The sequence below is a fragment of the Zosterops lateralis genome (genome assembly GCF_965231275.1).
Source record: "Zosterops lateralis genome assembly, chromosome: 6".
NCBI lineage: Eukaryota > Metazoa > Chordata > Aves > Passeriformes > Zosteropidae > Zosterops > Zosterops lateralis.
The window spans coordinates 25,549,206-25,621,294 of NC_139761.1; the positions used below are offsets into that span (position 1 = coordinate 25,549,206).

The 72,089-nt window shown below is 41.5% G+C and overlaps 2 protein-coding genes across 7 annotated transcripts in view; one reads left to right on the top strand and one right to left on the bottom strand.

Moving 5' to 3' along the window:
* The first annotated feature begins 17,113 nt into the window (after window positions 1–17,113).
* Window positions 17,114–42,362, top strand: EGLN3 (egl-9 family hypoxia inducible factor 3). The gene is made up of 5 exons (XM_083864564.1): window positions 17,114–17,498; window positions 37,879–37,998; window positions 39,854–39,990; window positions 40,679–40,752; window positions 41,852–42,362. The coding sequence occupies exons 1-5, from the start codon at window positions 17,142–17,144 to the stop codon at window positions 41,887–41,889; spliced, it is 726 nt and encodes a 241-aa protein (XP_083720690.1). The 5' UTR covers window positions 17,114–17,141; the 3' UTR covers window positions 41,890–42,362.
* Window positions 42,363–69,138: 26,776 nt separating this feature from the next.
* NPAS3 (neuronal PAS domain protein 3) overlaps window positions 69,139–72,089 on the bottom strand; it is a gene marked incomplete at both ends in the record, with an annotated part of 580,623 nt that continues 577,672 nt past the window's right edge. For all 6 annotated transcript variants that reach the window (XM_083863228.1, XM_083863229.1, XM_083863227.1 and 3 more), the window contains one exon: window positions 69,139–70,448. In XM_083863228.1, coding sequence (XP_083719354.1) covers window positions 69,139–70,448 — 1,310 coding nt within the window. The remainder of the gene's footprint in view (window positions 70,449–72,089) is intronic.

Genomic DNA, 72,089 nt, shown 5'->3' on the forward strand with positions numbered 1-72,089 from the left:
CTCTATAACTAAAAGAAATGACATGAATAATTCTTTCTTGAAAAAGGGTCAGTGTTATCCTCATGTGACTTGAGCTGTGTGGAAGGAACAAAGACCTACATCAACCGGGTGCTATTAGCAACTCTGGGTGCAGATGTATTTTGTCATAAGTCTCAGCTAATAATTAAAGAGTCATTATGATTATCTCTTTTTTTTCAAGAAAACAATATTCTTCATAGAGTTGTCTTTCAGCATCAAATTCACCTTGGGGTGAGAGAAATGTTGCCATTACAAAGCAACTTTCATGTCATGCCCTAGTGCACATTTACTAAAAAGTTGCTAGTATTTGTATTCTGCTTGGTCTTTGTCATCGTAAACCTAATCTTTTATTGTCATATTAAAATGCAGTTTATGGATTTTTTTTTCTGGTTTCTGTTTCTTTATGTAATTCTGACTTACCATTTCAGTATATAACATAACTGATTTACTATTGTCAGCTACCTTTCCTATACATACAATATTTTCAATGTAAAAAACGTGGATGCAGCCTGCTGTTGTTTTCAGACAGCATCAGAAGGGAATGTTTTGGGTTTTTTAAATATACAATCTCAATCTAGTTTAATGAATGTGGGAAGCTTATTTTGCCCTTACCACAAAATAAATGGACAATTCTGTAGATGATTTTTACTACAGAATGATGGAATAGCACCAGTGGCCATAAAATAGCAAAATGAAGGACATCTTGCTAGTAGAAAATTACAGTATCTTTAACAAAACGAACTTGCATACATTTCTCTTTGGTTGTTGAAAGTATACTGCATTAAACAGTAGGAAATCTCTTTGGAAATGTTTAAGTTACCAGTTTCACTGCCATTTTATACTTCTGCTTACTGTCAATAGGAGTTCACAGTCTGCACTATGTCTATCTAAATCTGCTTAGAGAAAGGAATGATAAGCCCGGTGTATTGCACTGGAAAACCTATATTATATTCTTCTGCTTTTCCTTAGTAAACTGTAACTGTTCTCAGCACAAATTAAATAGCATAGGTAGGAAAACTTGTCTTTCTCATGTACACTCATTTATCAGTTCTATGTATGATATTAAATCTATGCTACACAATTTTATAAACATGCCACCAGCGTCATAAACACAGGGTTTTGAAAATTGCTTGTGGAAAACTTTTGATCTACTACTGAATCATATTCAAAGGTTATGATAGGTAATTATAAGGCATCATGAGGTCTTGCATGAAAGATCAGAAATTTTCTATATATTCTATATATATTTCTATATATTTCTAAATATTCTATACTATAGGTTTATGAATCTTCTCAGGTTACCCAAGAGAAGCCACCCAGAACACTAGCTGGTCTGGAAAAGGTGTAGAGTGCTGTGTTATGAGTACTGCTTTGTTTAAATCCCAGATTATCTTCACATCATCATATTTGATTATTCTGGTGAGATTACAAAGATTGGGTAAAAGAAAGCAAATGGAGATGTGGGTTTATATCTTTTGCTCATATGATAATATTTGTTGTTAAACTATTCTCTTTATTGGAATCTGGCACAGGTCATAGAAGAATGTATTTGAGTAATCTATTTTAATTTATTATTGATTTGCCTGTCTTTTGCCCTGGTTATGTAAATACAGGTAAAATCAATTCTTTTTAAATTTTGTTTCCCAGTGGTGGGCTGATATTTTCAGTCAAAGTAAATTTTTTTTTTTTTTTTTTTTTTTTTAAGTCTAGTGTATTGCACATCTCTGGTTTTATTCACAGTCTTTATAGGTATAGCTACAGCTATTAACAGCAGATTTCTGACCGTGTATTCTAAAGAGACAGTTTTCTGGCCAAACTCAGAAGTCATGGAACCAAAGAATCATACAATCACTTTGGTTGGAAAAGACCTGTGAGATCATTTCAATGGTGTTAGAATATGACTAAAAAATCAATTTCTTGTCCATTGAAAATAGGGCAGGACATAAAAAGTGTTGAACAAAAATGATATTACATGGGTTGAAAAGAAAATTCTAGATATAACAATTTATAAAACTGAAGTGAGATATATTTGATTTTTGGGAACTACAGTGAACTAGATTTAACATTTTATTTTGTATTTTATATAAGACAGTTTGTATAGGTTGACTCCTTTGATGATGTAGGAATTAAATTCACATATGAGCTCCATTTTTTCTGAAGAATTCAATCAATATATTTTCTTTAAAGGTAGTGAACTTTTTAAACCCTTCTCTTTCTGGTGACAGAAAATATTTTAATGATTGGAGAATTAGAAATAAAAAACTGACTTAATGACTTTTTCTTTCCTAGCCAAGCTACTGCTCTCCTAAATAAACTGCTCTGCATTTTCAAGAGTCCTCCCTCCACAGTCCAGTGCCAGGCAGTAAAAATGGAACTTGTGTACCCTAACTCTATTTAGACTGATTTTCCAGAAAAGCAACTTGGTCTGATCTCTGAATTTAACCTCACATCTAAACAATGCAGCATACTGAAACCATTGGCTCTTTAGCCCTAAACTTTGTGATCAGAAGTTCCCTAGATTATTTTTGCATTCCAGGGCAGCTACCATACAAGATTCATGGGGACATGAAGAAGATTTAAGATGCTAAACAAACATATATATATATGTACATAAAAATTATATTATTCCCCAAACTATCTGGTGAACTTACATTTTCTTCTAACATCACTAATTAGGTCTTGAAAAAATTCTGTGGTGTCACAGATGTTACTGCAGAGGAAACCATGCTGGCAAGCAAGGAGGAAATAGTAACAGTGCTTTTGTTAATTTAATGGAATAGAATGCTTAACCCTTTTAGTGTTAGAACAGGGACAGGATATGGTGTTTTATATGAAATATTTTCATTCATTTCAAAGTGTTATTGCTTTTACCTTGGAAAGAGTTTTGGCACAGACTAACTGGACAATTCACATAGGCTTCCTTTCATTATGTTCCCACATATAAATGGCACCGTATCAAAAAGATAAATTTTTGATTAGCAGAAGGACAACATATCAGAAGTTCCTTGGACTAATCTGGCTTCGGTCTCTACTGATGAAACTCAGAGGAAAGTCTAGCTCCACAGACCACAGAGAAAAAAAACCACCTTTGATACAAGTAAAAAAATAGTCGTGAAATGTCATTTTCAAAAATACATGCAAGCAGTTCTGACAACTGCCCAGTCAGTGTTGCCTGGGCTCCCCACAGCTGCAAAGGGACCCTGCACCCTGTAGCCAGTCCTCTGGGAACAGGGATGCTCTTGAGGCCCTGTCAGTATACCAGCTCTCCTCATAATAGTGGGAGCTGAGGTTTAAACACTGACTTTGCTTTGTTTAACCTATTAATTTATTCGACTGTCTCATTCCTGGAACAATCAACACCTGTATGGATGAGGACTGAATAGTTAAGTACTTTCCTATTGTTAGGTCAGCATATATGCTGCTGTAATGGGAAGAACTCTAGAAGTGTTTATGCCCAAGGGTAGAGAACATAAAGGCCTGAGGGGAATGAAGCATAACTGCTGGTGACCACTTTGTTTTCAAGGCATATGAACAATTTGGTGAATCTGGTTATTATATTGACTAGCAATGAAACAAAACCCCCTGGGTGTATCATGTCCTTGGAGCTGTGGATTTTCAGCAAGAAAATGTACAGGGAGGCTAGAGTTCCCACAAGCACTCATTCCAAGTTCCTAATTGATTGTGGGTGCTATTTTTAGACATCCTCACCCACCTGCCAGGGAGATAACCAGGAGCTAGTAACTCCCATGTTAGCAGGTTACTGGGAGTGCCTCAGTACCATCCTGTATTCAGCCTGGGGTGGAGAAGAGCATTAGGCAATTCAGGAAGCATTTGGCAAAGTTGTTAGTAAGGACTTCTCCCTCTCCTAATCACCTAGTTGATATTCAGGATACTAATCAAGATAAAAGCTGTCCCTGCCTGTCTCTCTTCTTTTCCAGTCTGATGAAATGCAGTGCTCTCTTCCTGCTAAGGAAGACAAGTGGCAGGTGATCACAGAGGGTGTGGAGCTGTTCTGCAAAAAGTCAACAGGCAAGTACATATGGCTTACAATATGGCTTAAGTTCAAAGGGAAAATACACAAGACTACCTTCCCTGTTTAGTTTTTGGTACATAAAATTTGTGAAGTTCACTTTTGACATGTGGGTGGACTGCCATTTTGGGTAGTGATGGGGAATGCAGCACTAATTTGAGAGTAGGTGATCATGATATAAAAGTCACTGTAAGGCTGCACCCTGGTGCTTATCTCCACTCTCTCTACTGTTCATCGCCTATCTATTGTTATGGTTATCGCTCAGAATAAAAGGGCATTGATTTACAAAACACTTGAGCTTTATTAACAAGGCATTGTTGTAAGATGATGAAGTCAAGTTCGAGTTCCATAGAAGAAGGTGGAGGTGTGGAGGTGACTTGATAGAGCGTGATGTATATATTTGCTGGTGGCAATAGTTTGCATGTCTGGTTCTTATAGGTCTGGGCATGTATTTCCTGCCATTGCCAGCATATTCCTTATTGTAGTTTACAGTAGCTCTGTCTTATGTTTCCTTATCCAGACTGCATCCAGCTGCATGGCTTTCAGTATTTTTTTACCATTCCAGCTGGATGGCCATACTAGATGGGAGAAGAAATCCAGTTACTTACCACTCCTTGTGAAGCTCTAGATACTATAAGATTTACCATTTCTGTTGGTATTTTATTGGCCTCTGGACACAAGATACAAAATATATGCTCACCACTCTTTTTTTCCCCTCTCTTATGGTTCACAACCATGACCAGAAATTTTTCAGAGGGGTAGTAAGAGATTGTAGAAATTTGCTTCTTGAGGTTATGGGTGAACTGGAAAAACAAAGAACAGATAATTGTTCCTAGTTGTTTTATTTCCCCACTTAAAATCATATATTTAAACCTTTATTAGAACCTTGAAGCAAACACTCCATTTAAGGCCTTGGGTGTTGAGGTTTATTTTCTTTGCTGTGCAAGATCAGCATATTATAAAACTCCTGGGAATACAGACCTAAAGGGACAGGGAAGGGTAAGCAGAAGAAGTATTTAGTGAAGGATGTTAAACTATTTCAGACAGAATCCTTGAGGGAATATCTTTCAAGAGAAATCCCTAAGTGGCAAGACAAGCTGGGAAAATATTAAGCCAATATATTTTACAACCTTCTGAAGAGCTGGTGGAATAATATGAGGAGCGTTTTCCTTTCTTGCCACATTCAGTTTCCTCTTGTGTGCAGTGCTGGCAAAATGTTAAGCATCTTGTGAAATACAGCCTTTAAATACATGAGTGCTAACAGGTTTCCATAGCTATAAACTACAGGACTGAGTGTAGCTACCTCCAGTGAGCTGTTAGAGGCTTCTGCCAAGAGGCTTCTGCAGTTCCCTCCCCTCTCCCTCTGCCTGTGACTGAGTTTGTAGCAGAAAAAAAATTCCTGTCCTACTTAAAAACCACATATGTTATCTGGGAAATAATGTAATTGAATTTCTGTAAGCAATCTTAGATGTTTTCTCCCTTATTTGCTTATATGTGTGCATCACATTTCACACCACATGTAACAGGATCAATGTGTGGTTTGCATGCATCTATCATGTAATTTATTCCTCGACTTTTCTATATGATGGTATTACAGAAAATTAGTTTTGTCATACAAATACTATGTAATACACTTTGTATGATTTAAATATTTTTCATTAATGAATTGAATCACATGCATTAAAAAGATAAATTACTGTGTACTATACCTCTGAGGTGAAAATGCTGCCTCCCCAAGTACTGCCTTTTGCTCTTACAATTAGCTTTTGGCAATAATTAGCTGCTGTTGGGTGTTTTGTGAGGTAGAGGAGACCACTCGTTGGAAATTACTGAACTGTTATAAAAGAGGATTTTAGCAAGTTTGAGGAAACTTATGATCTATTTTTGGGAAAATCTTTGGGGTTTTGGAGGTTGTTTGTTTGTTTGTTTTGGATAGTGGATAATCAGAAAAAAAAAATCTTGTCAGAGAGGAAATGGAAGATAATTTGAAAGCATGTGAATGAGCTGGAAGAAAGATAAGATTCCCACATTTTCACTCATACATGTTTTCATCATCTGGGAAGGTAGGGGCAGAGATTCTTACTCAAAATTTCAGTGAAATTAGTTTCAGATTCAGTTTCAGTGAAACATTACTTTGAATTCAAGATTATTCTTCAGGAATTTGACAAAGACCATGAGTGCCAAATACTTAGCTGAGCTTGTTTCTTATGAAGTAATAAAAGTTCAGGCATCTGAGTGAGATTCTGGGCTCTGTCTCTGTGTTAGGGTTGGACATGGACCAATGTTGGGCTTTCAATTTATTGTACTTCGCTTTCTGTCCAAGACAATCCATGACTTCCTCTCTGCACCTTATTGACCATGTAGTTCATGTTCATTGACAGGGAATAGAAGTGGGGATGTAGTATCTCATAATATAAAAAGTCTTTTAATATCATTTTGTCTTTGAATTATGGATAGCAGCACTCAAGACACTTACCAGACACTTGACTGTGGGATATGACCTGCCCTGAGTCGGCTTTATCAGTGTAAGTCACCATTTCCACTGCTCTGATGTGGCCCGCCAGGAGGGGTTTGCACCACTAGAAAAGTGTGTGCCAAAGTGTCTGAAGGATGTGTCAGTGCCAGATAGATATGGGTGGGATGCACATGCATTTCTAGTAAAGTAAATTCTCATGGCATAATTTCCATGCTCAGATGAACAATTCTGTCATGATTGCATTACTTAGCCATGACCCTGCAAAGCAAACTTACTTTCCCTGACCTTTAAGGCCTTTTGAAAACCACTGTGGATCCCAGAACATAAAATAGTATACAGTTTAGCTATTATACATCTAAATATACACCTAAATATACATGGCACTCTGATCTTATCTATGTTTTTTGCTTCTTAATGCATAGTTCATTTGCACTAAAATGTGTTGCTGATCCTAGACAGATTAACAGGATGATGCAGTTTTCTCTATAAAATCAACCTATCCTTATCACTGATGCTGCATCTTCTTCTGGTCACATATTTAATAATACACATACACTCAGACAGCTTGTTGATGAAACAGCAACTTACTTTAAAGACTGTCTTTAAAATGTTGATTTATCTTTTCTGTATTTCATGGAAAAGACAGAAGTTTAATACAAAAATGTCAAGAAAAAAGATGAACGTGAATCAATCCACTCTAGGATCAATACACTATAACCTATTGATAATCTGGCCTCTATAAAAGCAATAAATCTGCTAGAAGAAATCTCTTTTTTCCCCCCAAGACTTAACTGAGGTCACATGCAAGATTTCAGTGGACTTTTCACCAGGCAGTTTGCTCTTACTTATAAAGGTGGAGTAGCTCCTGGGATATAACATGACCTTAAGAATACTCTCCTGGGACTGCAGGACGCCTAGATCAAGCCTAAGCAAAGAGTATAATCAACCTCTAAAATTACAATGCAGTGTGGCACAGATCTCTTCAGGTGATTGATTCCTCAGCCCCAAGCCAGAGGGCATCAGCAGTTATTCCTAGTTAAGTTAGGGTGCAGTCATTTGCCAAAAATCTTCCTTTGCAAAACATAAACACCTCTTTTTTCCTTAGGGAAGGGAGAAAAGGAACAATTTTAAAGATGGGATTTTTTTTCTTCAGCCCACACTATCTGATCATTCAGAGCACAGCAATGTAGATAAGAGCCCAGATGAAGTTTCCATTCACAACCACACAATGGGAAGACATGTTTAGTCATGGGTAGTCTTTATTTATATTTCTTCCACACATCCAGAAAAAATAGATATTTTCCTCAGAAAATTGCTAAAGAATGAATCATGTAGAGGCTCATTTAGCACAGCCATAAAGCCCTGAAGATGTGCCTGGCTGCTCCAGTCTCTGGAGAAGGCCTGTATCTGCTCAAATTATCTCAATCTAGGTAAATATCCACTGAAGAGACTAGCTGCTCCTCTCTGGTTTGAGCACCCACGTTCTTAAAGGTGGTGTTTCTCTGTGAAGTCCAGGCTGGACTTCCTTGAGGTTGCTTTTGAACCCCCATTAGGTTTTTGGCTGTAAATAAATAGCTACTTAGCCTCTGACTTGGAAATCCCCAGAAAGGCAATGAAGGAACTGCAAAGTGAGATTGATCTGTTGATTAAGTAAGAATGACATTTTGAACTGAATCTAATTACTACAATGCCTGTTCAGGAAAGGCAGCTCAAAAAATCACTCATGAAAAAAAAGTTGGTGACAAAAATGTCCCTCTTCAAAGGAGAGATGGTGGTTCCAATATCCAAAGGTTCTAATTTGAACATACTAGCATCCTGACATGCTAACATTTCACAGTCAAACACAGTGAAAAAAACATTAACATCAAGCTCTGTGGAAGAATGATGAAAAAACATGAATTAAAGTAAATTAATCCATTCTGACGATAAATTAGGAGTAACTGGATCCATGCTTTGAGTTGTAGGAACATTGGCTTGTCTACAAAATCAATGCTTTAAATATATATTAATGAAATAAATGGTCAACTCTTTTGGTTATGATATTTTTTACTCCTTTTGCTTTAATTAGGCAAGAAAGTCATTACACAAGGCTTTTCTCCATTGAGCCCCCATATGTATCACTTAAGTCACCATCTTGTGCCTGTACACAAATTCCATTTAAGTTTTCCCATAGGACACAAAAATAATTTCAACACTTAAGAAAAAAAATATGGACAGTATTTTCCCACAATACTTACAATTCCTTTAAGAGTCTTATCTTTTTAATGCACTACTCAAAGGCTTGAATTTTCTTTTCTGGATTGCCTTTAGAAAGTTTTGCTTGGGAAAGACGCTATTGGCCAGTTGGAAAAAGCAAAGTATGTTTGAAAAGGTAGGTTTTAATTACAAGTATTGGGTAATTTGTGTAAAGTGATGTCAGTTGGGCAGCAAAAGAGAGTTGGAGCCTCATGTCAGAGATGGAAAAGCCTTCTGCACACTGTTCTAAACACCAGGGTGAGGACTTCCAGGTTTAAGAGGAATATCATAGCATTTGGCTCACATGAGCTGAAAGCTGTGCAAGTGAGATCGATAACTACTGTTAACTCTTGACTTACAAAAATCACCTAATGGCATTGATTTTTTGTTGCCATTATGTGGCTGGGTAGCTTGCTGTCAGAACTTGAGCCCGGAAAAAATTGCAATGAGAAAAAAAAATTGCTTATCAGAAAATCAAATGCGTGAACAAGCAGTAGCCATCCACAAGATCCTCAGAAATGCATGTGTGTCAAGACTTTGATTCAATTTTATTTACAAAAAAAATCAACCAAACAAAAGAACCCCCTCATATTTTAAATAGATCAAACCCTATGCCTTGCCAAGAGTGCATTTAGAACTATGTACAGGACAAACTAACTGCAGTTTTGTTATAAGACTATATGTATAAATTAGCAATTTTATAACTTTACATGAACATGTATTTTACATTTTATTCAGCCAAAGTAAAACTTAGGCACTAGTGCTCAGAGTAACATCTGGCAAATGTCCAACAAAATAGATGAGTTTTATTAGAAAAAATAATTTAAGAGAGAAAACCAAATCTTTTGTGTAAGTTTTATTAGCAAGCTATTCAGAAGAGAATTTAGGGAACGCTATTTTCATGGTTCTGCATTAGGAGGAAAAATTGCTTTAATTAGGTGTGGTAAGTGATCAATTTTGCATGCTGTGAATAGGAGGACAGCTCTAGTAACTATATATAGAGTGAGATGTTCAAGTCCTTGATCATCTGTTCCTAATCATCAAACATACAATATAGAAAAAGCTTACATTTGTATTTATTTTGTATGACAGAAACCCAAATTGAAAATATTTTATTGTGATCTTTATGTAAAAATGTGAATTCTATTTTTAATAAAATTACAATGCCTTGTATTTTATGGGATTTATTTTCTTTCAGATGCAAAAACCTCTATATTATAGTATAAAGGACCTCTACTTGAAGGATAGGAATAAAAGGGCAGAAACACACTGCTTTAATTATCTTAAGTAGTCCAGAAACATTTAAACTTCTCACTCAGGCACTTAAAAAAAAAATCTTGGTTTCTGTTTATTTCTTTAACTTGTATCATATCTTAATAAAAAGACAAAATGGAGGACGATAATTCTTGAGAGATAAGGCATGAGATTTAAAATGTATGCTCACTAAATTGCTAAAAAATTTTCCACTCATAGGTAAGGACTTCCTAAATAAAAAGCCAAGGAGACCAATCAAGATAAAGCAAAATCACACTCCCTCATGTTGAAGACTATTTTTTATTCATATTGATCCAAAAGAGGTAAGAAGAGCCAGAATTTTGATTTTATTCCCTTACAAGGTTTTTTCTTGTCTCTGATTCAGCAACTTAAAAAAAAACCCCAAACATCCCAAACCACACACACCCACAAAACACATCCAAAGAGAAAAGTCAACAACAACCCAACCCAGACAGCTCTACTGTCTTACTGGCATTTCAGTAACTGCTGGAAGTCAACTGTAATTCTTCTTGCCAGCTAGAGATTTCTCAGAAATTAAATTTGCCTGTACTGACAATTGCACTGTGGTGACTTTAATTATAGAATCCAGGTAATAAATCACTGCTTATTCATTAACTAATAGAACAGGGATAGTGGCAAGTCTGATCTCTAAAACTGTCTATCTTCAAATATCCTCTTGTTTTGATTTTTGTTTACATTACATATTTATTTCTTGTTTTCCTTGGAAGCTATGGGAAAATTAGAAATGTGAAAACTCAACAAACTGCAAACCAGCAGGGAAGATATTTTAAACATTTTATTTCTAGCATTCTTCTTCATCTATATTAACGATCAGGTAATGTCTTTGAGAAAGAAAAGACATAGAAAAGATTTTGAGATCTGGTTTTATCAGTAGAAGTCTCTTTAATATTGAAAACTTTGATTTCTTGTCTGTCAGAATTTATGTTTCTGACTGCCATAATTCTCTGGCTTGAAATCCCTGGCAATGCAGTTACATCTATGGCTTCAGTCTTCTGATCAAAGGATTGTGGATTATTGTTTTCTTGGACAGATCCTCTGTTTTGTTACAATGCACTGTTTGGAGCAGACTTACTTCTCTGTCATCAGGATTTACTGTCTAATTCTAGAAACGCTAAGATATATTTGGGAGAAAGGGATATGGTTTATGGGGAGGAACATCTACTTAAAAAGGAAATAACTTTTAAATTAATCATAATGTGATCTATGGTAATTTCTATTTAATTTCAAACATAAGTACTTGCATTGGATATAGTTCTTAACTGATCAATCCAAATCAAAAAGGTAAGACAAACCCCTCTAAAACATGGAAATACACATACAGATATCTGCACACTCAGATTCCTACAAAGATGTTAACAATTTAAAATTAATTGAAATATTGTTTTACAAAATATTATATTCTCAAAATTTACTGTTTTTCCTTCATTGTGCTATTTATTTACCACATTGAACCTCTCTGTTTACATAATGCAAATCTCAATAGTTGCCTTTTTTACCCTCATAGCCATACTTAATTCCAAGTTCTTGTCAGTATGATACTTGATAGCCATAAAATTAACTGCTTAGTGCAATATTGTCAGACTGTGCATAAAGTTGCATTCTGCTCACTTGCTAACTCCCTGCAGGACAGTTTTCAACACCCTGCAGCTCCTCAAGCAGCTGACAACATGCCACAAAAATCCATTGCTCTGCAAGAGATGCACCACAGGCCAGTAAAAGCTGCAAGTTTAAGGTCTGGCATTCCTCAAGAGCTGCTATAACAAGATAGGAGCACTTAATCCTATCAGTAAGCTGGAAATCTCACTTCCCAAAGAGCCATTTTTACACCCAGACTGCTTTAGGAAAACTTTGATAAAACACTTGATTGTGGCTGACAGCTAGCTGAACCCCTTAGCCATAACAACATTTATAGTGTTGTTTTCTCCCAAGACAAGGATTTGGAAGGTACTGGTGCATCAGATACTCAGCTCACTGCAAACAAGGCAATCTTTAGCAGATGTTTAGACTAGTCAAAGCCTACCTGGAAGCTGATCACACATTAACTAACTCAAACCTCGTTCAGGCTGGATGGCTGGAACAGAAAGGAAGATACCAATGATGGTTGAGCTATCATAGAGTGTTGTGGGTTGGAAGGGACCTTAAATATCATCTAGTCCCAAACACCCTGTCCTGGGCAGGGATATAACCCACTAGAGTAGATTGCTCAGAGCCCCATCCAACCTGGCCTTGAACACTTCCAGGGATGGTGCATCCACAACTTCTCTGGGCAACCTGTTCCAGTGCCTCAGCAACGTCACCCAGTCAGCTGGTGTTCAATGTTGTTTATCAAACTGTTCACTCCTGCCCAAAGGGGTCAGTCCCAATGATTCCCATCCTTCCAGCACATCTCACTAGACCTAAGATAATTTAACTCCCCAAATGCTCTTTATTTTTTTGCTCAGAATTGCTTTTCTGCCACCTTAGCAAAGAAGATCAGCCATCAAGGAGTCCAAAGTGTGCCAAAGAAAGGTGTGGGGGGAAAAGGTGCTGAATGAATTGTTGGGTCAGCACAAGCCATGACAGGTACCTTTGCCCTCATTTCTGCTTTCAGTGTGACATATTAAGAGTGCTGACAAAGGAGCTCTGTCAAGTCTTGTGGCTGCAGTTGGAGGAGACATCATACCAAAACAGGGCTGCTCTGCCACAAGTTGATACTTACTGCCAGAGCAGGCAAAGAAAGGGTAGGTACAGGTGCTGATGCCTCAGCTCTTTCTGTGTAAAAGTAAGCTCCCAATGAAGGTGAATGTAAGGCTCTGGGCTTTGCACTGTTGAAGGGGCTGAAGCAGAAACTCACATTCTCTTCTGCCAGTGCTGCAGAGGAGAGGTTGAAACCTGCAGCAGAGGGATGGAAGGGTGGGTGGGGTTAGTGACCTCTTAAGAAGTTATGGCAAGGTGTGCTAGCACTAGTGTGTCATCCCTGTACAAACACTACCTGCCCCTTGGCCAGAGGAGTTGTATATACCAACATTGTCAGAAAAGCACCTTCTGTAGGCAGAACTTCAGTTATTGTCTCACTAGATCATGAGACATCAGCTCTACAAATCATGCCATGAGGTATTAAGAGTACTGCTTTACAGTTTCTCACTTATATAAAGAATACTCTTCCCTTCTTCCCTTTCTCTTGCTGAGGCCTTTGCAGTTCAGCCCTTGGCACTGAAGTAGTCTGGCTTTCCAGCAGGAAAAGTCTGAAAACAAGACTCAAAATGTTTAAGACTCTCTGCTCTAAAAAAGTTTGAAGCAGTTCATCTGTAAATTCTCTTGTCAAAAAAATAGCATTAGTGAATAACAAATATCGAAGCTTGACTGACACCAATTATTCTAATCCTCTAAAACAAATCTCCTTAAAATCATTCTGCTAGCATGCTAATGTCCTGTTTTAGTCTAGTGAACTCTAATGTATGCCATACTGACAGTGAAAGCAACAGATATGCAGGACTCAGAAGTTTTCAAAATTAGATGAAATTGAAAATAAGAAAACACAGAATTAATTTTAGAAGTGAAAAAAGTTTCAGCATTGTAAGGATAAACAGAGCTTTACATGGCAGAAGGATTGCTCATATATCATTGAATGATGTAGGATTTTTAATTAAAATGTGGTGACACCTTTCATGCCTGCAATACACAGCACTGTAAACAAACTTTATGCATGTCCAAAAGTGCAGGTGACATTGTGAATTGCCTGATTTCACACCTTCATGCCTTTGTTTGTGTCCTGTGCAATGCTTACATTGTACATGCTCTGTGATAGCTTTGTTTGGGGAACAGTGGAGTGGTCACAAGAAGTGCTATGGAAGGTTCAATGTTTGGTCCTGTTCCAGCTTTTTATTCTTCTGGGTGGTTCTCATACACTGTAGTATACACGGAGTACTGCTTTGCCTTTTTATTGACAAGTTCATGGCTTAGCTTGGGGATTACTACAGTTGCAGCTCAGCATCTCTCGACTCAGCATTGGTACCCCTAAGGGGAATGAGAAAGCTCTTGCAGAGTGTCTGTGGGTTAGGCAGGAATTTGTCCTTTCTTGGTGATGATCAAGGTGATACGTGATAGAGGCTGTGATTGCTCAGGTTACAAACTTGTTCCAGTATAACGATGGAAGGAAAACTGTTTCTGGGTGCAGTCTGTATGCATGGAGAGTTTCTAACCAAAGCAATGATGATCTCTATCAGACACCTTCATTATCATCATGCAAGGGGCATTATCATCATCAAGGGACAATGAGACGAAGTAAAATAGCACCAGTAAATAAAAATAAATAAAATCACTACTCTTGGGATTTGTTCCTCCTGACGTTTTATCTTCACATGGAACAGTAATGCATCTCACTGCTACTGCAAATGCTAGCATGAAAAGCACATCATGCTTTAAGGGAGAAAACACTTAGTCCACTAGAAAACCTGATTTGCCAACAAAGGGCAGTGAATGCCCTCCTGAGGAAGACGTGACATCGGTGCTGGAGGAACAAAAGTATTTACAGCTCTGTGAACATCATTCTGCAAGCGGAGTTGTGGAGTCAGTTTTCTAAGACAAATCTCTGACTCTCTAAGGTGACTTTTTCTGACGCAGATCTGGCGTCAGTCTAATTCGTAATTTCAAACTTTCAGAAGGAGAGAAATGAAGCTGTTATGACCGACTTCAGCTAGAAGGCATCCCTCTTAGCCCTTGACTTGTCAAAGTGGTATCATTACACTTGATAGAAAGGCTAGAAGTTCAGCATCTACAAATACTTGATTCTGCTACAGGACTGTGTATTTGCATGTGTGTGTAAACAAAAAAAGGGGGAAAATCAAAGGCTTTGGGCACATAACAGCTTTTACATAATAAAAATGTGTGAACAATAATGCATCAACAATATTTACTAATGTATCCAAATTTCATAACATTGAGATTTTGCAGTTGAACTAATCTTCCATCCCTTGCTGAGTATGACAACTGCTCTTAACCTATCACACATGACTGATTTTTCAGATAAGCATTAAGAGATTAACAAGATTCAGAATTGTATCTTATTAATTATAACCCCACTTTAATGTGAAGAGTGTACCTAAATCAAATAAGGTTGACAGTCCATATCTGACCACGTATGAATTTATCTGATGAAATACTGCTTGGCTGTCGACAGAGCTGTCAGGGAATAACTTTAGAGGATTAGACCTGTGCTTAGTGCTGTGCACTGAGGGGCAGACACCACTGGATTTAAGGAGAACAAACGTGGAATACGTGACCCACTCCGGGCGTATGGCGGGGCACGGAGTTTGCCAGGGGCTGCTTGTAATCCCGTCAGGATTCGCGGCGTGAAGGGGGAGAAAAGAACCAGCACAGATTTTACCTTTTTTAGGGGTGAAAGGTGCCGGGTTCCGGCCGGAGCCGTGTCGGTCCCGCACTGGGCGGGCTCCGCGGGCCCCCCCGGGCAGGGACACACGGACCCGCGTCCTGAGGGCCCCCCCGGGCAGGGACACACGGACCCGCGTCCTGAGGGCCCCCCCGGGCAGGGACACACGGGCCCGCGTCCTGAGGGCCCCCCCGGGCAGGGACACACGGACCCGCGTCCTGAGGGCCCCCCCGGGCAGGGACACACGGACCCGCGTCCTGAGGGCCCCCGGGCCGAGCTCAGCCCGCGCTGCGCTCCGGGGAGGGGCTGCGTGTCTGTCCGTGTGTCTCTGGACTCCGCGGAGCCCGTGGGGCGGGCTGAGTGCCCTCAGGACGGGCCGCTGTGTGTGTGTGTGTGTGTGTGTGTGTGTGTGTGTGTGTGTGTGTATGCGGACTCGCGGGGCTCTCAGGCCGGGTGCCCTCAGCCGTGTGGGGTGCGATACCGGCAGCTGCACACACGGCGATTTAGGCGCTGCCGCCTCGTCCCGCCCGGCCTGGCCGCGGGCAGCACCTCTCCGCAACGAGACTTTGCTTTGGTTTTGGTTCTTCTGGAGGCTTTTCCTGTTTGTTTAGCAAATCCCGGGCGTGTGGCATGTGTGAGCGGCGCTGAGCGGGTGTCTGCTGTTGGCTTCTCAGGAGGCGTTTGCCGTGAAAGCCTGCTGCTCGCTCGGAACAGACCCACAGCGACCGTGCTCGTGGCCGGCCGGTGCAGGGACAGTGCTGCCGGCAGGGTGTCACCGGGGAAAGGCGAGTTTTGGTTCGGAACGGAGTTTATCACGGTTTGACCGGCTGTCCCGCCGTGGCACGGAGCCGCCCGCGGTCCGGGAGGTGTTTCCTGCTGCCGGAGCCAAGCAACCTGCCGGTCCCTTGGGGGTCAATAATTCAGGGAAGTGCTGTTTTGCTATGTAAACCTTTTATAAAGCAGTGCATCCGTCGCCCAGAAAAGCTCTATCTGCCGCTTAATGCAACAGTTCCGTCTGGTGCTGAAACTGCCGCTGCGGTAGCCGGAGGTAAGAGACGGCGGGAGAGCCTCAGCGCAGCACTGGCAAACTTCACCGGGACTATTGCAGGAGCTCCGGCGCGGCGGAGCAGAGCGGGGCGGGAGGCACAGCCCGGCGGGGGTCGCGGCCGCCATGCCGGGGGAGAACTCCCCAATGGCGCTGCCCACGCCCGCTCCGGGGGCGCGCGGGGCCGCGGGCCACGCCCCCCGCGCACGTGCGGGAGCCCTCGCCGCGCGTTCCCCGCGGGCCGGCCCCGCCCCTCGCCACGCCATTGGCTATCCGGGCCGGCGCGGGCGGGGAGGGGCGGGGCGATGGCGGCGCGGCGGCGCGAGCACACATCCCGCACGTAGCCGGCGCGGCGAGCAGCGCGGGGCCAGCTGCCGCCCTCCCACCGCGCCTGGGCGGGGGCTGCCCGCGCCCTTCCGCACGCCCCGGGGCGCTCCCCACACTGCTGCGGCGCCAGCGGCAGCGCAGGGCTTCGGCAGCACCGCCGCTCCCGCAGCGCCGGGCCGCGGTGCGTAGCCGAGCCCGCAGCGGCGAAAGTTTTGCCTCCCCTCGCCCGGTCCCGCGCCGCGGCGGAGCCCCTGCCCTGCCCTGCCCTGCCCGGCTCGGCCCGGAGCGGACGGCGGCTCGACGGGCATCGTCTCCAGAGCAGCGGCGCGCCCGTCCCCGCCGCGCCATGCCGCTGGGGCACATCATGAGGCTGGACCTGGAGAGGATCGCCCTGGAGTACGTGGTGCCCTGCTTGCACGACATCGGCTTCTGCTACCTGGACAACTTCCTGGGCGAGGTGGTGGGGGACTGCGTGCTGGAGCGGGTGAAGCGGATGCACCGCGACGGGGAACTGGCCGACGGGCAGCTGGCCGGCCCCAGCCGCGGGGTGGCCAAGCGGCACCTGCGCGGCGACCAGATCAAGTGGATCGGAGGCACGGAGGAGGGCTGCGAGGCCATCAACTTTCTCCTCACGCTGATAGACCGGCTGGTGATGTACTGCGGGAGCCGGCTCGGCAAGTACTACGTGAAAGAGCGATCCAAGGTAAGGGTCCGCGGGGCCCCGTCCGTCCGTCCGTCTGTCCGTCCGCTGGCCCCGGCTCCCGCCGCTCCGACCCGCCTGGCAGCTGCCGGTGGGACCTGCTGGGAACTTTGCACGGGCACTGGCCCGTGGGGCATCCGCGCTGTCGGGGGTGCCCGCGGCTGGGGCAGCACCGCCGCGGGTGGCGGGGGCCGTGCGCTGCTCGCGGGACTCTGCAGCCCTTGCCCGGGGGTCCCGCTGACAGCCGCTGCCGGCGGCGGGGCGGGGCGGGGCGGGGCGGCTCCCCGCGGCTCCCCTGGCCGGGCTTCGCCGCGCTCTCGGCGGCCGGACCCCCACCAGTCGCTTGCCTTTTCTGCTGTGTGACAGCGGCCATCCCTTCGCGGCCGGCCCGGGGGCGGCTGAGCCGGCTGCACCCGCCTGTGCCCGTGCCCTGTGCCTCTACCTGTGCCTGTGCTCGCTCCAGGTGCGGACAGGCTGGACCAGTGCGGGCCGTACCCCACGGAAAACCCCCAAGCTTGAGCGCGTTTCCAGGGGAGCAAGCTCTCTGCCAACGCACCCGGCTCCGAGCCCATTATTTGGATGTTTTCGCCCGTGCAGTAGTATTCTCCTAAGTTGTTTCGAGGTCCGGCTCTTGTCGCTGTTCCGCAGATGAAGAGCTTATCGTTACTGCATTGAACATGCACAGAATGCGGGATGTTTAGTTTGAGCGCCGCAAAGTTTTGTTTTAAAGAGAAAAGTTTTTTTTTTCTAGGATTTCGCAGAGATGGAGAAGACGCTTGTATTATTAGTTTCTTTCCCACTCGCATTACGATTAGTTTGGGGATAACTTTTATTTTGTTTCCTTGTCTGTTTTGCTATGGGAAAGCAAACTAGCCCGGAACTAAGTTTACTGCGTGGTCCTGAATGCTGAAAACATCCTTATTTCTTTATTTCTGACTTGACATAGTACATTTTCAAAAGGTCCACTGTTTTAAAAACATGAGTGAAACAAACAAACCAATTAAAATACGACAATAGGGAGAAGTTAGGCATTTCTCTTGATCCTAATTGCACTGGACTTAGGGCATGTGTGAGTGGTACTGAGATTCCTCCCTGAAAAATGAAGAAAAAAGTATATAATGACGTTCACCAGTTGCTTGGGAACACACTGGAACCTGGGCATGCACCCCCACACGTCCACACACAATAGTGGGAATAATAAAATGTTGAAACATTGTTTCTTATGCTTAGCTCCACTGAATTATTGATCGTCGATTCAGTTAAAGCTTGGGTAGATATGTTTTTGGATTTCACTTATTTCTGTTGAGAGCCTGGCATGAGGAGGTATAAATAACCATCCTGCCTTGGCACACCTTTAAGGTCATCCTCATCTTTTCTCTGAGTGACTTCTGTTTACTTCTGTACTACTGAAAGGGCATTTCTGGCTAGGAGGGTGTGAGGAGATGTGTGTGGGGGTGGATGTTTAGGAGGGCTACTTAAAAGTTGGATTGGAGTGAAAGGAGGCTGTCCATCCTTTTTACAAGGTATTTGGAAAACAAATCAGCTGGATGAATGAAGGCTGTTGGTGCTGGCTGGGAGAAAGGGTCTTTTGGGCAGTGACTTTTGGGTTGTAGAGATAATTTTAAAGTAGAATTTTGGTGGTTTTGAAGGCATTCTCATACAAATAGTAGTAACAGAACTTGTTTTATAAATAGGCAGCAAGCTATTTGCTATAAAGAAAGACTTCTGGCTCTTGTGCTTTAATGTGAAAGTTGTCAGACTCCAAACAGCACATGGAGGTGCTACACAGCAGTCCAGGACTGAAAGGGACTCAGTATCTCAGTATTGTTTGTAAAACCAAAAGCAGAGAAATTTTCATCAGACATTAATAGTAACCAATCCCCTTGTTATATCGAGTGCCATGGTTATGTGAGGGCCTGGAATAGCAGCTGCTCTCTGTAACTGAGATGTGGGATGCCTTCAGCAGGCAGATTATTCCCATGACTAACAACTGACTACTGTAGTACATGCAGGTTCCCACGTCGGTTTAAGGCATTTCTCTTCCACTATTAAACTTTCCCATTCTCCTTACCATCTGAAGTCTTAGGAATGCATACACATAAATCACAAATTTAAATTCAGAATATTTTCATTTTATCTGATGGATTATACATGTAAATTAATGCCCACAAAACTTTTCCAGCTTAGCATTTGTAGGGATGTGGGGTGTTCATGGGCAACTGGACCAGAACTTCTTTGTGGGATATGTGCTGTCATAATTTATTGTTTTGGGATATAGATATTAGTCAGAACTAAGAGTTTAGAGCAATTTGTGTAAAATGTAAGCATTTAGGTACATGGTAACTCCAGCTGTCATGAAAATGTACTTATGTCAAATCAGCCTATCATTATTTGAGGGCTTATACTTTAAATAGTATGACTTTAGTCTTCAGCCTAAGTATTGGAAGAAGGGGAGAGATTTGCCTAGTAAATGAAGTTATGTCAGATTATGTCAGCATAGTGTGAAGTGCATCATACTTTTGTAGCTACACAAACCAACATAATAAAACCTGAACAACTTTTGTCCAATAAAGAAAAATTTCCTTTCAGCTAAATGAGAGAAGCAAGTCAGTTAGGATTGGGCTTTTTCCAAATTAATTTCAAGACCATTTCAAGAATGTTAAGATTACATCAAAGAGAATGGACAGAAGTAAAAGTTTCAAGGGTGCTGGATATATTCATAGGAGCTGCTGGTTGACATTTGAGGGCTGATCATGAAATGTAACCTTTCATCTTTGCAGACCAGTGATACAAATCTATCTTTGGTGTAAGTCATATTTTAAAATACTAGCTGGTTAAAGGTTGACAGACCCAATGCACTGCTTGTTGGCTGTTGCATTCTCATCAACTACTCTCTATTTTCTAGCAAGATAATACAGTGATTCCCCTTTTCTAGTAGATAAATGGCTAAGGACATCACTGAGGCATAATTGACCCAAGTTCAGTCTTCTCCTCAGAGTGAGAAAATTGATGTCCTTGATGGCCTGAGGACAGAAGTCACTCTGTTTTTAAGGACCTGTCACTACTCTGCTGGAGCTTTAGTTGATGGAGAAAAGCCAGTAGGTGTTTGGGGTCAGTAGCAAAGCTGCAGCTTGGTCTGTGAGGCCAGTCACCTGGACTGCCCTCTGGATCAGGTGATGCTCCAGGGACTGCAGGTGAAAGGGTGATGTGCTGCAGCTTCTGACTTCCCAGGTCCCAAAATTCCTTCTTGGGGTTAATTGGCATATTGGCATTTGCAGGGGCTTAAGGTGTTTTTTTTTTTTTTTTTTGTTTAATTTAATTTAATTTAATTTAATTTTTTTATTATTATTTTTAATTTTATTTTTATTTTTATTTTTTTAAGATTCTGCAGAGCCTGGGAGGACTTAGAAGTCCCTGATGTTAGGAGGCAGGAGACAGAGTATGGCAGGAATCAGGTTGGCTGGTGTGTGGAGATGTTAAAGTTGTGTTTGCAGTGGAGTGTCTGGGTAACTCATCTGCTGCTAAGAGGCTGTAGTATTCCCCTTTTCTTATTTTGCCTCTGCTGGAGAAGGGCAGCTCTCCCTGTGACTGAGCAGGGTCCCAGAGCAATGCCATCAGTGCCTGCTGCCCTGGGCTACCTCGGCTGAGTCAGCGCTTGACGTGCTGCCAGCGGCTGAGTTGGTCCTCATGGAGGGGTGGAAGGTACTTTGAACTGGTGTGGCTGCGCTCTGAGTGGACTCTGCACCTTGTCGTGAGAGCAGCACGTCCTGCTCTGAGTCACAGATATCCTCTTGGGTACCACCAAGGGCTGAAATCCATGTCAGGGCTGCCACTGGGGACCTTGAGCCCATCTTGCACCTGCTGGACACCAGTGAGTCCTGCTGGTTAGAAAATAAGGCAAGAATTCATGATCTTAAGAGCTGCTCTATGTTTCAGGAAGCCTGTGACTGATGTTTTCAGCTCAACAGAATTGCTTGCATTCAGTGTCAAGTGTATGGCCTAAAGTTAAAAAAAAAAAAAAGTTTTCAATGTGAGATTAGTTAATTTAGAAGTCCCTATGGGATGTGAACCTTCTCAAAAAATTGCTTTCTCTGCTTGTTGTCATAATGCCACCTTGCTCATCCCACCCTGTTGGACCCTCTCTAATGGTCACAGGAGAAGTAGGTCTTTTGTGGTGACAGTTCATAGCTAGTGAGTGTTTGCTGGAAAGCAGAGTGGGTTCTTCTGCCTATCACATGATGAGGTGTTCCTAGGTAGGTTTTGAAATATGGTCTGCCTGGCAGGTTGTTACCAAGATTTCTGTTCCTGAGGATTGAAGAAATGGACGAGATGTCACAGGAGTAGTTTTACAAAGTTCCTCATTACTCAGGTAATGAGGTAAGGTATTTTTGCATTTATATATGAAGAAAGAAAAGTGCTGTTCTATAACATTCAAATTCTGTCCTTTGCAATTAAAGCACAACGAAATGCTGAATTTTCTGACTTGAGGTACTGATTTGAAGAGTGGGATAAGAGTAAACTATAGTGGGCTGAAGAGTGGTACTGCCTATTGAGATATACTGGTTTATTGTATGTGACAATGTATTTTTGATACTTGGGCAGCAGCATGCCTTACACTTAGTTTACAATGGGAGGTCTGATGAATACCACCATCCAGAAGAAATATGCATAATTTTTTTTTTCTAATCAAATGCACATGTTCTGGCATAATGTATAAGTTCAAATCTGTTCTTCTGGCCAGCTGCCGGCAGAGTCCAGAGCCACTGGAACTGTAAATACAGCAGACAAGTCGTTTTATGATATGAGAATTAAGAATTCAGCATTGGCACACATCCTAGCATGGTTGCTTTGGCTTAGTGTCAAAGCTGATGTTTATATCTGTGTTTGTCAAGCAAGATTAGTTAGCCTGGTTAATTATACACAGGGATGTATAATTTTTGCTTGACAATCAGATGAGTATAAACTTGGGCATATTAACACTTGTTTTTGTTCTTCATCAAATTATTCTCAATGACTTTTGAAACTTACAAAAGAACTACTTCTCTGAAAGAGGCACCTGGAGAATCTTTCAGATAAATTCTTCTTTCAGCAGGGACAGGATATTGGAGAAATGGATCAATATTTTGCAGACAGTGATGCACATATCTGTAAGTGGGTTCAGAAGCATGGGAAGCCTCTAGGGAGTGGTGTTTGAGTTAATACTCAGGTGCTGAAGTTGCACCTTGAATTCAGTAGCTGTTATGTATCATCACTCTTAAAAACCTGACTGTAATGCACTGGCAAACTTATTTCATGGTAGACAGTGGCAAAAACATGCTGCCTTCAGTGTGTGTTACACCACAGTCTTTGGCAGCCAGGTGGCTTCTCTTGGTCTTCCTTTCCCCCTTTTGCCAGAGAAGTCTGTATCCACCCAGCGACCTTTATCACACTGTACCAGGAGCCTGTCCACGTGCTGTACAGCCATAGTCCCAGAGAAAGGCAGAGGTGGTTAATCCTGTAAGTGAAGGGAAATGTGTGCTCTCAGGCAATGTAAAGATATGAATGGTCTGTTTATCCTGAGTTTGTGCATGTGTTTGTGGCATCAGGGCAATTTTTTTGTTGTCTGTTTTGCAGTCCAGCAGTTCTTTGTGAGTCTTGCTAGACTCTGGTGCTACACAATGGTGGCAAAGCATGAAGTTTTCTACAATCTCTTCTATATTGGTCATGCATTTTCTGCAGAAACTTCTTACTCATTGCTGTACCTGCTCTGGTAGCAGTTCTTGCTGCTACCACGTCAGCTTTTAATGCCAGGGACTTGCAGAGGTTGCCTTACTGGTGTGCTGGCCAATAGCTTGATCACTTGCAAGCTCTAAATAAGTATGCACCACTCAGTTTGCTTTTACGTGAGGACTCACTGCTCACTGCATGCCAGTGTAACTGTAATCCAGGTGGCATTAAAGCCTCTGTGTATGGGGAGTGTTTGTCCTTTGTACTCATGGGGGTGTGTGCAGCATCGCAAGGTGCAGTATCCTTGGGAAAGCCACTGGGGAAATCACAAGATTCAGAGTTCATGGCCCTGTCCCGCTGAGCTTGCATTTAGGGAGGGAGGAGAACTGGCCATGGCATCACAGAATCAATTAGTTTGGAAAAGACCTCTGAGATCGAGTCCATGCTGTGACTGAACATGGTCAACTAGACCATGGCACTAAGAGCCATATCCAGTCATCTCTAGGGACAGTGACTCCCCCACCTCCATGGGCAGCCCATTCCAATATCTAATCACCCTTTCTGCAAAGAATTTTTCATAATGATCCTTGCAATTAACGTTTGTCCACCTTTTCCCAAAGTAATTGTTAATGAATAATTCAGTCCATTACATAGAGTTCATTGCTAATAGCAGTATATGTTAAAATGGACCTTGATTCTCATAACACTGATGCAGTACAGGAGGTACAGTGTAAAAGTGGCCTGTTACTTTGCATTATGGATTCCAGCTCTGTTAATCCCAGTGTCCTTATTTGATTTCACAGTAAACTCTTCTCTTTGACTTCTAGATTTATCTGGATGGTGGCTCAATGTAATAGACTTATCTTGCATGTTTCTTCCTGAGAAATTTGCTTGATTTATTACACGGAAGTATCTTCTCCATCCTCTTCCAGATTGTGCAGATTTTAGGATTTTTTTTAGCTCTGTTTTTCCTGAACTGGTAGTGTTCAATGGTACTTCCAAGTCCCTCCCATATGTGTATGGAAGGGATGAGAGAGGGAGGAGATAAAACCACAATGATCCAAGCATGAAAGCATTTTTAATTAGATGAATTTTTGATGTTTTCTGAACAAACTCAATACACTTGGAAGAGATCAATACTTCTATCAGATGTTTCAAGATGACTCTTACTGAGACAAAGTACTTTCTTCTTTTTTGTTTCTTTGAGGTATTCACTTTTTTCTGCTCCTCTTGCAATTGGATTGACTCTTCCCATTGTGTCCAGAGGCAAGTGGTCCCTTGGCACCAGCTGGTTTTACATCTGTGGAGGAGGAGGATGTGTATGTACCAGCTTGAGGGAATTTAAAGCCCTGGGTTGGATTTTCATGGCTGTAATCCTTCTGTCACAAAGCTGAAGACTGAAACAACATTGTTAGAAAGATGCGAACAACACGTCCTCCTAAGCTTCTGTGAAAAGGCTTTATTGGTAAGGTTCATTAGGAGGAGGAAGAGCTATTGGGAAGAGGTGTTTTGGAAACTGCTTCTGATACCTGTGCCTGTGGCTCACAATTGCTGTGGTGGGCTCCAGGGTAAAAAATTGATGCAGTGGTACAGAACTTGGTGGGGCTTGACAGAAGATTTTGACTGATGCATAACACCACATGACAATTTGGTTTAGACCTTTTACTGCTTTGAAAAGAGATTACAGAGTTGGTCAGAAAAGCAAGAAGGTCTCTGTGAGGTAAAGTAAGATCATGAAGGAGGCTCATGCCAAGTAAATCATCTATCTCCTACTGTTTGAACTATTCACAGGCACGTCATCTCGTCAGCACACCACTCGTGATCGTTCCTGTGAATGATTTGGAGAGAGCTGTAAGCTCTGTTTCCCCTCCATCACGCACACATATGCATCTACTATCTCTCAGTGACAGAAAGGAGCATTTTCTCCTACAGTAATTTTTCTCTTGACATTGTGCTTTGATAAGATTAGTAGGTGAATAAACTTGGTGCCAACATGCAAAGCACTTAGTAGAAAGCAGTCGATTAAACAACCTACTTGTTGCTCTGATTTTTCACAAATAAAGTAATGTAAGAGATTTTGGCTGATCTTAGTGGTTCCGTGGAGGCATACTAAATGTTCATGTTTAGCCACCCAGATAAAAATGAGTCGTGTAAATTACAGGAGTACAGCGTAGCACTCTATCTGCATTGACTGGAAACAGGACGATTTGTCCAAAGCTTTGCAGTTGGAAATGGCAGAGTAGCCATGTCTCTTGCCAAACATCAGGAAATTGCATCCTACTTTGTAGCAAAAAATGATAACCATTTTGAGTCTTCTATCTATATAGTTCATGTGAATCCTTTGGTCAAAATAAATAGTCTGTTTTCTGTGCTTTCTTTCTGGACCTGAAAATCCAAACAAGATGTATGTCTGTGTTTTTCCTGTCTGTAAGTCATAATATAATTAATCATTGCTTATGTGTTATTGCACTGTAATTTTTTATACAAAGTGATAAGACAAATGTTTTTAAAATTTTGGCTCCAGTTCAGCAATTCACTTAACTGCATTTTCTTAAGGGCTCTTTCAGATCAATGGGACCTGAAGCACATCTTCTGGTGTTTAGCTTTGACTATGCTAGAATGTACTTAGAAAACTTCAGAAGTTGCATTTCTTGTGCCATCCCTGGTCCTTGTATACATTTTTTTCTTACGTTTGAAATGCAGGTCATCTTTTATGTGTTCTCTTGGGAGGCAGCAAGGAACCTTACTTGGTGAAACAGATAGTAGTTATGATTTTTATCTGACCTTTGCAACTGACTGTCTTATGGCAAACTTGTCTTAATACCACTAACAGTAGCACTTATTCCAGTAATGCCTGCAGAGGGATAGGCAGTGTGTGGTGGTGAGTGCCATATGGAATGGGAAAAACCTGGGGTGTGAGAACAGTGGACTTTGTGGTAGTGGAGGGCAGCTTGGAGCTTCCTGACTGCCTTGGGCTTCCAGGGGGTGAAGAAAGCATCTTGCACACCCTCTCACTGGACCATGTGGGTAGAAAAAGTAGAGCAGAACCAGGAGAATTTGAGAGAGCAGGTATTGAAGAAGTGGTGGGAGGTGGGAAATGTCAATTGGTCCTCAAACTTGCCTGTTCCTGGGCTGTTAACAGTCCTAGGGTGTTGTGCTTGTTGCTGAAACTGTATGTGTTAACTGCACCTTCCCCTTCTGATTTCCCACAGGAAATCTGGTAGAAGTGGTTTGAAAAGTGGAAAAAGAAGCTTCACCATAAATGCCATAATGTCCTGCTGTTAAGACATAAAAGCCATGTCATATAAGTAGATGTGCACAAACAGGACAGAGTCTCCCAGAATATATTGGCAACTCTCTTCTTGACAAGATTCACTAATGTTTCCACCTAAGTAAATTAACTTACCCTCTGTCATCTGCTATATGGAACACTTGCATGGTGTCTCTGAAGCAGGCCAACAGGAAGGGTCACTGCCAGGTTAACTGTTAACTGTTTTACAGACTTCCTCTTCATGAAGGAGTGGTGAGAAGATTTGTGAATGCTGGTCCTCATTGCCAAATTTGGTGTAATTCAGCATTTCATGGTAGTCAAACACTGAAGTGTCAAAGTTGTGCATTTTACCAGGATATTTGAGTGCATAACTTCATGTTTAATGGGTGACTTAAAGGCTCAGTGCAGTCTCACATTTGCACTGATAATTTCTTGGCAGGAGTAAAACTGTAGTTGATGTAGTTTTTTGTTTGTTTCTTTACACTTGGATGTCTGTAACTGAAACAAATACAATTTTTTTTTCTTTGCTGGCACTTGGTTAAAAGCATGTTTCACTACTTACCATCTGTAGAAGCTACTGCTGCTTGTTATAAGCTGTATTAGTACAGTGTTTTGGCTGCAGTTGGAAAAGGCAATAATTGTGCCAATGGTGAACATAGCTATGGGCAGACATAGTACCTACTTGACCCCCACACCAAAATGGCCATATGTAACTCTACAGCTCTGCCTCCTCCTTGAGTATCTGTCCTGCCTTCACCCTCTGTGCTTCCCACCAGAGAGATGCAGTTGTACCCCATATCTCTAACAAAGCCAGCTGCAGGACCCCCTCCAGGTGGTTTCTTACCCCTCTCTTACCACATCCTGTCATGCCTATGCAGTCACTATTTCTTATCTCTGTCTCGGGGAAGAGGATGAGGGCTGCTTCCTCTGGCTGCCCAACCAGCTGGCATCCTGGGAGAGCAGCCTCTGTCCAACCTCCAGCTCAGCTCAGCCTTGGCTTCCCCTGTGGTGGCTCTGAGTACGTACCACTCTTGTCACATCGGCTGCCAGAAGAAAGATTATGGAGGGGAAGAGGAAAAAGGAGGGAAGTGGGCCAGAAAGAACACTCCAGGCTTTCTGCATCCTCAGGAAACATTCTGAACTCACACCAGAGAGACAGCCTCCCTTGCTCAACAGTTGCAATGTTTCCTGCAAAAACTACCTTAGATGCCATAAGAACATTACTGCTATAAGACTCAATCCTGAACTGGGCCTTGAGAAATCTAAGGGCTGCTGCTCCAGTGAGTTGTGGTGGTGGGGAATGACTGGGTAAGGCTCCAGAGGGGACTGCGGCAAAGCAGAGCAGGAGGTGTGAGTAGGCTGAAACCTGTCAGGCATGACGTGTGTCCCTGTGCAGGGCCACTGCCCCAGCAGGAGTGCTGAAGCCTGTGTCAGTGGCCACAACACAGCTGGCCTTTGGGTTGATCTGTCAGGTGGTGGCAGCATAAATCCATGGGAGACGCTTGACCAGTGGAAAAAGGGAAGTGGGAATTCAGGAGCACATGTTAAAATCCAGGATCTAGTGTTGTCCATGGCTGAGTTGAGGAGCAGCCTTCCTTGTTCAGGAGTTGTGAGCTTTTGTGAATATCTTTAAGACATGCAGGTGTAAGGCTGGTAGTCAGTTTGTGGTGTGTACACATTTGTCTATGCATGCTTGCTTTGCTCAGAGTTGCTGAGTGTCTGTATACACATACCTTAGTGGTGCAAGTACCAGCTGTGTACATGGTGGAGAGGGAAGGCACTAAAACACTTAGGAAGATTTGTGGTTTTTTTGGTGGGTTTTTTTTTTTTTTTTTTTTTTTTTTTTTTTTTTTTTTTACCAAAACATTTTATTACCTAGCCTTAGAACAGGTGTACAGTTTTATTATTACGAATTTCCCTTGAATCCAAATATCTTGTTTCCCTTCCTGCGCAGAAGGATGGTGTGTCACTGAATACACATCTGTCCACTTTAACTGAGAGATTGCACTGTTGTAAAGTGCATGTGTAGACAGAGCAGTACAACTTTATGTGCAGGCAGAGCCTTAGAAGTAAAGACTACATGTTACTGAACCACAGAAATTATTTCTGATGGTAATTTGTTATAGATAATGGGTTTTACCCTTAAATATTAATTCGAATTCTTATGCAGGTTACTGTTATCTAGGCAAGGTCCTCTGTAAAGGTGTGGGTGAGCAAAAGATGTGTGGATAGTGAAGACGGCTTTCTTCCAAAATTAACATAGGAGATAACTGGTCTCATCAATTAGCATTAATTTGGTGTTACTGCTGTGATAACAAGCACTTAAGAACGTTGATCTCTCTGTTTATGCAGCGCAGTGATGTCTTAGCAGCCTCAGATGCTCTGGGAGGGAGGACCATTGAGGCATATTTGGGGTCCCTGCCAAGTGTGAGGCTGCTTCTCTGAACCCTGCATTCCTCTCTGGCAGTGAAGGGTGTTTTTCACTGAGCCAAAGAGGGCAAAGGAAAACATCTCCCCCAGATGTGGCGCTGCCTCTGGTGCGGTGGGATCGTATGGGGTCACAAGAGGCATCCTGGGTGGCAGGATTGTTCTTGGCAGCTGGGGCCTCCCGTCCCCTTGGCACACCTGCTTCAAGGCGGGGGCTCATCACCGCTGCCTGCCAGGATGTCCAGGGCTGTGTTTGAGGTGCTAATACTGAGTGTGAGCTGATGAGCTGATAAAAGCCTTATGGGCACTGTTGCTTGCTTTCCCTGGGCCCACAGGCTAAAAATAAATGGGTAATAATAAGAAAAAGATGTTGGCAGCTCAGGCAGCTCTACTCGCAGCAAAAGTTTGCCTATGTTGTGGCTGTCTTTCCTGACCTTTATTAGTGTAACCACAAGAGCATCTAAATATGCAGTTCTTCAAATGTAAAAAAAAAAAAAAAAAAAAAAAAAAAAAAAAAAAAAAAAAAAAAAAAAAAAGTGGTGTAATCCTTTGGGTGACTAGTAGCAGAACTGAAAAGGTTTGACGTGCTGATGAAGAATGAAAGGCTGGAATATTTCAGGAACTGAGATTATCTTTCTACCCCACAGATGAGAAATGTTCCTCAGAGGATGGTTACCAGGCTTTTATTCCCTGCTGAGAAACTGAACATACAGGGACAGTCCTTACAGATTTCCTAAATGAGCTTGCACTTATTTATGAATTTGCTTTTCTGCGGGGGTGGTGCTTGTCACGATGTCCCCCAGGGCTTATTATAGGGGATGCTTTCTCCATCTGCATCAATTGCTCGGGATGCTTTCTCATTAGTGCAGCTTGGCCAGGTTTGGCTCTTTGGGGAGAGGAGAGGACTGAAAGAGTTTTCTGGGTGATGAAAGTGATTTTTGCTTCAGCAAAAGGCAAAAATGATCCTAAATGCAATTAGACTTTTTGTTTTGTTTTTAAGTGTGAGGGGAAAGCCTCTGTTTGCAGCACAGGAGGGAGGGACAGCCCAGTTAAGAAGAAGAGCCGAGGAGTGCCTTGAGCGCCTGTGTGGGTTTCCCGTTCCCTCCGCAGGCTGTGCGAAGTGCACTCTGGAGTGAAGTTTGCCTTCGCCGGCCGCCGCTCACGCTCCGCACGTAGCACTGTCGTTAAGCCATCACCCCGCTGGCCCCCAGCCAGCGCTCCCAGCGCGGGGGCGGCGGGCTCTCTAAACTCAACAGCCTTTATTGATACATCGGTGCACTGCGCATGTTTACAGCTGCTAATTGGGAGACTTAATCTGAATATCCTTGACTGAACTAATTCACTGGCAATAGCCTTTTACGTTTCAGGTCTGCCGTGATGGTATCCAGTCGCTGCTGGGGCTGTGTGCGTGCAAGGCACAGCCACCCGCTGACAACACACACCAAAGCGCACTTTTGGGCCAGAGGAGGATGTAAAATAAAAATCCTGCCTGATTTTCCATGTGCGGAAGATGAGAGATGCACTTGAAGTACTGGAGAAAAGTGTTAATTGACATGCACACGGACGTATGTAGATTAATTAGGCATAGGAGAAAGGAGGTTAATTCTTTTAATTATTACAACAGGCAGAGATGTTCATTACAAGGGCAGTTGTGATCCTGTGGCAGTTTCAGGTTTGTTTCCTTAACTTTCAGTGTTCTGTTTTCTCCTTTTTGTGCCCAGAGGCTGAATAGAGAGAATTTGGGTAGTGGTCTGAAGGCAGTGTTACTTTACTTGGCTTTTTAAAATATGTGAGCAGTGTAGACAGTATACAGTGCTGGATGAATGCCTAGGACACTTCTGCCCTTGGAAACCTGAAGAACCTCTTCCATGGTCAGATCCTTTCAGAGTTTCTGAATTGCCCCTTGACTTTAGGATCCTGTAGGATCCCAGGAAGTATCCAGCAGTAGGAGCAGCTCAGCAGAACTCGCTGCTGTCTCCAAAGGCTGGTTCACAAATGCTCCCTGTTCTCTTGACAGTTGCAGATGGGCACTGCCTACACGAGGCACTGCTGTTTCCTGCCTTCCCCTTTCACAGTGGCACTGCTCTGGAAAGGCATCCAGATTTATTTCTAAGTGTGCGTTCTGTTAAGAAAAATAATAATAAAAAAGTAGTCACAGACTGAAATAGTCCCTGAAACAGTCCTTCATATTAATAGGCTTTGAAAAACTGAATTTTGTTGCCAGTCATTAGGAAAGCTTCCTAAACCCCATCACAGATTAATTTAACTGGGAGCTCATTTTTAAAGCAGCATTAGTCTGTGATCTGGCTTCCTTACACCTTCCATAGGATCTGAAAGCTTATTAGCAGCTCCTTGAGCTACAACTAGATAACATGCCAGTCATCAACAGCTGTGTGGCCTGGAGGTAATGCTTGAAGTGTTTCCTTATTCTTAGAAGTTGTTTAACGAGCAGGAACAGTTTTCCATCTTACAGTAATCAGAATATTATCAGGTAATAATAGACTTTTGTTTGGTAATCAAAAATAAACCAATGTCTTAGCGTCTTTTTCCTGCAGATGAGAGAATAGTCTTTCCCACAATTTCCACCCTCAGGCTGTTCCTCAAAAAATTCTTTAAAAAAAGAATTGTTGTACCTGCAAACAACAAGCAAGCTATGATGCATGCAAAAGACTAAATAAAATAAAAAAGGAAGGATGAAGTTTCAGCTCCTGGAAGATCTGAATCTGATGATCAAGCTTGCATGTAAGCAAGGAGAAGCAAGTACCAGACCACCTGGTGAAAATGCTGTCCATGGAAACAGGATTTTTCTTACACCTTACAAGCAATAGTTTGATTGAAGACTGATAACCAAGTTGTAGTGAGGAAATGAGGGACCAGTTTCTCATGCAATACTGCCGCTGAAGGCCCTTTTCATGTGTTGCTTGACTGAAGTGAGCAGAATTTTACTCCCTCTTGCAACTGGTGATTCCCTTTCCAAGAGGCAATCAGCTAATGTCTCTGATTTGTTGGTGTTTCAAAAAAATTCTTTTCCTGCTGTTCCTTTCGATAGAGTATTAAGTTAGACCAATGTTCCCAGTTCATGCTTCAGTATAGCAGTTGAATATTTTAACTTTCATAAATTCAAACAAACTAATATTTAATTATGTACGTGAATATTTTATACTTAATCGTTATAAGCTCTGTGGCAGAAAACACTTGGGTGCAATAAGAATTTACTTAAGAAACACCCCATAGTGTTTGTGTGTCAGGCAAGCCTCAACTGAGAATCTCTTGCCTTTGATCATGAAATGTCAGAGCACTCATGTTCTTTTAATGTAGAGCATGCTGGGTGCCTTTCTCTTTCTGGATGTAAAGACTGTGCACATCTATGAACTAGAATCAGGTTGAGCACAATATACATTCAAAACTAAGACAATCAAGTGAATCCTGGTGGTCCTCATTTCTTAGAGGACTGGTCAAAAGTGATTCTTGTTTACCCTCAAGTTCAGAACTGAGAACCACATATTAGGCTGAAATTTGGGAAGTGTGCAGCCAAATACAAATGTATGTGAAAGCTGCTTACAGCACTGTTAATTCTTATGAATACCTCGGTTTTCTAGACAACCATCATAGCGATACTGTAGATCAGCATTGCTTTGTGCCTATACAGAACTTTCAACCAACTTTACAGGTAACTTCTGAATTTAACTGTTTGGCGTCCAAGCAATACGCAGAGATGATCTACAAAAGGATCAAAAGTAGCTGCTGTTCAGCGATATACTGAAAAAATCTGATACAGAAAATGGAAAAGCATATTGTGGAGTCTTTAGCTTAATCTGCAAGGGTGGTTGGTATTGGCCAGATTGAGTTGCACAGGTCAGGATTTTCTCTGCTGCTTACAAAGATCATACTAATTCTGAGAGAAAAATACAGGATTAGTGAGGGGTTACAATGCCATCTATACAGTCTGCTGTGGGAGTGCACTGGAGTCCTGGCTTAGTGCTAGTGGGCACAGAGAGCTGCTTCTTCTGACCTGGTGTCACCACTGCTTCTATTAAGCACTGTTCATTTCCACTTTACAAACATCTTCTATCTGAGATATTTTCTGAAATGTTCTGTTCCAAGTATCAGGCTGCTCTAGCATTGCTTATTTTGTAAATCATGTCTCACAGCATGATCCTGGCCATCAGCTAAGGGAGTTTGTTTTTCTGCTTGCTAGAAGCACTGGGAGGCAGGGGAAAATCCCCTCAATGGACAGTTGTTTTTTATCTGCCTTCAAACTTTGCTAGTGTCTTGCAGTTTGAGTGGAAGATTTGTCTGGCTGACTTGAGTGTAATACTTAGGCTGAGTGATTGGTAACTTATTTTTGCAAGCTTCTGTGCAGCATGGAATTTACCGGTGATTTCTGGATCCTTACTAAAGCTGCTAATTGCTGGTTCTTTAACTTGTGGTTGATTTGCACCATCTTGGGAAAGCTAACATCCTTGAAAATAACAGGGCAGAAGCTTTAATCTTGATGATTTGCTTTTCATTTTCCAAGTTTTGTAGGGTTCAATTTATGACTGTTGACTAGACTACTAGAGCACTGGTCTTCATATGGTGGTATGTGTGACTCCAAAGGCATGCATCTGGATATCAGTTTTTAACAATTCAGCTGTTGTGTAAGACAAACTCTTCTTTTTTGACTTAGAAAAGGCGAGTGTTGCAGAATTTCTGAGTGCTTACACTGGGAAGTTAAGCCAGCCAACAGTCATTGTAGTAGATTGTATTGAAAAAGAAAAGGTTAGGTGCTCATTTCTGCTCATTACTGCCTGCTGTAGTTTGATTAGTTTAGGTTTGGAGTTGGTTAATGAAGAGTTGCTTCCAAAAATGGAATGTGCTCTCCTGGACACAATAGCCAAAAGTGTAGGAAACATTTTTTACTAACACTCCACGTGCACACCTGGTAAATGGTTTGATTATTGTTATCGAGCCTCTGGCTTTTGTAGCCAGACTGTGCACTAAACTGGCAAATACCAGTGTTCACAAATTACCTAAATTAAGTCTGGGTCACGCATCTCATCTCCTGTTTCTTGTTTGCTTTAAATGAATCCAAAAGTACTGCTAACAGCTGGAATCCCTACTGAGGCCAGCTTGATCTGCTCTGGAGTTGCTCCAGCAATTCCTCTGATAAAGCTTGATATCGTTTCAGCAGTCTCTAGGAAGACCAGAATGATTTCCTTTCATTGTTTAAGGTTTCATTCAAATATTCGCTGTGCCAGGAAAAAGGGTATTTCACTTCTGCTTTTCTTCTTTTGCTGCTGCTACTAGAAAACTTTTTTTCCTCTTTGCTTTTCTGAAAGCTAAATTGAAAGTTAAGTGTGACTTAGTGTGAAGTGAAAGTGTGGCCTGTGCTTTAGGATTCTGTGGGAATTGTTCCACTTGATCTCCAGGGATGGAGTGTTGCAGTTGCAAAAAGGTGCACATTATATATAAATAAGTTATGCATCAATGTTGGAGACAAAGCACATGTTCTGCTAAGACAACATATTATGTGGGGGAGGCCAGGGGAAACTCTGGCCTTTTGCCTAGATCTCCATAGTAAATAAAGCAGCTAAATCCCTTTTAGGATCTGCCCTTCAGTCAGCTCCTCAGTGGCTTTTTGTTTGTGGCATTAAAAATAATAGTACTATTGGATTGATTTTTAGGCAATTCAGTAATCTTGGAGTAATGTCCACTATCCAAAGAGAGACTTAATGCCACCCTGATTTTGTGTTGTACATCGACTTAAAAATGAGCTATTATTGGTCAACAAAGTTGCGTTCCCATCTTGCATCATCCCTTTGGTATGCTGGGCAGGGCTCTGCTGAACTGGGGTGAGCTGGTGGTGTAGGTGCCCATGCCCTTGGCAGCAGCTGTGCTGCACCCCAGCACAGCCCTCCTCCCTGCCCCACTGTCAGCACTGGTGCCCCTTCTCCTTTGTACTCTTAGCTCTCAGGATGTCTTGGGTTTGCAGGGCAAGGTTTTGGTAGCTGAGAGGCTACCAGGGGTGTTTTTGTGAGAAGCTGCCAGGAGCTTCCCCCATATCTGACAGAGCCTCTGCCAGCCAGCTGCAAGATGGACCCACCACTGGGACCCACCAAGTAGAGAACCTGGGAGTGAAGTTGAGCCTGGGAAGAAGAGAGGGGTAGGGGAAAGGTGTATTAAAGTTTGGTTTTATTTCTCACTATCCTCCTCTGGTTTGATTTGCAGTAAATTAAATTAATTTCCCCAGGTCTAGTCTGTTCTGCCTGTGACAGTAACTGGTGAGTGATCTCTCCCTATCCTTACCAACACATCTGCCTTTCGTTATGTTTTCTTTCCCTGCTCGATTGAGGGAGGGGAGTGATGGAGCTGCTTCAGGGGCACCAGTGCCATGTTTTCCAATGTATGAAGATCCTGTTTTGCAAAAGGTTACTATTTTAATTGTTAGACCTAATGCAGCTCACTGTGTGGGGGATGGGTGAAGGTGCACCTGCATGAGATACTGTGCTAGTAACTGGGATAGGGGAATGCATAAGGTGGGCTATCCTCACCAGTGAGGGCACAGCTCCCTTGGATCATTTTAACATTGCAGATAGAGCTGACTTGTGGTTTCCATCAGACTTATGCCCTTAACAAACTTGTTTCATGCACTATGCTGTAGGCCCTTACTGCTATTATCAGGCTGATAGTGAAATGTAGTGCAGCTCTGGAGCCATTTTTAACAGCAGAAGGATAGCAGAGCAGACAGGATCTCCTGCAAGGCATCTACCTAACTGCCAGGTATGATGGAAAAGGGCTTATTACTTGGAATTAAAAGTACTTGTTTTTGTTTAGCATTATGTCCTGACCCTGCAGCCCATAGCCTCTAGGTGTCTGTGGCCAGAGGTGTGGAGAGCAGGTCCTGGTGACTTACTGCTGCCTGCAGGTACTGTTCAGGTGCTTGTTGTGGGGAGGAAAATTAATTCATACATGGCTGACTCCAGTGGATAGATTTTGTTCTTGGTAGCAGAGGATTCAAGGGATCCACTGTGCTGGCTGGCAGTAGCTTCTGGGCTGGTGTTTGTTGGCACAGTAAAATTTCCTTTAAACCAGCATGTGCTATACTGTACCTGGTCATGTCACATGAGAACAGCACTCCCATGCATGTGCTTGGGAGAAGAAAACAAGAATTCTGGGGTTCCTAGATAAAAATTTAAATTGCTCTTAGTAAAGCCTATACTGTCAATCTCCAGCTATCAATTACATTATCAACTGCGTATCAGATCATTGGAGCAGGTCATGCAAATGGTGCACAATCATATCCTCATTCTGTGGGACAGGCATGTAAGATACTGTTATATCTGAAGTTAGGGTTTTATGGTCTGAATGGATGGAAAAGTAGATGGGTAAAAAGCTGACTGGATGGTTGGACTTTGAGGGTCATGGTCAATCAGATGTTATATCTGGAGGCTGCTTCTAAATGGGGCACAGGGATCTGCCATGGGACTTGTCGTGTTTCACACCTTTATTTATCAGTAACCTGAAACAGATGGCAGAGTGCACTCTTCAGCTGTGCAGAAGACGCCAAACTGAGAGGGACTAGTTGATGCCCTTGAGGCAAGGCTGCCACCAAAAGGAAACCAGATAGACTGGGGAAACAGGCCAACAGGAACCTTTTGAAATTAAACATGGGCAAATCTGACTCCTGCCCCTGGGAAGGAAGAGACCCTTGCAGAAGTACAGGTTGGGGGCTGCCAGCAGCTCTGCTCCCCAGGGGAACCTGGGAACCCTTTAGGTCATCCTGGTGGACAGTGAGATGGACTTGACCCTACAGGGTGCTTCCTGCACGACTTATTTATGGGAGCACAGCATGTAGATTGAGGAGTGATAATTGCTCTCTCCTCATCTCTGTGGAAGCCACTTCTGAACACTATCTGCAGTTTTCCAGCTGAATTTAGTCCATCATTTCCCATCACTCTTGCTGCTAATACTGGCAAGCAATCTGGAAATGTCAGGGGAGTGGGAACAAGACTTGTACTGCAACAGCTTTAGGGGTGATTGGTATCACTGCCAAGTAGCTGCAGGAGTGAAGAGTGACTGAGACAAAGGTCTAGTACCCTACCCGCAGTCTCACCTGCTCTTCCCTGCATTCTGCTTAGGCTGCTAATCAAATCAACTAAGTTTAATATGTTTCTGCTGTAAAAAACCTTTTAAGACCTGTTGATTGTCGTGTGGTTTGGAGTAATTCATGTTAGGCTTATCTCATCATTCAGGATGAAATTTAAACCATGAATTAAGCGGTTGTATCAGCAAGTCTGAAGATGATCAAAGCAAGAAGTATGCTCTGAAAGCTGTTTGGTTAGTTCTGGGGCTCAGTTCATTAAAGCAAACATGCACTGCCCTGTGCAAACACAGCACAAAGGAGCTGCAGCTTTTTGCAGACTTTGCTCTATGTACTTTTACCAACACCTCCTGGGGACCCTCACTTTGAGTTGGACATAGGGGTGTATATGACAATGACTAGAATATATGAATAGAGTAGGATGATGGTAGTAAAGCATGACATCCTGGGATTGCTTTCTACTTTCATTATGACTGGAAAATCAGTTTTGCAATGACTGCTTATCTGTAGAAACCCAAGCAAATTTCAGCTGAAACTGCCTCAAAGTCACGTAGCTTGTAACAAGCTTTTACATGCATACTAGTGCTCTAGTTTCCTTTTTTTCCTTCCTTTTATTTTAGTATATATATTGTGAATGATTAAGGGTTTTTTCTTTTTTTTTTCTCTTTTTTTTTTTTTTTTTTTTTTTTTAATTGCCCTGTTTTGAATTTCACACTGGCTGGGATGTCCTGTGAAAGATGTTTGTGCAAAGATAACTTCAGATGATGTCTGCTCTAGGTTTTGGATTGATCATCTGAAAAATACTGAGCCAAACTGGTGGTGGGAGGATGCTAGCAAATTGAAATGGAAGGTAGACATCTTGTATAATTAATTATTTTACAATCTGTATCTTTCAGGCTATGGTTGCTTGTTACCCTGGAAATGGAACTGGGTATGTTCGTCATGTGGACAATCCAAATGGTGACGGGCGCTGCATCACCTGTATTTATTACCTGAATAAGAACTGGGACTCCAAGGTGAGTAAGCCATTGGGTTAAGACAGAAGAGGAAGGAAAAACTGCTTTGGAAACAGAGCTTCAGAGCTGTTCGCTGTTTCTGTGAACTCTGATGAACTTCTGAACTGCAGGTCCATTCTTCATCTTTTCTTTCTTTTTTTTTTTTTCTGGGTGTTTTTGGCAATGCTTTGGAAGTAAGAATGTGAACTGTTTCCTTATTGTCCTCTCTCCCATTTGACACACATACTCTTGTGTTGCTGCATAATAAAGCTATAAGGACTGGGCTGTATGCTCTTAACACTTTGTTTAGAGGAAACAGCAGAAAAAGAAAATCAATTTACTACAGAATAAGTAGATTCTGGGAGCAGAGTAAAATGACAGCCCAAATTTGTGACTTTATCATTCTTGATACTTCAGGCTAACCTGCAGAATATATTCAGGCAGTTCCCTTTTCTTATTTGTAAAGCAGTGGGGCTTAGGAAGAGGAACAAATACATGGTTTGATTCCACCAGTGGGTCTCTTGACAGGATAGAACTCTTGTTTCTGCCTATATTACTATAAGGCAGTTTAGTCAGTCTTGAATGTGCCATACCTTTAAATTGGAAACAAAAGAAGGGTTTGTAAAATTGCAGGATGTCTCTTTGCAAGTCTGTTGTAATGCAGCACAAACCGTTCACGGGGGTTATCGACTGAAAATTGTCCAATGCTTTTTGCTTGTCTAACCTCTTTTTAGGCCAATATGCTCTTTAAGCACATGAAAATACTATAAACCCCCATAAGTGAGCTCAGCTACAGAGGCAATGCCATTGAAAAATGCAGTGTTGCACAAAAGCACATCCCGTGAGAGTGTGGCAGTGAAACATCTCAATGTAATAAAATGAAGGAGGAGATGTGGGAGGAAATGCAAATATGCAGTTTATTTTGTGCATTGCACCCTTATCCAAATAGTGAGGAGGCACCCAAGTGAGCACTAAGAAAAGCTAACTGAAATGCAGGACACTGCTGGAGTTTATTATTGTAGGTGTGATGGTGATTTTATGTTAGTGTATGTTGGAGGACGTGCAATATAAGAGCATAATCATACTGAGCTTTGAAAGCAACCATGAGGCTTTAAACCTGACTTAATAGTTTCTCACTGAGGTCTACATGTAGCATGGAGGTACCACATCAGGTCAGTGCTGCACTGACAGCATCTTCCCTGCACTCTGTGATACAGCAATAAAGTCTCCAAAGAGCCTTCTAACAGCAGCAGGAGGCAGGGTTCATCTTCATCCTTTGAAGTTTCTAGAGTGTGTACAGATCACCAGATCTTTTTCCTGAAAATCGTGGTGCATGAAAAGACAAGAATTTGTGTGATAGAGAAACCAGGCTGAGTTATAAGTAGGGAAAATGGTGGCTGGGACCTATAATGCATTTGAGAAGTTTTACAGATCTAACAGTAAAACAGACTTCAATCTTCCCAAGGTGTAAAAAGTTAATTCCTAAATGATCAGGCACAGGCTCTGGAATACCATAAGCAGTATCTAACAATTGCTGGGGAGAGACTCTGATCTCAGACTGGTCAGATAGAGTAGCTCTGTGGTATTCACTGGTTCCAGAAATGTGACAGGAAGCTCAGAAATTTCCCAGTGTTTGCTGCATCGCAGTTCATTTGCCTTTAGACAGAAGCTTATGCTGAAACATTACAAACTATTTGGTAAAATCAAAGTGGCCAAGAGACACAGTAAGGTTTTCCAATGTTGTCACGTAGCTGTCATGTTTATCATTAGATGTTTATTCTCCATTTGTTTGATGTGAAGGAGGGAGAAATAAGTTATTTTTCATGGATGTGTGGCTGTTTATATGTGCAAAAACCAATATTTCCTTTTCTTTCAGCTGCATGGTGGAATTCTTCGAATATTCCCAGAAGGAAAGTCCTATGTAGCAGATGTTGAGCCGATTTTTGACCGATTACTATTTTTTTGGTCAGATCGAAGGAACCCGCATGAAGTCCAGCCTTCTTATGCAACCAGGTAAGTAGCATATTTAATACTGGTTTCTGGCTAGGAAAAAACCAAAAGCATCTCTTCTACCAATATTTTTATCCAAAATTATGGCCATCATGTTTAAATACATATGCATAAAAAATAGGCAGATATTGAGTGAATTTCCTTGTTTTGAGTCATTGGGAATTCTCTCATTAAGTAAGGAGGAGCAAGCTTGAGTGAAACATTTCTTTGTGTGTTGGAAAAAAAGGCCCTTAACCACTGGCAGGAGAAATCTTCCAAGCCAGGCATAGCTATTTAGCTGGGAGGTGCTGGGTTATCCTTTTGCCCTTGTAACACCATAGGGATTGTTGGGGCTACCATCTGTCAGCAGGCTGTGAAAAGCTGATGTGACACAGGGCAGCCCCCAAGCTGCCTACAGGCATCCCAGAACAGAAAAACAGGCAAAGGTCTGGAAGCTACTTTTGCCCTCTGTTACCAGGGGCTCTGCTCTCTTTTGTGCCTCCAGCAGAAATTCTCACCTGTATTTCTATCTGACTTGTTCAAATACACACTAAAATGCTGTCTGTGTTTGCCTATAAAGATGAGTAATTTTCATTCTACTTTTTTAGTCTACTAGTCCAGTTTTGTTTTTGCTTTCTCCATGAGCATAAAGCTGCAGTGCTTATTTTAATATCAAAAGTGGAAAGAAATGCAAGGTTCCTTTCTTTTATAGATATGCCATGACCGTGTGGTATTTTGATGCTGAAGAAAGAGCAGAAGCCAAAAAGAAGTTCAGGAACTTAACCGGTATGATTTTTTAATAAATGTTCCTCAGAAAGAATTCAATCCATTTTGATATTTCCAAAGTGAGAGACAGACCAGGAGTGGTTCTGTAGCTACAAGCATATGTAATGCATTTTTAGAAAGCGTTTTAAATTCTAATGGCTAGTTATTTTATGCGAAGTGAAGAAATTGTGACAGAAGATTCAGGCCTAGCCCTAGAATCCCTGATGAACAAAATAGACAGAATGGGAGAGAGAGTTTCTGATTTGAGTCCCCAAATGACTGAGATTTTTTTCCTACCTTGGGTGGCTGCTCCAGTCACAAGGAGTCAGCTCTTCTTTTGTTATTTAGGAGGTGTATTTTGACTCCTCCAAACCCTGTTTAGTACCCTGTTTACACTTTCACAGGCAGTTTAATAATTGTGTTCTCTAAATGTTCTGAATGAATAGGGACTGTCTTCTGTATTAGTAAAGTGCAGAAGCCCACAGAGGTGACCCAGCTTTCTAGTGGCAGCCACACTGCCTGCTGCTGTAGTAATGGTATGTGAGTCACAGACTGAGTTGTCTAGATGTGTTCCAACACCTTCCCTGGGACCATGATCTAAGGTTTGCTGTTCAGAGCAGTTTAAGGTCTGGTCTTCAGAGGCTGCCTCCTCAAAATACAGTGTGGAGAGTACTTGTTGTTTTAAAAATGTGTGCAGCTGGTCAAAGTTATAATTAGTCAAATGATTTTTCAGAACAGACTGTTGTCATCTCTGTAGTTTGTATGCAAAGCAAATACTGGTTTCACCCTTAAAGAGGATCATGAAAAAGGGCCAAGAGGCAATGGGGGAAAGTATCATTGATCTAGGGTCTCAGGGTTTATTGGGCCATTTAAGTATTGCATGAGTCATCTTCAACTTGAACATGACAATTGTCCAAGATCTTTGTGTGACTGTCCTTGTTAATATGCTGTGGCATCATATAGCAGTTTAGCCCACATAGAGGATTCATCCCATGATTCTGATATGGAAATTGTTGTCCATTGAAAACAAACTAACTTTTTTCTGTTTCTGAGTTTTCAGATAAAAACAGTCAGAACCCCCAGTTTAACCACTTCTTGCTTCTTTTTCTTTTTGATGTAGATGCAAGGAAGAGAGAAGCACCTCTTAATGAAGATTAATCAACTCTTCATGAACTCTTTGTGAGGAAATAAGATCCCAAAGATTACTTCCATTTCCAGCAAAGAAAGGCAAAACACTTCTATGCACAAGAATGCACCAGTTGCATCTTACACTGATGGTACTTAAGGCAGCCTCCTGTCATGCTGCCTCTGGCAGAAGAAAGACTTTTTTGCTCCTTGCCTTTTGCTGGAAAAAATAACCAGGGTTAAAAAAAAAAGAAAAGAGTTTGTCGTACTCAAGCCTAATGGTAGTGGCTCAGCCAATTGGCTTTTGATCACTCTTGTAACTAAGATAATGGTCATTGGAACTAGTGGTAAAAAACTGAGTCTTATTTGCACTTTATGGGGAAAAAGAGTTCTAGTTCAATGGGAAGAAGCCTTGCAAGTTTAAAATCAGTTGGCAGACTGCTAACAAGCAGAGAGAGGTATTGGACATGGGAAATTAAATTGGATAATTGTAGAGTGTCATTTTACTGTCTGTCTCAAATGGATCTGTTGATGTATTGTTCATCATTTTGCTGCACAGAACATTGGTTCAACTCTCCAGTAACATGACTTCCCAGATATTTGTCTACACAATCATTGTATTTTCTGGATTTTGTTTGCTCTTCAAGAGGCACATTTTAGCTGTGCAGTTGTACTGCCTTTTGTGTCCCAGGACTGAGGGGAAAGTAGTTATGTATTTTGACAACTTCATAAAACCATTTTTTTCTCTGTTTTGAGCAGGATGGGTTGTGTGTTTTCTGTTTTCAGAGTTTGGTAAAGCAGCTGTTTTCTCCCAAGAGTCTGGTAAACTTGGCTTATGGCACACAATGCATTGGCCCTTAAGGCCAGTGATATGTAGAGAGGTGTTTGCTTTGCGACTTCTCCATCTGCTGTGTTCTGTGTGAATAGATATGAATCTGAAAGGAAAAGATATATCTGGCAGTCTGACAAATATATGATAAATAATGAGTAACTTAGACTTGATTTTTATGCTGCATATTCTTAGTGGACACACTTGTTTAATTTTGCATGCATATGTAATTTGAATGAAATTGCAATTCTGTTTCAATTGATCTGTGATGCCGAGTAACTACTACTGCTGTGCCTAAGCTGTGAGATCAGAGTTACTCAATGGCAAGCAAGCACACTTTTTTTCCTCCATTATTTTTTTTAAACTTATTAGACTCAATGAGTAATTGGTGACCTATTTCCAGTCTGTCTAAACTTCTACAACTAGCACTTACTATGCAGTTCAGAATGAATCTGGGAGCTGGTAGTGGATGTATTTATCACTCACACTAATTGTTCTCAACCTGCACATACTTGCATTCATTTTTATCTCATGCTGTCAGTGTGTATGTCAGACCCTATTAAATGTTCCAAATAGATGTCCCCTTCAGTGTCCCATATTTTCCTGTGCCACTTGCCCATGGTGGGGAATGTGGTCTTGTCTGAACTGCTGGCCCCTACACTGCTTCCCCATGCTCTGCTGGGCTGTTGTGCTGTCGTGGGGCTGCACTTGAGCTGGGGAATGGAAAGGTAGTGTGCGATGGCAACTCTTAAATGTCAGTGACAGAAAGGTAACAGCTGCATAGGACAGAAAAGAAATAACATTCATGACATAAAAAATTATAATATAAAATGGAGTTTTTTTAAAGCAGTTCTTTATCTTAAAGAAAAAAAAAAAAAAAAGCTGAGCATCCTTCAGCCTGCCCATGAATGCTGAATGTAAATACAGCAGTGCTAAGAAACCCCTTATTCCCTCTGGCTTCTCGCGGAGTTCCAGCTATGGTCCTATAGGCCTGACCACTGTGCACCTTAAGAGAGGAATATGAGGGAACGTGTGACAAATATTCTTACAACTCAAGACTAGAAAATGACAAAGAACATGATAAATGTCCTTTACTGTTAGGAAAAACATTATTCTACTACAGTTGCTTCTAAGTAACACATCAGGGACTTGAAGGATACTTAATGATAACTTGAAATTCTCATTCTGAAATATTCATGTGGGAGGCAAGAGTTTGGGCTCTTCCTTGAGAGTGAGAAGTAACCCTTTAAAATGTGAGAGGTGTTGGAAAAGATAGGATTACTATTTAGAGAAGGTGATGGAATGCAACCTGTTGTCTTACTATGCGAAGTTGATAATGGCACATAAATTTGAAGTTCCCACATGATTTTAAAAGGTGGAAAACCACATAAAACAGAGCAAATATTGCTTTTCCTCTAGAAACTGTAACTTAAAAATGAACTAGAAAGCATTTACTGATGTGTCAGTACACATCTTACTGGAGCCTGGAACAGTGGAAAAACAGTGTGGCAGAAGGGGAAAAGCTTTGTGTAAGGGCTGAAAAGGGAAGGTACTTCAGTTATCACTGTTGCTTACCAGCAGGTTTCTGCAGTGGTCAGCAGCATTGTGGTAAATGGAGCAGTATAGTTGCATTAATGGTAGATAGAGTACATATTTTAATTTTTAGCCAATATCTTCCTCATCTATATTATGTATATAGAAGACAGAGCAATTATTCTATGGCAGAGAGTGTTATCTTTATTAACACTTGTAATCAAATGCAAAAAAAGTTGACAACTTGAGAGCTCAAAACCAATTCATCAGTCCTCTGTTTCAGATCTCTACTCTGTTTCCAGTTTTCAGTGGGATGATCTTGAAGAAGCTGTAGTTTAATTAGGGGTGGGGTGTAGGGGATGTTGGTCATGTAGGAATGCACAGGTGTGATGTTTCCTACATAGATTTCTCTTGCCTCTCTCTAGAATTGTTGCAAAACTGCTCTGTAAGAGTGAAACTGTCTGTCTGTATGAAGGAAGCAGGCTGCTGCAGTGGGGAGGGTATTTCAAAGAGGCTTTTTCCTTGTGTTTTGTCTTCATAGCAAACTGTTTAAATTAAATGGCTAAACAGCATTTGCCAGCCAGTTGTGAAAAGGAATGCTTTCTCTAAGGCATTTAACTTTGAATCCTCCAAAAATTCTGTTTCTGTGTTGGTTTTTTTTTCCTTTTTTAAATCTTTAGGTAATGTGCCTTCCTTGTTCTTATCTGTGAAGATGTTTCATGCTGCACATGCATGTCATGTCATGTCATGCAAGTTTTTGATGGCTCTTTAAAAAACATGGTTGCCTTTTCAGTTGCATAGGAAAAATGTGCAGAGCCACTAAGCTGCAATTTTCAACAAGAGATTTTTGTTGTGCAGGGAGAAAAAAAAAAGGCCAGGAGACAGTGCTGAAAATGAAAAGACTGTTTTTATTCTTAAACCTGTGACCACTGGCCTTTTGAGAAAAGTAGCCTCTAATAATTTTTTTCTCTAGATTACTTCTGATTCTATGAAGAATTACTTCTACAAAATAGTATCTAAAAAGTTCCATTCTTTTTTTCCCTTCTACTTTTAAACAGTTTTAGTGCTCTGTGTTTTTTAAAATGTTGGAATATATTATATGTATTTCTTGTTGCAAAATAGCTGGCTCTAACACCACTTGCATCTAGAAGAAAATGTGTCTATTTGCAGGCAAATGACTAGTTCTGCTTTGACTGTGATGTACTCCCAGCAGATATCTGAGCGTGAGTTATGACTACATCTTCTCTTGTCAGGTTGTATGCTGGTCAACAATGCTGGCACTTTGCATTGGATTCCTATAGAAACCCCTAGTAGTACTTAACCACACATCACATTTTGTGTTCCTGTTACTATTAAAAAAAAAAAAAAATGTCGCAGGAGTCAATAAACACTGGGTCATGTTAAACACTGTCCTGTGCAGATCTCTTCAGTCTTGTGTCTTACTGTGGCCAGGGATGCAAGGGGTGGGTGCAGTGCCATGCAGCAGTGTTTAGGGTGACACTGAAAGCTGTATCCATGACTGTCTTCTGCTGATGGAAAGATCTTTTCCTGTCGCCCTCAGCTTGGCACATTTCCTTGGTCACTTCCTGCTATTTTGAAATTATTTACCTTGCTAGTGACCCTCTTTTTGAAATGCCTATTTGTTTTCACGCTCCTGTTGAACCAGATAACATTCTCACGATTCAATTGTTGTCTGATAAGTTTTATTTTTAACAGTGTTCACATCCTCCCCCTACTACTTTTCCAGTCCGAATCCCACAGTTTTCTCCTGTGGCTGTGTGGGAGACTTCTCCTCACTCCCACTAACAGTGCAGTTGAACGAAAGCCAGGGCATTTTCACTCATTTGGTAGAGCTGTGAACTCTCTGATTCCTTTGCAATCTTATGAATATATTTTCCTATTTAAAATATGGTTTCTATCATGGAGGGCTTGGATTTGACTCGGGATTTTTTTTGTTAGAGAGAGAAGAGATGTCTAAATAATTTGCCATTTATTTAAGCATTTCTTTTAGACTGAAGAGTTCTTAGAGCATAGGAAGAAGACCTATGGAAAGCAGAAGAGTTTCTCTTCTGAGCATGCTCCTCAAAGAGTAAAGGTTTGTAGGGACAGCTTGAGAAGAAGCTGGCCATTGGCCATCCAGCTGCCAAGGATTTTGAACTCTGACTAAACTTTCTCTAAGCAAATATGTTTGCAGTAATTGTTATCTTACAGCTATTTAGGGGTTTCTTTCCTCCCCCACCTACCCAAAGGGATATGGCTAAATATATTTGCACTGACAATTCTCATGACTCTTGAGAATGCATCTGATACCAGAGGTTGCACTGAAAATTGTGAAGAAGCATGACAGTGGAAGAGAGGTTAGTAAAAATTGATTCCCCTTTCCCACATAATGTTTTCTCTATGGAGTACTTCCACTTCAGAGAGTTGGTTAAAACTTCCATCCTCTTCCACAAGGCATAGAGTTTTTTTATCTGTCTTGTGGAAAGCAGGGATAATTTCATCTGCATGTATCCTTATGTTAAACAAAGCTGGAGTTCCTAAATAAACCACACTTGGTCAACTGCAGTCAACAGCAGTTCTTAAGTGGTGGCAAGCAGAGTCAATGCCAGCATGCCCAGTGCTCCCTTGCTGGGCACCCACAGTCTTCCTGCTAGAGAGGGGGAAGTTTGTGATCCCTGATCTTAGCTAACACCCTGGACCTGATTTGGAAGGAGGGGAGTCAAGAGTGGAACTGGCTCTTAAAAGCCTGCTGTGTGGGGGGCTTGTGAGAAACATGGAAAGAAAGACTAGTCCAAACTAGTAGAGCTCTGAAAAATCACTTGTGGTTACATGAGTTCACAGTTCCCATCAGGCTGCTGGGCAGAGGGAGCAGAGCAGAGAATTTGCTTCTGAAATCAGGCCCAAGTTATCCCCAAGAAGAGTGCCCAGTTCTGAGCACACACCGTGGGAGCCCATGCAGAGTCTGGTCATTCCTGCTCTTCAGGAGGGGTTATCTCTTCCCTGGCAGAGTATGTCCAGTTGTTCAAGTGGAGGAGAGAAAATGGTTACTGTTGTCGTGTCCTCTTGCTGAACCAGGAAGTTGATTAGCTTCCTAAAGGGGACTTGGCATTTCTCTGCAGCATCCAGAGGTTGTCTGTCAAGGACATGGTGGTGATCCACCTTGTGCCTGGGAAAGGTCTGGTTAGAACTCAGTCATGGAGGGTTGATGTGGCATGCAGTGCCAGCAGGTTGCTTTTAATTTACTAAACACTGTATTTCATGCCAGCTTTGACATGTGTCCCGCCAGTGCAGAGGTTCAGTGGATGACCTGTGTTTATGACTGTGATACATGGTAACACACCACCCCATGCTCTAAGCAAGGGAGAAAATGCCTGCTGTTAAGAGGTACCAGCCACTTCTTTTATAAGAGTAAAAAAAAATCAAGGGAGAAGAAAAAAAAAAAAGACATCTGAACAGACATTTAATTGTCAAAGGAAGAGTCTTAACAGACTTAAGCTCAGCTGTCTTCAGAGAATTTTCGAAAGCATACTGCAAACGCTTCTGTTTCAAAGCTTATGCTCCTTTATCTATGAGAAGCTAAACACTGGCTAATTCTTTAATTAGTTCCCAACAAGATGTTTTTCTCTGTAGCCAAGGCTTGCTACAGGATAATTATGTCTTTAGTTTAAAAACAAGTGTCAATACAGAAAGTTGTTTTAATTTTTCTTTCTTCGTGTTTTATTTTGCCTTCTACTTAGCTTCTACACTCTTCATTCTCACCTGCAGTATCTTTGCTCGATTTGGGAAAGGTTGATTAGTTTATTTTTAGCTCCCTGTGCTGCATGAATAGACATGACAGAGTCAAGCCAGTGCTGTGGTCTGGGTGCAGTTGTAAGAGTGCAGTGCTTGGGTCTCTTCCAGGGCCAAGGAGATGGAGGAACCTGAGCCACCATCAGTTAAGCAGCTCAGCTTCTTAAACTGTAATAAGTATGTGCCCGTGGGTACCCAAGAGCTGCACTGCATACCAAAAATCTACATTTGGAGCTTTCCAACCTCCTGCCTACAATCACAGCCATCTACATTTATTTTAGCAGTGTTCCAGAGCATCAACAGATCTTGTGTTAGTTTGTCAAGAGCTGCCTAATTCTTGATGGGGCTGAGTGTGCACAAATCTAGGCCTGAGTCTAGCATGTGGATGCTGTGGTTTAACCCCAGCCAGCAACCAAGTACCACACAGCTGCTCACTCCCCCGCCAGCTGGACTGTGGAGAAGATCAAAAGGGTAAAAGCTTCAAAATTCATAGGTTGAGATAAATATGGGGAAAGGGAAAGCAAAAGCTGTGCACATTAACAAAGCAAAATAGTAAGTCACTGTTTCCCATGGGCAGGCAGGTGTTGAGCCGTCTCTAGGAGACCAGGGCCCTATCAAATGTAACAGTGACTTGTGAAGACACACATCATCACTTGAAATGTCCCCCTCTTCCTCCTTCCCCCCACTTTATTTACTGAGCATGATGCCATATGGTCTTTGGTCACCTGGGGTCAGCTGTCCTGGCTGTATCTCCTCCCAATCTCCCATGTACCCCCAGCCCCCTTGCCGTTGTGGCAGTATGAGAAGCAGAAAAGGTCTAGACTCTGTATGAGTGTTGCTCAGTGATAACTCAAACATCTCTATATTATCAACCCCGTGTTCAGCACAGTTCCACAACAGCCACTGTGAAGAAAATTAACTACCCCAGCCAGCACTGAGACAAAAACAGGAGGGAGAGGACCTGACCCCTTTACCCTTCTCTGACCCCCCTGTCAGTGCATGGATGCAGGATGCCAAAGGTCAGACACCAGGCTTGCCCAAGGAGAGTCAGACTGGCCTCGTTTATCCCGCAGGAGAAAATCTTCAGTATTAGGCTACACAGTGTGTCCATGTGATGAGGGAGGAGTGTGACCTTTCTGTTGAACCCATTGAAGTTGTTACATTTCTGAGGGAATTAATATCTTTTCATTGATTCAAGAGGAAATTTGTGTGAACTTGGATATTATGGCTTCTGTCTTCAGGAAAGATGTGGAAAAAAATGTTCCCCTCTCAGTCCACAGGAAAAAACTGTATGATCAGAGACCTGCTGAAACTATAACCTGTGAGGATAAGGTAAAAGATCTGGTACTGTTCCTTCCGGAGACAAGGAGAGTGGGAAGACAAGTGAAAGAGGAAGTAAAAGCATTATAAGGGTCTTAAAATATAGGAATTGTTACTACAAAGAATATGGAAGTAGTTTGTTCTCAATACCTGTGATGCATTACACACAAATAATGAGATGAAATTGGAGCAAGGAAGTTACAAGTCATTTGTTGGGAAAAGCTTTCTTATGGCTGGGTTGCTGAACCACTGGAGTGCCTGAAGATATTGTGGAGTTGCCCTTACCAGAGGTTTGGCTGGAGAAGTGTCTTTCAGGAGTGAGGTAAGTATCAGTGATTTATTTTTTTTCTTGGAACAGTAAGTTAGGTCCAAACAGGCTAAATGGCATGTTCTGTGTCATGGCAACGTAAACATTATTTTGGAATTTACATGGTCAAGGCATCCCATGAATGGAAGAGGTATGAGGGTGTCCTCTTCCAGTAAAGGTTATAGAGACCACTACCATGTGTTGTTGCAGGACTAGGCCAGGGCTGTCCTTCCCCAGAACTGAAGTTCAGCCCAACCCTGCCATGAACAGCTGTTCTCCCCTGCCCTTTTATTTCTGTTGTGATGCACTTGCAGTTACCACAGGCACGCCCTGCACAACAGGTTGGGCTTGGTGAGCACCTCAGCAGGGGGATCCTGCTGCCTGGAACTGCTCTGTGCTGAGCAGCACTTCTCATCTTGGGCAGCAAAGAGCTGAACCCACATTTTCTACAGCAACAAGGGATTGCTATCTCCTTTTGAGCTTGCTTGCTGTGAGATAGTCCATGCAGGTTACACTTACTCTCTTATTTGTTATCCAAACCTAAAGCTGTGCATTCCACTCATCCTCTTTTTCCTGTTTTAAATTCAAGAATTGCAGTCCTGAGTGTGATGCCCCTTTGTATCTAGATCCAAGATACAGTAGGAAGCAACTTCCTCCGATCCAGAACAGCCATGAAACTGTTTAGGGGCTCTGTTTCCTAGGAAATGTGTTACAGGTCATCTTCAATCATTCACTAGTGATGGAAATAATATGCGGGGGGGGCGGGAAGGGAAGGGAATGATGAAGAAATATACAGTGGGGTATCAGAAGTTAGCCTTTGGGGATATATAGTTTTAAAGGCAGGAACTTCCCCTCTCTTCTGCAAGTTCATGTTCTGATTAAAAAGAATGTGCATGTGTCCAAGAGTCAACTTAAATGGCGTGGTTGTTGTTTGTGCACCATGCAAGACTACAGCTTGAATACCCTTCAGTTGTTCACCTGCAGTCTTAAAATATACCTGCAGTGGAGAAACCTGCACAGTGGTAGCCATCTAACTTGTTTTTCCTGAGCACGTGGTGCTCTGCAAGTGGCCAGTCAACACTTTCTGTCATAGTTGTGGTTGCACATTGAAAGAAATTATCTTCTGCCAGTATTTAAGATGAAGTTAATGTACAGGGCTTCTCACTGGTGCCTGAGGAATGCGAAATTTTCCTATTAGAAATGTCTCAGGACATAAAACAACATAATCTTGAAAAGAATTTAATATGAGTCCTGGACAGAAAGTCGTACCAAAGCCATTCAAACCTTTTGTTTTTTTTCTCTGCAGTAATGAATTGCGCATACCAGAGCCTACACTTGTCCTTTTAAGTAGCAGAAGAAAGATTATGAGAAAAGTTCAATAAATCAAACATGGAAGTGTTGCCACCAAGTGGTGCAAACTGTATTAGGCAATGACTCATAACTTCTAGATCACAGTGATGTGTCTGAGATGCCCATATGTTTTATAAAAAAATACCTTTTTTTTTTTTTTTTAAATTTTTAATTTTTAATTTTTTATTTTTATTGTTGGGGGGGCAGGTGTGTGTGTGATTTATTTTACTTCCCAGGATGTTAAATGATGATGCTTGCACCCATCTCCCTGGAGTCACAGAATATTTGACATGCCTCTTTCAGCTGCTTCTGGAGCTGCAGGCAGTGGAGAGGCAAATAGGAAGGGCCTTCTGGATGTATGGGACTGTTCCAGCAATCTTCACTGCAGTCCTCTGTCTTCTTTGGCATGTGGCATATCCCTCCCTGCTCAGCCTCACATGTGAGCAGAGAGATTGGCTCCACAGCAGAATGTGTTCCCCAGGTCTTGAAGATTGGCTGAGGAATTTTGCAGCCCTCCCCTGACATTTTTATCGCAACCCATTCTGAGGAACTTGGGCAACTTTGAAATAATCTGCAGATTTATATGATTTTATAATGACGCTTATGTGTGTGGTGAGGTGTTTTGTTATTCAGCTGAAATATTAAGTACTTTGCACTTTAGCCACATATTTTTCATTACTGTGCAGGAGACAAATAATGCCCTTTGCTTCCCTGCTGTTTAGAAAGCCTAGATTATTAACAAAAATCCAAAAAACCAAAACCCAAAAAAAGGAAACTTTTTCTGGAAACTAGACTGAGGTGCTTCTTTGCTGTTTATGTTGCGAGGCACACATTATTCTTGAGAGATGTCTCTCCATGAGAACAGGGCTCCTCAGAGCCCCTTGGGGCACAAGGCAGGAAAAGGCAGTAATAGGAGGTGATGTAGAGACTTGTGCACATGCACACTCAGATCCCATCTCTGGACAAGGATATTTCAATCCCAGCATGTGCCAGGGCTGAAGAGGGTCTCCAGATCTCATACCCTTCTGCTTCCTGTGCAATGTGGCCTCTGGCACCAGCAAACTGACCAGCTGAATGGTCCTTTCTGCTGGTGGGTGGGAAGATGAGGATGGTGCAGGAGTGTGAAGAACTGAAAGTTGTGGTGGGCCCTCATATAGATAGTGGTGATAGTGCAGTGCTGGATTGGCTGCTTGGATTAGTCAAACATCTGGAATAGGAGCCCAACAGAAACAATTTAGGTAACAAAGATGCTTTTTCAAAGCTGACATTCCCACCTGGATATAATCTGGGATTTGGGACAGGACAAGCAGCCCTTACCTACAGGATTCCCAGAGGAGCAGAGCTACCAGACCTTTCTACAGGATCACTGCTTCAGGAAGAGCCCCTCACCTGGACTGCTTCCACCACCCTGCTCAGGTTGTATTCTGACTCTGTCAGGGGTCCTTTGTGTTATTGCATTTATTTTACTTTATTTTTACCTTTTAACCTTTCTTCTTATTAAATTGTATTTCTGACTTGGAGCCTCTCACTCGTTTTGCTTTCAAACCATGACATATCTATATAAAATATGTCTTAACAGGAGCAGGGGGGTTTGCCTAAAATGGCTTATATTTTAGTCTGTTATACAGAGTAAGTTTAACATGATCATTTTTTAATAGCTCATTATTTTCCAACATGATGTCTTCTCTTTAGACATCACAATCCCTTGTAGTTCTTCCACTTCTTATTTTTACTACAGCTCTTTAATAAACAATTAATCAAGATAAATAAGAAGACAATTTAATATAATAAATTCACTAGCAGATGAAGTAATTATTTTGAAAATACAGCAAAATTAGGGTTTCTTTCTTTTCCCATGAGGTTTTGCAGATGGAAGAGGCCAAATCTTAAGACAGAGTTTGTAGATGGCTATATCTTTTGTTTATCTGTTGCACCTATATTTGTAAAAAAGGACCTCTGTTTTTTCCCCTCTGTTGAATTATTTCTCTTACGAAAGAGAGAAACATAAATAGAAACTGTCATAAAACCATGTGAAAATGAAACACAAAGGAGTCACTGGACAACTATGACTTCAACTCTAATTCTGTTCATCAACTAAGAATAGTTTTAACCAAGGTATTTGACAACTAGACAACTAGTTAGAACCATCTTGTTTTTATTAACATTTTACAAAGTCCAGGAAGCTTTCTAGTTGTTTCTACTTCTGCTTATGGTATAGATACAGTGCCTGTTCTGCAGTTATTAAATCTCTAGTAAATCTCTATATCTTGTTGAAAAAAAATACAAAAAAAGTAAAGGAAGACCAAAGAGCTCAAGTATATTTTTTTGAGCCAAGTGTGCATGTTTTGTTGATCAAAACAGTAGGCCAAATATTATAGAGCTATAGTGGCGTGTGAGCAAATTTGGAGGCAATTTGCTCAAATGGAAATGATCATGAACAATAGGCAGCGCACTAGCAGCAAAAATGTGTCTTGCTTTTTTTCAAGGCAGTAGGTGACAGATGTGACACGCAGCATGCCAAGGGCCAGGATCATAATCTTTGGACCCATCCCAGTCCTGCTGACCTGTGTGCCTCTGGAAGCAGATGCACTCAATCCATCAGGGACGATGGGGTGAATGATTGGGTTTTTGCAACTACTGACTTGCATGGCAACTGAATTAGGTACATCCTCTTCCAGACTAACCTTTCCAGGAATCTGGAGGTCAAAGAATCAGAATCATTGAAGTTGGAAAAGACCTCTAAGGTCACCGAGTTCAACCAGCACCACTGTGTTTGCCACTAAGCCATGTCTATGGTTTGCTTGTCTTACCAGACTGCAAATGAGGATTAAACCTAAAGAACAGCAAAGAGAAAGAGTTTCTGGCCCTGAATGTTTCACTTAATTTATTTGTTTTGCAACTGTTTTTGAAGGAAGGGGGTAAATTATCATGGGGCATTAAACCTGAGATACTGAAACTTTCCTTCTTTTTGGTGCGTAAGAAGATTCTTAAGCATATAAGTAATTGAGCTATATGGCTAATCTTTTAGCACTGAACTTTAAATTAGGTAAAAATATATTAAAGAATTAGAAAATAATTTAACAGGCATGAATGTGAGAGCACAAAAGACCTTTCTGGACACTACTCCTGCACACTCAGTGAACAGGTACATTGGAGAAGCCTGTTTCCACACGTGATTTCACCACTGTGGCATCTTGTCCTGCCACATCCCCAGGGTAACACACAGCGGGAAAGGATGCCGTCACACAGAGCTGCTGCAAGTTTTCAAAGGTATCTCAAGCACTTGTACTTACAGGAAGCAACAAAGATGGTGAAGGGCCTTGAGGGGAAACCATATGAGGGTGGCTGAGGTCACTTGGTCTGTTCAGCCTGGAGAAGAGGAGACTGAGGGGAGACCTCACTGCAGTTACAGCTTCATCATGAGGGAAAGGGGAGGGAGAGGCACTGATTATCTTCTCTCAGGTGAACAGAGACAGGATCTGAGGGAATGGCCCAAAGTTTTGTCAGGAGAGGGTTAGATTGGATATTAGGAAAAAAGTTCCTTACCCTGAGAGTGACTGAGCACTGGAACAGACTCCCTAGGGAAGTGGGGAGCACAGCACAAAGCCTAGCAGAGTTTGAGAGGATTTGGACAATACTGTCAGGCAACAGGGTGTGACCCTTGGGGATAGTCCTTTGCAGGGCCAGGATTTGAACTCAATGATTCTTGTGGGCTGCTTCCAACTCAGCATATTCTGTGCTTCTGTGGCATCCTTACATGGCTGAGCTTTTAAAAATTATTTATTTATTTGTTTAATTCCTTCATATTAATTTTTTTTTAGGAAATATCCCATTTTGAAGACCCCTACCCAGAGTTTTCTTTTTCTTACTTTCTCTACTATCTCTTTGTGCTGTGATCTAAGAAACATCTTTGGGGTTTGCTACTAATTAACTGTGTTAATGGTGTCACAGGGCTGCTTCTCCAGAAATAGCTACTGGCAGGAGCAGAACTTGTAATTTTCCAGATGTGATGTTTCCTCACTTTGTGTGGAAAATCCCCAGGAAAACAAAGCAGCACCTGCTGAAGAACAAATATAACTGCAGTTCACTGTAGCCCTTCAGTACAGAGTCCAGAAAACCTTCCTAGACCATACATAAGGCTCTGCTGTAAGCTGAGGCCTCTCCACTCACAGTGTGTCACTGCTGCCACTGCTGCTTTTGCCCTCCCTGTCACCTCCCTGCTTGCCTGTGTCCATGTGGTGCAGGGCTGTGAGGCACCCAGAAAGCCTCTGGGCTGGGCGGTGGAACGGGGGAATTTATGTTGCCTACATATATGACTCTGTGTTTTTCCTCGGAGATAATTTTGACATTACAAAGACTATAAACAGAACAGCCACAGCAGAAAAGTACAGGAAGGAAGAGTAAACCTCTAATAAATTATACCTTAAAGGGATCTGAGTAGAGGGAGAAAAAATATACCTGCAACAACAGGAAAGTTTAAAAAAAGGTTGAACTGAATATTATAAATTCACATGAGAAAAAGGTCTGTGTGGGAAGACATGAAGGTTTCAGTACTTTATGCCTATGTAGGGAAAAGGTCAAGACTTTTGCCATACTGTGGTTAAAAAATCATGCTGTTAAAATTGTATTAAAAGGGACTCCTGATTTCTTGTAGCCACAGATGTAAGAGCAATTGCTTCTCCTTTACCTTGTCCAAAGCTTTGTCCAGCAAGAACCTAGCACTGCACTAAACAAAAAATATTGTGTAACTTACAACAAAATACATCAGTCTCACCCCTGTTGCTACTCTGTTGCTTTGCATGTAGTCTGTGGGAGAAAGCTGCTTGTCTGTTGGTTTTTCTGGTGGACTGTGGAGAAAGGGACCTGAATTTGAATGGAAGGTGCTGTAGCATGAAGGTGCCATAGCAAAATCGTGCTTTTCAGCCTCCAGCCCAGCGCTACAAAGCTGTCCTTCTTCCCTTTCTAGTAAACATGATGAAAAAAAAGACACGCAATGTGAATTCGCATGCACACAGAGTGAAGGATCATGCAGTTTTTACAGACAAATTTGAAGATGAATTAGTCTTTGAGATACTGTCTGTTTAAGGATTATATTGTTAATAACCTAAATTTGACACACATTTCTTCCCACCCTTCAGTCACTACCTGCAAAGCCTCTCTGAAAATTATCTCTTATGAAGCAGTGTCATTAATAGCTTCCTGCAAGGTTTCTTTTAGAAGTGGCAGAAAGGTAAATAAAAATGAATTAGTACAGCGTTTTGGGTTTTTAGGCAAAATATGCAAATATCTTACTGACAAAGCCTTAGTAGCATTAAAGGCTTTCAGATCTTATCCTCAGAGGCTCTGCTTGTGGAATCAGAAGCCTTTAGGCAACCTTTAACTTAGTTTACATGTAATACATTCTCTTTCTCCCTCTCCCATTCCCCCCGTAATGTCCTCTTGGACCAATTCCCTCTGGTGCAGTTTCCAGCTTCACAGTTCATGAATTTTATTTGCAATCAATAAATAAACCCATTATCAAATTTTGTATTCTCATCATACATCGTCATTTCTCATAAACCATTTCACTGTATGGGTCAGCTTCACTGAGCACGTGCCACTCACCTTTATAGCTCAGCAGAGAGCTGTCAGGTGTATGGATGGGATGTGTTTGAAGATCTAATCAGATTTCAGTTGAAATGAACAATTATGAATAAGACTGTGCTTGCATTAATCATTATTATCATTATTTTTAATACTATCCTGCTGTTTTGAGTTAGTGTTCAGCACTTAAATACTCTTTGAGCCCTGGTCTGGACATATTCTTACAGTATAGAGCAGAGGTTCCCAAACCCACCCATATCGTCAAAGAAAATGTTATTTCTGACATATAACATCACAGCATTTATCAGCCATTTGAGATAACTAAAGAAAAGCTGCTTGCATGCTTCTTACAAGGCTGTCAAGTTCCCACTGTGGCAAATTATAAAGTAACTAATTTTGAGAACCAGTGACCCACCACAATGAACCCCTCCTGACAGCTTATGCATATTTCTTTGGGCAGTATTAGTTTGGGCATGGCATGAAAAGGCAAGCCATCTTTGTGGTGATCAGGCCCTTGGACAGTTACTGATTAGTGCCTTGAATTTTATCTGTCAGCCCAGACAGAGTATTAAATGCTGGTGTCACATGCAGTTATCAAATGATAGTATTACAAGGTCAACTGACAAATAATATTCTAACATAAAGACTCCAAATTGCCTACTTTGCTAGCCTCGGACAGTGTGGAATCTTGTACACAAATGAAAAAATGAGTCTATCAGTGACCAAAATGGGTAGAAGCAAGCAGAGAGGGACAAGGAAGTTGGAAGCAAACATCCCCAGCTAAGTGCACTTTCGTAAGCACAGGAAAATCCAGCAGTACTTTGAACTTATCCTTGTAACACTGCCATCACTACTGGGGGATGTAGAAATGATACTATTACAACAGTACAGCACATGCTAATACAACTGCTAACAGCAGTAGCATCGTTAAAACACACTTTTAGGGAATTACAAGTAATTGTTTTGTTGGATTCATTTATTTATCACTCTCTCAAATGTTTTATCATCCTCTGGACCTGACCAAAATAGATGGGGAGAAGATATTTTGAGCCAACACAAGAATCTCTCAAAGGAGGTACTTTGGATTTCCCACTTTTTAGGGGGACATGTTGACTACAGGGATATCTTTCCCTGTGCAGTCTCTGTAAGAATAGAAGGTCTGTGTTCATGGTCAAAGCAAAGGTCTAGAATATTGCAGTGGTTTAATTCGGTTTCAAAAAAAATCTTTGTGTCTGCATTGGGACATGAATTAAAGTAATGGAAATAAATCCATGACTAGTTAATAAAGTCTCGTTGTAGCATCACGTAGCTGAAGTGGTGCATGTTTGAGGCAAACCATACCTCAGCACCACGCCTTTAAAGCGATGCAAGAGTTTTTGAGCTTTGTATTCTTTTTAAACTTGTTACTAAGCCAATGTTGAAGTTAATATTTATGGAAGTTTGGGAAATTTTTTTTCAGGATATGATTTCTGGTAATATGAATTTTCATATTCTAAACAACTTGATTTTAACTTTAATGGCCCTAAGTGTACTTAGAAATTTTGTGCTGTGCTCACACCCAGGCAAGTCAGTGTATCCCTGACAGTGCCAGCCAGGAATGATGTTTGCAAGGCAGGACCGTGGTGGAGTTCCATGTCCGGTGTTGCCCTGCTATGACTCTGCTACTCAATGCTCAAGCTGTTTGGCTGGTGTGAGTCCCTGCTTATCATAGGGAGCCAGATCACTTTTGGTGTATGGAGATGTTCAAGCTGTGATACAAAGAAGCAGAGAAGGCAAATGTCCTGCAGACACTTAATGATGAGGTTAAAGGATATTGCCTATCTCAAATGACAGTTCCCACCCTCTGCTCTCATGGATGCTCTCTCTGAAGTGTACTGCAGATTCCTGTAAGTACAACTCATCTGCTGCAAGGTAACATAGAGAAAACAGTAATGAAAAGGTACTTTTGATCCTTCACGAAACTTCACTATTTGCTCACAAAAATATGTCAGAAATCATAGGCAGAAACATAGTCATGACAAATTATTTTGCTGCTGTTTTTGTTTTTGTTTTCTGTTCACTTTTTATTGTTCCTAATTAGTCTAGGATTTAACTACAAATTGAGTATATATAGAGCAGACTTCTCATTAGTTTCAGCAAGGTCATTGTTTCAACAGGGTTTTACCATCAGAAGGGAGGATTACCATCATCTGACCTCTCACCCACAACTAGATTTGTTTAGTAAAGTATTGTTATAATTTCTGCTTGAAGGGTATGTTATATAACTTGCTGTCAGATGTCTGATGTATTTTCTAAGGTGTATACTTATTCAACAGCTGATTCTTTAAAGATATTAGGTAATTTGGATTGCATATAAAAGTTTATGTGATACACTTGATATTAAACTGTGTTTCTTTGACTGTGGAACTCCATGTAGCTGTGATGTATCTTATGCCAATGACAAGACTATGTTTTACCTGCAGATACCAGATACTAAGAACATGAGAACTCTAGCAACATGATTTGCTTTTTTTTTTTTTTTTTTTTTTTTTTTTTTTTTTTTTTTTTTTTTTTTCCTTTCTGTTTGAATACTTGCATAGGAAACACATGACAGTCTTACTTTCTCTTCAGAACTCTTTCACCATAAAGCACATGAGGAATCTTCTCTTCCAAAAAGGGAAGACATGCTCAAACTATTTCTTTATACTCTTATCACCCTTATCTTTTAGTTATGCTTCTCTGTATTGACCTACTGTGTCTGCAAGTTATTTTTCTGAGCATGTCTGTGCTGGCTCTTACAGGGTCAAGGCCTTGAACAAAAGCCAAACTGTTTGTGGAGGGGCTCTTTCCTTTGTTTCAGTGGATGTTTGCCAGAATATCTAAGTCCTGCAGCAGCACTGGCTGTGCTGAACTCTCCCAAAGCAACATCTCTCCCACCATACATGGATTATCACATTTCTAATTTGAAGACACAAGGGAACCATATGTGTATATATAGGATATAAGCAATAAGCCTCCACAGAGTGTAGATTAGATGGCTCACTTTGTGCACCTTGGGTGTCCTGTGAGGCAGAAGGCCAAAGGGATGAGGGATGTCTTTGACTTCCTCTGCATCTCAGTGTGCTTGATGTCAAACAAGCATATGTTGTCAAACAAGTTCAAGACAGACTGTTGGGATCGATTTGTCTTCTCCTCCCAAACTAAAGAGACCACTACTATGCTTACACCATTGAGGGAGGTATTTCCAGTCACTGAGGTTGAAAAGATGGCAAAACATACTTAATTTATACTTAAACTGCTCCCATGATTCACTGCTGAGAGCCCCTTTCCTCATCCTGCTTGTGTGGGCTGCTAACTTCATACCCCAGTAAGCAAGCTAGGGGACACGGTGCAGTTCACACAGCTGCACCTTGTAGTCCCTGACCCCACCTCTTGCCAAGGAAAAAGTTGCTTTTCTGGCATTAGTCAGTAGAGATGTGTATTCAGAATAGACACATTTCATGGGAAGCAAGATCTCATGTCTTAATGGGATGTTGGGAAAATTGTTGCAATTGATGTAGCACCCATGATCTCCAGCACCTTGGCCAAGGTGAGAGATTCTCTTGGCATCCTTTGGCTGCATTTATACAGAAAGCAAATACCTATGCTGCCTATTGACATAGGCAATGCATATGCAGCTCTCTCAGAAGCTGAGGGTTTTGCAACGTCTTTGTGATTTTGACTTAATCACAGATGAATGAAAGCAGAACCAGTTCTCATCCTCAGTGATACCATTCATTTCTGCAGTAGAAACATTTGCTAGACAAATGCAGATAAAAGCTTTTTTTTCTCTCCAGGGGAGTTCTGGTTGAGACCCTGGGGAGGGATCTGACCACTAATAAGTTATTGGCAAACCATCAGACCTGGTACAGCTAACTTCAGTGTATCAGTGATTCCCATCTCTCATCTCCACATGAAGCGACCTTAGGTTGCATTTATATAGCAGGCCCCCTCTGAGTCTGTGTCCTGATTTAATGTCAATCTAATATAGATTGGTTAGAGGTAGTCAGTATGGATTTACAAAAAGGAGGTCATGCTTAACAATCTTGATTCATTTCTCTGAGGAAGTGACAATGAATGTGGACAGCAATGAAGAAGGAGACATAATTTACTTGGACTTGAAAAGGCTCTCAATACAGCGCCACATAACAGATTAATTTATAAAGTTAGCAAGTATGGGACTGATAGTAAAATACTCAATTGGATATAAAATTGGCTTGGTAACAAGGCTCATGGAATGGCAGAAATGCTTATAGAGCATGCTGGGGAAGTCCTATGCACGCTGCGGTGTGCGTTTGAAGACATTCTAAAGATAATAAGGATGGGCAAAGCCAAAAACAAAGGTGGTGGAAAAAAGAGGAAAAATGCTGCCAAAAAGAACACATGAAGGCTAAGTGTCATAAGAAGCAAATGATCATGCCAACATGCAATCCAAAATTTTAGGTAACATTCAGTGAAGAAAATTGTCTAGGAACTGAAGGGGCCCAAGTCAGGCACATAAGCTGCAGGTCTTGCAGCAAGGCAAAAGTATACAGAGCAGCAAGGACCTTCCCTTTTAAATAGGAGAGGGCAAAACTTCCAGCTTTTTCAAGGTGCTAATGAGCAGTAAATGGGAGGCATGGTCTCAGAAACTGATCTTACCCTGAAAAGTCCAAGATCATTGCTATAAGGATGAATCAAAGCATTTAGGTTGTGTTTTCAGCTCAAAGAAGTCTTTGGAGAATCCTCGTTCTTTCCATTTTCTATGATCTAAGGAGACTGGACTTCCTGAGATGAAATATTTTTTGTCACTACCCTGCAAGATGCTACCATACATGCTGTAATAAAGCAGACAACTGAGTAGAAAAAAGAAATGAAATACAGGAGAGTCAACAGAGGATGCTAAGAGACCTCAGAAATTCACAGTACTGAACAGAAATTGGAAACTGGTTTCAGTGAATACTCACCTCCTTACAGTGTAAACTTTCCCATCTCTTGGATGATACAAAAAGAGGGTCTGGGAAAGCTGTACTCCTGACAGTCTATGTGCCATCACTTAGTACTGCTGTCAGTTCAAGAAAATACAAGCTTCAATGTCCAGCAGTTTCCACAATTGCTTTCATATAAAAGACCCAAGCTGCCAGGCCCACTCCCACAGACTGGGTGAGAAGGCAGTTTCTGCAGGCCTACCTATGACTTTGCCTCACTCACCACCTGTTTTAAAGGTAGGAATCTCTGGATGGATCAGACTATGCAGCTTGGGAAAACTGGGAAAGGCTTTTTAATTAAAAGAGCTGTTCTCTTAGAGTGTGAATAGTGTAGTACAGAATTAGAAAGGAAATGATGTAGGGTAACAATTAGCCTGACTCATTGGTCAGTGGTTCATGCTATAGGCTGTGCTTTGTTATTTGATTATGAGTATTGGCTCAAAACTTTGGTCTTAAAGCCATTAAAGTCATTAGTCAAGCTCTCATTGATTTGAGCAAGACCAAGACTTGACCCTTTGTGGCTGTTCAAAGGATAGAGATAAACTTCTAAATCAATCAAGAGCGTAGACTCATTCTGCTGGGGTCATATGGTTAATACATCCTGTTCCTGTCATTTCCTCTATAAATCTGTGAATGCTTTTAAAGCAAGAGGAAAACCTGATTCCTTTCCTTTTGCCAGAAAATGTTATGTTCCCTTTCATTACAAACAAGAAAAACAAGGTGTCCTTCTGCTCAGGAAAACTTGCAAGGGGAAAGGTAATCTCAATATTTCTGCCTCTAGAGTCAGCGAAAGGTAATTTGAGACAAAGTAGTGGGCAATACAGTCTCTGTCTGCAAAGCATGCAAATCTTCTCCCACTGACATCCCATAAGCCTTCATTGGGTCCTGATGATCTTTTTGCCCAAGCATTAAGTCAGTACCCATTGTACTGCTGGTGTCTACAAAAAAGATCCCTTATTTCCCACATTGGATCTAGTCTAAACAGCTCCTACAAGTTGAGCAAAAACTTATGACTTCCTACAAATGTAATCAAACTCATTGTTATTGACTTCATCTGCTTGGCTTCAGACCCAAGTCACTAAGCTCTCTGTATTTACTTCTAGAGTACAATACTCCTGGAAGTGTGAAATATATGAAAGAAGTCTGAACTACTCTGAGCTTTTGTTTTGCTGAAAGACCCACCTCATGGTGGTTATGAAAATAAAAGCTGTTCTTCCACTCTCTCTTGCTGACTTCAGTATTCTAAACAAAACAGTAGGGGAGAACACCCAACCTGTTTCGGATCAATTAAAAGAAGAACTCTGAATCTTGGCTTATCTCATGTCCCATTGCTTTCAAAAAGATCCTGTTTGGTCCTGTTAGGGCCATGAAGATGATCAGAAGTCTGGAGAACCTTTTCTGTGAGGACAGGCTGAGAGAGTTGGGGTTGTTCAACATGGAGAAGAGGAGGCTTCAGGGAGACCTCCTAGCAGCCTTCTGGGACCATAAGGGGGTTTATAAAAAAGGAGGAAGGAGGACTTTTTTATACAAATAGTGACAGGACAAGGGGAAATGGTTTTAAAAAGAAAGAGGGCAGACTTAGATTAGATACTAGGAAGAAATCCTTTACTCAAAGAGTAGTGAATCACTGGAACAGGTTGCTCAAAGAAGTTGTGGACAACCCATCTCTTGAAATATTCAACACTGGGTTGCATGGGGCCTTAAGCAACCTGATCTAGTAGGTGGCATCCCTGCCCATGGCAAGGGGGCTGGAACTAAATTATCTTTAAGGTTTCTCCCAACCCAAACCACTCTATGATTCTATGATTTGCTGAAGAAAGTGGATGTGGTTTGATAGGTTTTATGAAAATAGCTTCCAATTCTCACTTGGATGATGAAAGAATGAAAGAATAGGTGGAAGAAAGGACCTTTATTATGCATATATACAGAGGTACCACTCTGCCCAGTCTGAAAGCCCAACTAGCTTTCAGGGGTAGCAGATCTGAATGTCTGTGTGCACACATGTGCGTGTTTTATAAAGGGTTTGATCTTACCTGAGTGTCTGTGGCTCTGGTGACATCCCATTTGTTAACATTTCTGTAGGCTCTTCAGTAAACTCACTGGATAGATGACAGTTCATTAAACTGGTTGACAATGCATATCCAGTCTTTCCACCCTCCTCCCCCAACCCTAAAATGAAAATAAAGAAATTATGATGGTAAGAAGGGAAAATACTATGCAAATAGCTCTGAGAACACTGACACATTTAAACTAATGCATTTCCTAGAATCATAACAATAAATGTGCTGTCAGGGGCATCGCAGTTACTCCACTGACACGGCCACCGTGCAAAAGCACCAGTGCAAGCTGTCAGAGCTGATTATTTAAGTACTCCTGAAATATTTTTCTTTCACTGTAACTTCTCAGAATCATGAGGCTTTGAAAGAACCCTTTTCTTCTTGCAACCCTTGAGCTAACTTTTAAATACCTGCATACATCACCTTGCAAAACAAGTGGGCTAAGAGCAAGTTTTCTAGAGGTGGCAGTTACTGAGACCAGATGTTTTGGGAAATGTTCTTCGATGAAATGACTCAAGAAAGTTTGCTCAACTTCCTGCATGGCAAAAAGTTCTTTCTCAAATATTACAAAGATAGCAGCTAGGCCTACCCCAAAGAACCCTTTTCAAAGGGCTCAACATTTTCGAACAGTTGATTTTGTTTATTAAGGTTGCTGCAGATAACAGAGATAGACAAGTGCAACAGCATCACTATGGAAACCCCCCACAAAATGGCCTTTCCATAATTTTCGTTAATACACAAACTTCCTCATTCAACTGCAAATCTTAGAGCAGTCTAAGTTTGACTATCAACTTCATGCTCTGATGCATATGTAGGCAGTATGGTTGAGATATAAAAAACTCCCTTATAACAGCTCAGAAATGCCCCTCTCAAGCCCCTTCTTGGAATTAGTGGCTTTACTAATACTTCTTAACACTTATTTGGAACAGGCGTGTTATTCTTCCATTAAGCTTTATTCTGGTCATTCTTTCAATCTGCATTTAAATTCTGTTTTTCTCTCAGCTGGCATTGGCAGCCTTAGCTACCTTATAAACAAGATGCATTGCCAACTGGAACATGCAAGCAGAGCTGAAAGCAGCACTGCTAACCTCTGCTTCTTTCTACCCCCTGCAACTTGGAGTTGTATCAAAGTCAATGCTTGGAGCCTGGGAAGTGGGCATCCTGAACTGCTTGGAAGCTCAAAGAGCCTGACTTCAATCTATTAAGGTACTGAGCTGGCTCCCTGAGCTATAATTGTGCACATTTTTTTAAAATCAGCCCAGCAAGCCAGATTCACATACTCTTCAGCTGAGTGTATCTTTCACAGTAAAGAGTTGTGTTGCAAACTGTGACTAGACAGTTTTACTCAGCATTTATAAGGCAAACAGAATTTGACCCAGAATGACTAGCCCAGTAGCATTAATTTCTAAGTGGACATACAGAAGAGAAGAGATTAGGCACTCAAAGTTGCTTAGAAATTTTGGCTGTTGGCAAATTTGCATTCTTAGAGACTGCATACTCAGCAATAACAAAAAAAAAAAAAAAGGAATTTGGAAATATTTTGTCACAGGTGGGAGAGGCACTGTAAAGAAAGGCAATGAATGAAGAACTGTGGTGGGTGAGAAGGCTTCCACTCTGCTCCTGTCCCACCCCCAGCCCATCCTCTGTACATGCAGCAGCAGGCACAGAGTCAGCACACAGCCATGGTACCTGGGGAGGCATCTCCTGTGCCTGAGCTTCTCCCTGCTTTTCACTGCAGAGACCAAAACCACTTAACCTGGGCATTCCACCCCCCCCCCCCCCCGCCCCGAATTTATGCAGATTGCTCCCTTTTTAAGGCTAGCCCCTGTGTGTGGATATCTCTGTAATCAAAACTGTACTTGACTTTTTTTCTCCCTTTCATTTGTGGGACCAACGCTTTTTGCTTGTCAGTTCTGCACTGGAAAATGCTTCTATCCTCAGTTGGTAAGGCAGAATGTCTAGCAGCACGACACCAACAACTTACAGGTTGCCACTCTGGGGAAAGAAAGTACACATTTAAAAGAATCAGCAGCCTAGGTAGGATATAGTGTGACTGAAGAGTTTCACTGTAACACTGTAGAGTACCAAAATGAAAATATAAAGTGCATTTTAAATGATTAATGTACAAAAGCTGACCTCTTCCAATGTGCATTAATCAAGGAAAAAATGCACACTTTCTGTAGTGGTTAATGTTGCAGGTCCATTATTCAGCTTTGATAATGTGCATAAAAATGCTCAATATGACAATGAGTTGGGGTAGCTGAGAATTTAGAATGGTGGCAAGTTTGTTGTAGTATTTGGATTAGCATTCTTAACCTACATCTTGACAGCTTCCTTTCTTCATTTCACAAGTGTTAATAAAATCTTGCTTTTTCCTCTTTTTTTTTTCCTACAGTATTTTAGTTATTTTCTTTTTTTTCTTTTTTTCTTTTTTTTTCTTTTTTTTTTTTTTTTTTTTACAAAACGATTAAAAATACCTGCTCAAACAAATACTACCAGCATTCATTAGTCAGGATGGTTATATGTAAAAGAAATGATGCCAGATAGTAACAAATCCAAGAGAAGTTTATTATGAAAATGGCACCTGCGGGATGAAAAAAAATTAAGTTACATAAAGACAACCATGTATGACATGTATGAGAATCTACAAAAGTATAAAAAGAACCCTGTTGTAAATGAAGTATGTACATTTCTGATTTGCAGCATTATCAATGATCAATGAAAAAAATGTTTCAAATAAGCCAGGCACTCAAGAAGTTAAATTCGGTTAGCTTAACACAAAATAAATGTACCATAGCTGTCACTTTTTAACATTTTAATTTTTTTATATTGTAGAGTTGGTAACACTGCTAAGATTTATACGAACAGAATCCCTTTCCCCATTATTCAGCTACTTGGCACCAGTCTCCTCATAAAAGATTTCATATATTTGTACAAGAAATAGTTAAAAACACAGACACAGTCTTCACAGGTAATGAAGTTTTTTTTTTCATTTTGTAATTTTAAACACTATGGATTTAGACAGCAGCTGTGATTATCTGTTAGTTTAAATCACCAGAAATCATTTTGACACAACACAGAAACATTTATAAAAAAAACCCAAAACAACAACAGCTGTCTAGCTGTTCTTTGTAGCTGATAGGTGCAGTCCTTTGATTGTTCCATAGCTAGAGCAGAGCTTCCAAAATTAAACTTTGAATTTCCCAATCAGCTTTCTCGCCTTTTTCAGACCTACATAAATCCTTCCCATGGAACCTTTAAAAGCTCATTAATTAAATTTCTAGCATCCAATTCCTTTTTTGCTATCACTCCTCTGTGACTTGGACCTACTTCTCAAATTCAAAGCTACCGCAGAAATTGACTCAACACAGTGAGTGATGAAAAATTCGAAGGACAGCTGAGTTAATACATTAGCATTGCACACATAAGCGAATATATATGACAATTCTAAGCTCAGTTTCCTTTTAAAACAATGCCAGTTGACCTTTGAAAGAATTTCCTATCTCACTGGTAATTGCTCTACATATTGCTCTGCCAGGCTACCTAGGAGAAAACCAAAGAAATGCACCCTCTGCTTACAGTTCGAGCACAAGGACTCTGGGAATGTTAACAACTGAGGCTATATGGCGTCAATTTGCTTAATATATCTGAGCATTACTCCGTAGTGCATTGTGGGGTACACTGGAAGAGTAAGTCATACCCAGAATTCCTCTGTGGGAAAAATGGCTCCATTAACCTTGAGCTAGTTAAGAGTCTTTTATCTCTGAGAGTGAAGAAGAGAGAACGAGAGAGCGAGAGAAAGAGAGAGGGGAAACATGTGGAGGAGGAGGGGAGAAAGGAAGGGGGGGGAGAGAGGTTTGAGAATACACAACAGCAAAGCAACAGCAGAAATTAAAAGGTATACAGACAGTGGAAGCAGCATAAGGTGACATTACAGAGGAAGGCCACCACACAAAAACCACTAACCCCCAAGAATCACTGGTTCACTAGGACTGCAGGAATGGGACTTTACCACTCCGGACTAGAGATAAAGCACAGAGAAGACAAAGGACAAAACAACTACATTAGCTTAGTATATACTGCATATAGTAACACACATTGAAACTGCAATGGGACTGACAGCCAAGGACACTTACACATTGTACACATTACAGTTCTCACATCTGTTATTAGATGCCTTAACAAACAGCTGCCAAAGATGGAGTGGAAGAAGAATTTATATTTGACAGTCATTTGGAGTGTTTGACACTACACTGTGATTTCTGGCAACAAAGACAAAATAGGAGATTTCTTTTCTTTTACTTAATGTGCAGTTTTCAGTTGTAGTTATCTATTTCAAGCTTATTAACCCATCCTTTAGTTTTAAAACATATTGGTTTCAACACTAGAAATAAGGAAAAAGAAAATAACAAAAAAAACACCCCCCAAATCAAAGAACAAAAAAGAAATTTACAACCTTCCCTCTATAATATTAAATGAAAAACAAAATAAAACATGTTAAATAGTTCTTCTGTTTTCTTTTTTTACTCTGAAGTGTTATTTGATGTTGTAAAATTAGCCTCAGTTACACTGAGAAAAAAATAAAGCAAAACAATATGCACCTAAGAAACTGCTCCTCGCGTCAATTAAATTGAGTTTTTTGTTTTTAAGCTCTTTTTGAAAAAGGCTTCCTGACCCATTTAAATTTGATGTGAGGCTATGCTTGTTAGTTTGGAGGTAACAAATTTTAAGTCCTGCAGCAAATGGTAATGAGGGCTTTTGTCTTAACTAACCAAGGAGACTGCAGCACCCCACTATAAACCAGTACGGAACACATTCTTTCCAAAAAACCCAGCCCACAAGCTGCATATTGTATGAAGACATTACAGATTAATAAATGATAGCACCATGGTTTTAGAAATTAAGTTAAAGTTTCTGTAATTAACATTTAGTCCAACTTTTTAACATTCTAGTCACAGGCCAGAAATTAACTTTTTAAGAACCCAAATTATTTTATGTGCAAGTAAGAAAATCTTAACCATAAAAAGAGAATTAAACTCTGCATAAAATTCTAAAATACTATCCCCTATTTTAAAGGAATTAGGAACAAAACCCCCCTTTCATTTGACTTAGTCAAACAGGGCACATTGTTTATTCTTGTCTCTTTTAATCTTGATCATATCAAGATCATTTTGAAGTAAAACCAATGGTTGTCACTTTAAAATCTCTTTACCACAACACTGAGTATTCTATGGCAGAGGCATACACATATTAAAGGCATCTTAATAAAGATGCAAAGGAAAAAACACACATCTTAGAAGAAGACAAAATGGCAGGCAACTGGTACTTCGACTCTCTGAAGGCAAAAATAAAAAAATATCTTTACATTAAAGAATAAGTCAAGTTAAAGAGAAAGGGAATGAAATGGGGACCATCATATTGAGATAATAAGCTGACCTGCTCAAATTCAAAGTGCTAGAATTAAAGGTCTAAATTAAAACATAGTCTATGCCTCAGAGTATAACACTGAACACAGTATGTGGTCATATTTCAATCCTCTTTCCGTTCCAGAGTCTGTGTAGTGTGAATGCCATTGCTGTACACAGGAAATGGAAGAGTGGAAAAAAGTCCTTCGGCAGTTGTGAACACATTCCCTGCAGGCATTTGGGTCAGGCTGGCCCCGCTCACAGCACTTCCAAACGGTCCCGACATGTTGAGTCGGTGAACGTGGTGGTAGAGCATTTCCATCGGTGTTTTAGGATCCAGACCAAAGCTGGGGCTGTTAACATCAACAAAGTTAACAGCATGGGTGTTAGGGAGGAGGTTGCCCTGCATGGCTAAAGTAACTTCAGCTGGAGCATACCGAATAGTGCCAGTGGTGTAGACCCTCTGAGCAGCAGTGCTGGTCGCAGCAAGGGTTCCCGTTACCCTGTGAACCAAAGGAAGCACCACATTGCCTGCTTGTAACCTCTGAAGGGCTTCCAGATCCCCAGTGTACAACAAAGAGTTGGACGCTGTGGGACCTCCTGGATGTTTGTCCCTTGGAGATGCTGAAAGTGGGGGTGACAAAGGGTCAGAGGACACTGGAGCCAAGGCCGAGTTGGATGAGGTGCTGAACTGAGTTTTACGGCTGGCAGTATTTTCAGTCCCTGGTGGGGTGAGAACAGAGTCTGGAATGGAGACATGTAAACTACTGCTGGCTTGGGGGGAAGGGAAGTGCTCGGAGCTGGGGGGCTTGGTCATACTGTAGGGTGATTCATTCCTTGAGATTTCCCTGTTGGGTGGATAATTCCAAATACTGCTATCATTATCAAAATTGATAGGTTCTGAGATTTCTGTTTTAATTTTGAGCACTGAGGCACTGTTTGGTGACGAGAGCAGCTGGGGCTGGTCCACCAAAGCTGAGTCAAGTCCATTTGGACTTGAGGTGCTTGACAGCCTTCTCCGGGTCATGCTGCCTCCCTTTTGCTTTTTTCTCCTCTTCTTCCTCTTCTGATGTTTGCTGGAAGACTGGGCATTTACTTCACCTGCACTGTCTGAGTCCTTGGCACTGTCGGAGGTCAGCGATTCACAGTTCTGCAACCGCAAGTCTGACTCACTCTCAACATAGCGCTCCACCTTGATCTGCATAGAGCCAAGAGTGCCAAAACTGTCCTCAGGGGCCTTTTGATTCTCGAAGTCTGAGTTTTCAAAGCTGTCATCACTGTCCCTGCTGTCCTGGTTGCTGGAGCTGTTCCCATCCTCATTACAGTTCATTTCATTATCTGACTGATTTCCTGACTTTTTCCTGTCGGATTCAGGGTCTTCACTGTTTTCTGACTGGTTTCCTTTCTCATCTGACTTTGAGTTCTCATTGTCCTCTGGAGCAAAACGAAAGTGAAACAAAGCATTAGCAATAGGAAGATAATAGTGTAATCCAAGTCCAGATTGCTACCTACCAATGAGATTGAATTTGCTTTAACCTTTTTTTAGCAAAAGACATTATATTCTCTACAGCTGCATTTTTTTTTTCTGTGTTGTGTTGGGAGAGTTTTGATCACCATGAATGTCTCTGACTCAGGATTGTTAATGCACTAGAACCTATACTATATGGCTGCACCTTGATTGAGGGGGCCTGTTCATCTGCTCACTGGACAAGAATCATGTTGACAGCTGTGAGCACAATGGCATTGTAGCTGTGCCATCCAAAGAGGAGTCAGTGAACAATCCCATTATCACTGTTATGTTCTGGTGATTGTTCTTTCACATCCATGTTCTACAGTAGGCAGGCATCCATGCATAGCACTATTTACTAATGAAGATTCTAGTACTCTCATCTCATTTTCCTTTGACCATTGCCACTTTTGAAGTGACATAGAGTCTCTGGCTGCAGTGGAATTACTGCTGATTTCCTCCTATGTGAGAGGAGAAGCAACTCATGTATAAATCTGCATGAATGAATAAACCAGTTTAAATGAATAAATAAACCAGTTTACTGTTAAAACAATTTTGCTATGTTGCTAGACTTTCTTCTCACATTCTCCTGAAGGATAAAAAAGATAAAAAACTACAGAAAAAATAATCAACCAGTGAATTAAATTCTTTATTGATCCAAATCATCTAAAGACCATTGAAAATAACACAGCTACAGCACTGAGAAGCTGTCACTCTTCTTGCCTGAATTCCTTTAATTATAATTCTAATACGGGTGAGATAAACACTCTAGTCCACTGGACTTGGAGAGCCAAAGCAGCTTTGAGACTGAATATGCTCCATTATCACACTATGTTTGAAAGGGTCACAAAAGGTTTCAGGAAACCCCGTCCTTTACAGACCAGCCAGAAATCTTTTGTTGCCTAATGAAAGACGTTTTTCACTCATCAGAGCCAAGTACTACCCTTTTCAATATCTTTGTTTTAGGTGGAGAGGGGAAGGACCAGTTTGCCTAAAAAGATATTGGTTACTTCTGGAGCCGTGTCAACACCAAACTATTTCCCAGAATTGCTGAAGGTGGGTTAGACCGGAAAGCTGCCTGAGCATTCAGGACACTGCACTTCACAAGTCAGTTAGTGAGACTTTTGCTTGTGTGAGCAGCAGCAGAGAGACACCTCCTTTTAAAAAATAAAACCTACAGGAACAAAGTAGCAGCTGTAAACCCCTAAGTCTCATCCAGCTTTTTGTTCCACCTAGGACTGAATTTCTGCTTCAGTTTTTTCTTCCTTTTTTTGAAGATGCTTTCTTTTAAGGGCATGGTTTCTAGCTGGGGAAGAGTGGTCTAAGAGTGAGGCGGTATAAAGCTACACAGTATTTGCCTGGGATTATATCACAGCTTGAACTGAACTTGTTGGTTTCATCCAAAATACTGTTTCAATTTTAGGTCCTTCAGCATTTCTATTTAATTGCTTTGTAATAAACAACCCCTGTGTCTTCTGTCTTCCAAGACTCCCAGACATCTCCTTCTGAGATGTAGATATCTGTGCACCTTTGGAATGCTGTCTTGCTCTGCATCAGCTTTAGAAGTC

Coding starts and splice junctions, on each gene's coding strand:
- EGLN3 (XM_083864564.1), top strand. CDS start 17,142: ATGCCGCTGGGGCACATCATGAGGCTGGACCTGGAGAGGATCGCCCTG. Junction 39,991..40,678: donor CAGCCTTCTTATGCAACCAG/GTAAGTAGCATA, acceptor TTTCTTTTATAG/ATATGCCATGACCGTGTGGT. Junction 40,753..41,851: donor GAAGTTCAGGAACTTAACCG/GTATGATTTTTT, acceptor TTTTTGATGTAG/ATGCAAGGAAGAGAGAAGCA.